The sequence below is a fragment of the Triticum urartu genome, chromosome 2A (assembly GCF_056163025.1).
Source record: "Triticum urartu cultivar PI428250 chromosome 2A, HENAU_Tu73, whole genome shotgun sequence".
NCBI classification, from domain to species: Eukaryota; Viridiplantae; Streptophyta; class Magnoliopsida; order Poales; family Poaceae; genus Triticum; species Triticum urartu.
The window spans coordinates 150,834,870-150,906,958 of NC_141874.1; the positions used below are offsets into that span (position 1 = coordinate 150,834,870).

The following is a 72,089-nucleotide window of genomic DNA, read 5'->3' on the forward strand; positions in this document are numbered from 1 at the left end:
ACCCATGTAGTTTTGGGGTACTGCTCAGGCTTCCAATATGTACCATCAGCATTGATTTTCCTCTCAAAGGCGATGCCCTCCTTCCTAGGGTTCCTGTTGAGGATCTGCTTTTTAAGCACATCACAAAGAGCCTGATGCCCTTTGAGGCTTTTGTACATGCCTGTCGTGTACAATTCCTTCAGCCCTGCATCGTCAGTGATACTAGCAATGTCCTCAGATGAGGAATTAGTGATAGCAGAGGCATGTGAAGAATTTGAAACATTAGCAGCATTTGAACATTCAGGTAAAGAATTAGCAGATTCACGTTCAATGCACTTCAAGCATGGAGGAACAAATTCTTCTTGAGATGCGTTGATTTGTTGAGCAAGTAATGAATCGCGCTCCTTTTGAAGATCTTCATAACTCACTCTTAGCTTCTCAAGGTCTTGCTTTCTTTGAAGAAATTCATAAGAAAGCTTCTCATGATCCGATAAGAGAGTGTTATGATGACTTTGAAGTTTGTCAAGCTTGGACTGAAGTCTCTGAAGATTTTCAGTCAAAGTTTCAGTGCGATCCATTTCTTCACCCAACATATCATCACTTCTATTTAGCATGTTTTGAACCTTTTCTAAAACCCTTTGTTGTTTAATAGCAATCTTAGCAAGTTTAGAATAGCTGGGCTTAAGGTTCTCATCAAATTCATTCTCACTTGATTCAGAGGAGGTATATTTGAGTACCTTGGCACCCTTTGCCATGAAGCAATAGGTGGGAGCATAGTCATCATCCCCTTCATCAGCCTTGTTGGTGAGGTCATTTTCCTCAATGTTGAAGATAGACTTGCTGACGAATGCAGTAGCGAGAGCAAGGCTCTCCACTCCGGATTCGGACTCCTCAGATGACTCCTCTTCCTCATTTTCTTCAGATTCAGCCGCAGAGTCCATTTCCTTGCCAATGAATGCCCTGGCCTTCTTGGAGATGCTCTTCTTGTGATATGAAGGCTTTGAGGATTTTGATGATGAGGATTTTGTGGATTTCTTCTTTTTCTTCGCATCATCAGAACTGTAATCCTTGTATTTCTTCTTCTTTGATTCCTTTTCCCACTGAGGACAATCTTGAATGAAATGTCCAGGTTTCTTGCATTTGTGACAGAGCCTCTTCTTGTAGTCACTGGATGAGGAATCATTGCTCCTTGAGGATCTTCCAAGGCGACCACGTCTTGAGAACTTTTGGAACTTCTTCACGAGCAGAGCCAGATCATGGTTCAGTTCGTCAGGATCACCAAGGCTGCTACCAGAGTCTTCATCTTCGGACTCAGATACTACCTTGGCCTTCAGTGCACGTGTTCTGCCATAGCTTGAACCATAGAGATCTCTCTTTTCAGCAAGTTGGAACTCATGAGTATTTAGCCTCTCGAGAATATCAGCGGGATCAAGTGACTTGTAATCAGCACGTTCTTGTATCATCAATGCCAGAGTGTCAAATGAGGAATCAAGCGATCTCAGCAATTTCTTCACCACCTCATGGTCGGTGATATCAGTGGCACCAAGTGCTTGAAGCTCATTTGAGATGTCAGTGAGGCGATCAAAGGTTTGTTGAACATTTTCATTGTCGAGTCTTTTGAAGCGGTTGAAGAGATTGCGAAGAACATCAACTCGAGAGTCACGCCGAGTTGAGACTCCTTCATTTACTTTGGACAACCTGTCCCAGATAAACTTTGCTGTTTCCAAAGCACTCACTCTGCCATACCGTCCTTTGCTCAGATGGCCACATATGATATTCTTCGCTTGAGAGTCGAGTTGCTTGAATCTCTTCACATCGGCAACATTCAGAGAAGGTGTGACTGAGGGAACACCATTTTCCACAACATACCAGAGATCGTTATCAATTGCTTCAAGATGCATTCGCATCTTATTCTTCCAGTAGGGGTAGTCCGTCCCATCGAAGGTAGGACACCCAGCAGAGACCTTGATCATACCTGCGGTCGACATAACTAAAACTCCAGGCGGTTAAACCAAAATCACACAGAACAAGGGAGTACCTTGCTCTGATACCAATTGAAAGTGTGTTATATCGACTAGAGGGGGGAGGGTGAATAGGAGATTTTTATGAAATTCTTCACTGAGGAATTTGCCGGTGAGGAAATTCCTTAGCGAAGAACTACTAGCAGTGGAATAAGTACTCAAGAGTAAACACAACAGAATACAAGCATAGTCATCATGATGAAATGAAGACAGGCACAGAGTACAGGAAATGAAAGAGTTGAGGAAATAGAATCAGTAAGCTTGGTGAAGACAATGATTTGGTAGACCAGTTCCAACTGATGTCTCAGTTGTACGTCTGGTTGGAGCGGCTGAGTATTTAAACTCGAGGACACACAGTCCCGGACACCCAGTCAAGGACACTTAGTCCAAGAGACCCAGTCCTCACCGTATTCTCCTTGAACTAAGGTCACACAGACCTCGTCCAATCACTCGTGGTAAGTCTTCAGGCGACTTCCAAACCTTCACAAACTTGGTCACCCGGCGATCCATAATTCCTCTTGGATGCTCTAGACCATGACGCCTAACCGTCTGGAAGAAGCACAGTCTTCAAAGGTAACAAGCGTCGGATCCACTCAGGATCAATCTCTTCAGTGATGCTCAATCACTTGGGGTTTGTAGGTGTTTGGGTTTTGGGTTTTTGGTTTTTCCTCACTTGATGATTTTCGCTCAAAGTCTTCGGAGGATGGGTTGCTCTCAAATGACAAGTGTCGGTTTCTCCCGGAGCAGCCCACCACAGCTAGTGGTTGTAGGGGGCGGCTATTTATAGCCTAGGGAGCAGCCCGACATGATAAGACATAAATGCCCTTCAATGATATGACCGTTAGGTGGATAGATATTTTGGAACAGCTGGCGCATAGCACGGCAACGGTCGGAATTTTGAGTAGAAAAATCCTCAGGGCTATCATGTTCCTCACTGTGTAGGCAATCCGCACTGGCGAATTCCTAACTCCTCAGTCAGGACAAATTCCTCAGAGACCAGAAGAACTTCGTCTCTGTCACTGAAGAAATTGACTGAACTGTATGAGATTTCCAATGGCTTCACTCGAAGGTATTGGTAGGTGTAGGATTTTGAGTTGAGCATCACATGGAAATTTTTCCTTAGTATTTCCTCGACCCCCTTTAACAGTACGGTGTTTCCTATGACTCAAGAAAGAGAAAAACAAAACTATGAAAACGAAAGTCTTCAAGCTTCATATTTCTCGCATGAATATCAAGTCTTCATGGACACACCAATTTCTTTACTTTCAAAGTCTTCATGAAAGTCTTCAGAAATACCAAAATCTTCAGTCGAAGATATTCATTTTTAGGGGTCGACTTTTCCTGTAAATATCAAACTCCTCATAGACTTATAGACCTGTGTACACTCACACACGCATTAGTCCCTTAACCTATAAGTCTTCAATACACCAAAATCACTAAGGGGCACTAGATGCACTTACAGTGAGTCTCAAGATCATCTTCAGGAATCTCCTTGTACATGTTTTCCATAGAGTTGTGATCCATCTTCTTCTTGGCATAGACATCCAAGTCATCTTCTTCTTCTTTAGGAGCATTGATCAGATTTGCCCATTCCTCAATAGTTGAGTGGTACCTTGTACCTTCAGACATCCATACTATCCTGCCATCTGGATAGAAGTGTGCTGTGGAGTAGAATTGCATTATGAGCTCCTCATTCCACTTTGTGAGCTTCTGCCCAACAAAGTTTGCAACTCCACAAGCACTGAAACTGTCAAACACACCAGGATAGTGTTCCTCATTTTCCTTGATATACTTCCAGTCGACCCACCTCATTTCACACACTATAGGCTTCTTGTCCAGCAGCACTGTCTCATAGAAATCTTGTTGTTCCTTTGTGTGGAATCTGTAATCAACAGCAGTTCTTCTTCTTGTAGCATATGGGTCTGTCTCTCTCCATTTCCTCAGTCCCGAGTCTCTCCTGATCTTCATGTTCTCAGCCATAGGATGAGCATCATTGTGGTCTGGAATTTTTAGCTTCAATTTTCTCAGAACATGCTCTTCATTTCCTTCTTCAGCAACAGTCTCAGGCATTGGGGCCTTGTTCTTCTCAGCTGCAGGAATGTTTCTGGTATTTCTCTTTGGTGCAGTCTTGGGCTTGGAGGCAGCTTTGGGTGCTTCTTTGGGCTTTGATGAAGCAGCCCCTGTCCTGATAGCATCACCCATAAGCTTCTGCTACCATCATCTGAACTGCTAGAGGGACTAGTGCCCTCACTCAGGTGAACCTGCTCCTCTGACTTGTTCTGGCTGTCACTCTGATCAGACATATTGCAAATACTGACAGCAGACCCTGTGAATAGATATAGATGAGATAGAGTGGATGAGCATCACAAAATGCAGAGGTTTTTGCAAATAGTTTTCCACAAAAAGCATTTCGGATCAACCGATTTGTACTCGGTGATACCGAAGCAGCTGTTGGAACCTAAACTAGTGAACTCGGTCAGACCGAGTCACAGTTCGGTGGCACCGAGACTGCTAGGGTTTCACAAAGTCCTGAACTCGGTCACACCGATTTGCAATTCTCGGTCAGACCGAAAATTACATGTGCAATGGCCTGAGCCGAATCGATGGTACCGAGTTCCACAACTCGGATGGTCCGAGATGGTTTTGGCGAAAACCCAACCCTAAATTTTCAATTCAACTCTAATCTATGGAGTGTTTTGACTGGATAGAAGCGTTTCAATTGTGGTAAGAATCATAATGAACACAATGTGCTAGGAATCGGACGGGGATAGCACTGTGATCGAGTCCATACCCTAGTTCGGCGATGAACTCGCTACGGCGGCAACGGCGGGGAAGAGTTCCGTTGACGGCGGCGGAGACCAGCGGCAGGAGGCAATTGGCGACGAGGAGGACGATCCGGAGGCCCAGGAGGTAGAGCGAGCTATGCGCGGGCGAAGGGGTTTCGGAGAAATTTCCAAAATTTTGCCCGTGAGTATATATAGCCCGACCCTGTCGGTGTGACCGAGTGGAACAACTCGGTGGCACCAAGATTCATAACTGCAAGCAGTTACTGAAACTCGGTGTGACCGAAAGGTTCAAATCGGTTGCACCGAGATTGAAAACCTAGATCGACTTAGTGATCTCGGTATGACCGAAATGGAGGAATTGGTCAGACCGAAACACACAAAGAAGTTTTGGAAGTTTAAGTCTATGATGAATCGGGGACTCCGAGTGCTCCTCACACAGAGTGGTTCGAATCTGACTTGATCAAATTTTGTGATGTAGCATGAATAGAGTCTGAGACGAGAAAAGCATAGATAGCTAGAGAGGGTTCTTAGGCATTCTTGTCCATCCACTTGGCAAAAGAAAAGAAAACCAATCAATCAAAACAACAAGTGGATGTCCTCGAATGAGTGAAATATGCAATCAACATGCTCACACAATAAAATGGCAATTGAAATATGTGGCAAAGCATGCACAACCAATTCTAGCATCTATCAAACAATTGGCGATGACTAGGTCATCTATATATGAGTATATTGACTTAGGAGTCAAATGAGAACATTTGATCATAGGTCATACTCATCGTTTAAGCACAAGTGGGGTTACCACTTTTACATAAAGCATTGTTGTGTTCACACCATTAGAGTTGCTTTAGCTCAATTCTTAGAGTAAAGCTCCCCCTAGATGTGAGATCTCCCCTAAGAGGGATGAACTAACCTTGGGTTTTGTCGATGATGACTTCATGTAGATGTTGAAGATGTGGATGCTCAATGTTGATGTAGATCATTTGGAGCTATCCATTGGAGTGAGTTGCACTTTCAATACCTACACGGGTTAGTCCCACAAGGAACAAACAAGGATATCCATAGACATAGAGTGATGCACACACAAGATGATGTCTATGAAATCTTTTAGATTACCTTGTCCCTTGTCTTACCAACAAGAGGGTTTGTGACTCCTTGAACTAGTGCAAGATGTGGAAGTTGATTGCACTTGTTCTTGCCAAGATGATAAGAGTGAAGTATGTTGGCGGAGTCACCCTCAAGAACTCTCTAGTTCTTCTTCGGGATCCACACCATCTTGATGGGAATCCTCGGTGTTGTAGTTGTACTTGATGAAGTGGAACTTGAAGTAGTCTTGGGAACCCACTTGACCAAGGCCTTAGGAGCTTCTTCAAATGCATCAATTTCCTCTTGAAGCTTGTCCTTGCCTTTTTGCTTGTGGTCTTGTGGTGGAAGATCATCTTGAGCTTGTGTCCCTTTGAGAGAAGTAGGATCATACTTTTCTTGTTGAGGAACAAACTTCGTGTTGGGGTATTGATCTTCTTCCCACTCAACTCCATTGGCATTGAACTTTCGTTCAAAACCAACACCTTGATTCTTCTGGTGCCTTCCTTGCTTGTGTACAATTTCCTCGAATTGCTTACTTCCGGCAAGGCTCTTGTAAACACCTTTCTCTATAATTCCCTTCAATAAGCTATTTTCTTGCTCAAGTGTAACTTGGCTAAGAGAATCACTAGTGGAATCAAGAGAACTACTAGAAGCAACAATATTGGATTTAGCATGATTATTGTTACTACTAGAGGAAGAATCTTTCTTGTTCTTGTTACTAGACTTGACTTGAGGCATGTAAGTGGATAAGAGTAAACGCTTGGAAATGTAAGAAGAACTTCTCTTACGAAGATCATCATTGATTGCTTTTAAGAACTCATGCTCTTGCTCAAGGTTGAGCTTTTCAAAGCGTAATTTCTCATGATTCCTTAAAAGTTCTCGATGATCTCCTAAGATAGTTTCATGAGCTAACTTAAGAGTGTTTAGTTCTTTAGTTAGAGACTCAATCTTCTCCTTATCATTGTCATTCATTTTATCTTGATTAGCATGATTAATTGACGTTTCATCATAGTATTCATCACTAGAGTTGTCAACAAGTAAATCATCATCACCTAACAAGTCATCTTCATCACTATTGAAATCAACATACTCGGGGTGTGATACCTTTGGGCCTTTAGCCATGAAGCATGTTCCAACTCCTTCATTTGGTGAGTCAAATATGTCGTAGGAGTTGGTTGTCACAAGTGCTAGACCGGTAACACCTTCATCTTGAGTATATTCGGAGTCGGAGTGATAGCTTCTCTCGGAGTGGTTGTCGGAGTTGGAGCCGGATACCCATTCACCAACATGAGCTTGATGTCTTCGTTTTGTGTAGCTCCTTGATGACTTGTCCTTTCCTTCCGAATCCTTGCTTCTCCGTAAGGGTCTTCATTCATAACGATCATCTCTACTCCTTCTTTCTCTAGACGGTGATTCTTCTCTTCTACTTCTTCTCTTGGGAGAATCTTCTCTTCTCTTGTAGGGGGGCGTACACTCATTGGAATAGTGTCCGGGCCTTCCACAATTGTAGCAGTTTCGCTCTCGACTAGAAGATCTTTTGTCATTGTAGGACCTTGACTTGGAGCTTCTCTTTGCTTCTACTCTTGTAGAACTTGTTGAAGTTCTTCACCATTAAGCTCAATTCTTCATTGAAGGTTTGTTTCTCACTCGATGATGTGGGGGCTTCACATGAGGCTTTGTAAGCACCACTTGATTTGTTGTGAAGTTCCTCTTTATCCTTGAGTGACATCTCATGAGCAACAATTCTTCCGATGACTTCCGTTGGCTTGAGATCTTTGTAATTGGGCATCATTTGGATCAATGTGCACACGGTATCATATTTTCCATCCAAGGCTCTTAAGATCTTCTTGATGATGAATCTATCGGTCATCTCTTCACTCCGTAAGCCGGCAATCTCATTTGTGATAAGAACAAGCCTAGAGTACATTTCAGCGACACCTTCACCATCCTTAATTTTGAACTTGTCAAGTTGACTTTGAAGCACATACAATTTGGATTCCTTGACGGAGTCGGTACCTTCGTGCATATCAATCAAAGTATCCCAAATTTCCTTTGCATTCTCAAGACGGCTGATTTTGTTGAATTCTTCGGGGCACAATCCGTTGAAGAGGATATCACAAGCTTGAGCATTGTATTATAGCATCTTCAACTCATCCGCGGTAGCTTCACGATTCGGTTCTCTCCCATCAAAGAATTCACCTTGCATGCCAACACACACAATAGCCCAAACGGCGGGGTTATGTCCAAGAATATGCATTTTCATCTTATGCTTCCAACTAGCAAAATTAGTACCATCAAAATAAGGACCTCTACGGTGATAATTTCCCTCGCTAGACGCCATACTCTCCTAGGTTGTGAAACCAAGGCTATGACCACCAAAAGCTATGGAAATCAAAGCAAATGGAGACCAAAGCTCTGATACCACTTGTAGGATCGAAAGTATGTCTAGAGAGGGGGGGGTGATTAGACTACTCGACCAAATAAAAATCTAGCCTTTTCCCAATTTTAGTTCTTGGCAGATTTTAGCTATCTTAGCACAAGTCAAGCAATCTCCACACAATTCAAGCAAGCATGCAAAAGAGTATATGAGCAGCGGAAAGTAAAGCATGCAACTTGCAAGAATGTAAAGGGAAGGGTTTGGAGGATTCAAACGCAATTGGAGACACGGATGTTTTTGTCGTGGTTCCGATAGGTGGTGCTATCGTACATCCACATTGATGGAGACTTCAACCCACGGAGGGTAACGGTTGCGCGAGTCCACAGAGGGCTCCACCCACGAAGGGTCCACGAAGAAGCAACCTTGTCTATTCCATCATGGCCGTTGCCCACGAAGGACTTGCCTCACTAGCGGTAGATCTTCACGAAGTAGGCGATCTCCTTGCCCTTACAAACTCCTTGGTTCAACTCCACAATCTTTTCGGAGGCTCCCAAGTGACACCTAGCCAATCTAGGAGACACCACTCTTCAAGAAGTAACAAATGGTATGTTGATGATGAACTCCTTGCTCTTGTGCTTCAAATGATAGTCTCCCCAACACTCAACTCTCTCTCACGGGATTTGGATTTGGTGGAAAGAAGATTTGAGTGGAAAGAAACTTGGGGAAGGCTAGAGATCATGATTCATATGGTTGGAATGGAATATCTTGACCTCAACACAAGTGTAGGTGGTTCTCTCTCAGAAAATGTGTATTGCAAGTGTAGGTATGTTCTGATGGCTCTCTCCACGAATGAAGAGTGGGTGGAGGGGTATATATAGCCTCCACACAGAATCTAACCGTTACACAATTTGCCAAACTCGGTGGGACCGAATGGTTAAACTCGGTCGGACCGATTCAGCAAACCTAGTGACTGTTAGGATTTTTGGTGGGACTGAGATGCAACTCGGTAGGACCGATATGGTTAGGGTTAGGGCATAACATAATCTCGGTGTGACCGATTACACGAACTCGGTGGGACCAATTTTGGTAATAAGCTAACCAGAGAGTTGGTCAGGTAAACTCGGTGGGACCGATTTGCTCATCTCGGTGAGACCGAAATGTTACAAAAGGGAAACAGAGAGTTTACATTGCAATCTCGGTGGGACCGATCGCTCATCTCGGTGAGACCGAAATGTTACGAAGGGAAACAGAGAGATTACAATCCCGTCTCGGTGAGACTGAGATCCCTATCGGTGAGACCGATTTGCCTAGGGTTTGTGGCAGTGGCTATGACATTCGAAACTCGGTGGCGCCCGATAGAAAGAATCGGTGGGGCCGAGTTTGACTTTTGGTTTAGGTCATATGTGGATGTGGGAGAGTAGTTGAGGGTTTTGGAGCATATCACTAAGCACTTTGAGCAAGCAAGCCATTAAGCAACACCTCATCCCTCCTTAATAGTATTGGCTTTTCCTATAGACTCAATGTGATCTTGGATCACTAAAATATAAAATGTAGAGTCTTGATCTTGAAGCTTGAGCCAAACTTTTTGTCCTTAGAATTTTGAGGGATCCACTTTCCTCATCCATGCCATGCCATTCATTGAGCTTTTCCTGAAATATTAATCTTGGAATAATGTTAGCTCAATGAGCTATATGTTGTTAGGAATTAGCAAACCACCCAGGGATAGTTGCACTTTCACAAGGTAGTAGGATCCCAAGCAACTAGGATACCTCCATGGGACTCCACCGAAGGCAGGTATTGAAAATAGCCAAAGGCTCGAACAAGACATCGCATCACCACGAAAGATGTCAATCGACTCCAATTTAGTCATTCTTTTCTTTCACTAATAGCGGAGTTGTACATGAAATGCTTAATTTGGATCACATAATCATTCCATTGGCTCAGCATGTCATACCGAGCAGGAACACCGTAGGTGCTAGTCGTCTCATGTAATCTTGATTCCCCTCATCTTTGCACGAATCTTAGTGTGGAGACATCGTCTTAGAGCAAGCTTAATAACAAACGTTGCTGCTAGCTATATGTCAATGCCATGTCACCTAAAGCTTTCATAAAAGCCCACTAGTATAATAGATGGACTCTAGACTGGCTACTAGCATTTAATACTTGCATGTGAAAAGAGGCAAAGAACATACGTGATTGGAAGAGAGAGGAGGAAGATCTGCCTTTTAGCTTTCACACGACTGCATGCGGGCATGCGGGCTTCATTTCTCATTTCTTGCGTTGTTGCCCGTTGATAAGTGAAGCACCCACTGCCTTCTCTTTCCTTTTTTTATCTCTCCTCCACCTGGGATTTTGGTGATGCGGGAGGGCTTATAGCCTGCTGACTGAGACTTATTATACTTGCTCTTAGGATGACTATCTACACATAATATTGTAGAATTTAATACAGCGAGCATGTTGGTGCTGATTTCACTGGTTATTTTTTGGGACCGGCTCCTCTACCGTGCAATGGGCACGATGGGGATGATACAGCACCCCGTGCAGTGAAAAGCCAGAAGGCACAACAGGGTGCAATGCAGCATCATTTATTGTTTTGTCTTGTAGCAAAATGTATTGTTCCTGAACTATAGCATGCATACTATTTATGTGCCGTAGCAAAGGGCGTGTTTGGTTGCCCGCATCGAGCCCAACCAGGCCCGCGCGGGATGAGTGTGGGCTGTTTGGTTGCCTAGTTTTACTATTGGGCCTGCATAGCACGATGTTTAAAGCAGCTCTGGGACTGCCTCGCTGGAAACACATGAATCGACAGTTTCTCCAGGGCCAGGCCCGAGCGGTGCATGTGGGCGGGCGCGGCTGCATGCGCGCGGCCACCCTCGAGAAGCCGCGTTGCTTCCCGAAGCACCGACAGTTATTAGCCTCACCGCCCCTCACCACTCCCTCTCCCCACTCTCCCAACTCTCACCGGCGGCGGCGGATCGGAGCAGAGGAAGAAGACCACCGGACTCCATCACCGGCGGCGGCAGATCGGAGCAGAGGAAGAAGACCACCGGACTCCATCAATGGCGTTAATCACTTCTCTCTCTTCGACATGCACGCTAGATTCGATCCACGGCGATAGATTCGATCCACGGCGGAGGGGAATGGGGAATAGAGGTAGATAAGCATAGGGGTAGTTCATACTAGTTCTTAGCAGTTCATACGAGTTCATACATGCAAGATCGGAATGCATAAGGTAGATTTCGGGATTGGGGGATAGGGGAATAGGGGGTACACAACGGACACCAGTTGACCACGGCGGCCGTCACCGGCGTGCGGAGCGGCTGGTCGAGCCGCTGGCCTTCATCTTCTTCTTCATCGCCGTGCGGGCCGGCGGGTCGTCCTCATCGTCCTCGGTAGATTCGAGGTCGATTTTCCAGGTAGGACGGACTGGCTCTAGCGCCCTAGCTGGCATGTGCACCGCCTCTTCTTCCTCCTCCTTAGGCTCCCCGCCGATGACCGCCGGCGGCGCGATAGCCGTCTCCCAGTACATTGCAGCACGGCGGTCATTAGGAGCCCAGTAGGTCTTATACTTGCACCACTTTTTCCTCTGTTTAGGGTCGTCGGAGACGGCCTGATTCATGGCCCAGTGAATGATGTCAACTGCCATCGCGCCCTTCACTGGTTCAGGAATCAACGTCTTCAACTCTTCTTTAGTGGCCTTCATGACCACGGCATTCGATTCGTTCTGCATGTCAGCCATGGAGCCGAAGTTCGAGCACACCTCCATGGTGTTCTCGAACTTGGTCCGGTCACCAGCCGTCCACCCAAGGAAGAAGGCCCTCCAGCCAATACCCCAAAGGAAGGGGTTGGCATTGGAGCTGGAGCTAGAGCTCATGGAGATGGGGAGGAGGAAGGTTGACAGTGAGAGAAGAGAGGGGGTGGGTAAATAGTGGTGGGCAGGGTGAGTAAATATAGGGGGATGGAGAGGAGGAGAAGAGTGACAGTCATGCCGTTTTAACTACAAGCTCTTGAATTAGCCATGAACTCTGTGCAATGCCTGACTCCATGACTTGTGTGCAGATCGAGGACACAGAGGTGCTCCCGGCCGTTGACAGCAAGGGCAAGCAGCCCCTTCACCCAATGCCCGACGAGGTTGAGCTGCCGCCCACCGCTGAGGAAGACCGGAAGACGCCTGAGGGTGGCGACGACAAGGGCATGGAGGAGCCCCCAGCAACAAGCGCCACAACTACGGCCACTACCATCAGGAGGATGGCCCAACTCACTTCTGCAAGGTCATCCTTGCACCGAAGCTTGAGTGCATCCCCATGCCCCTGGACTTCACCAAGCACTTCATCGTGGTGCCAACGGAGTTCAAGCTCAGGAACAACACCGGCTGCTCCTGGAAGGTGACGGTCAAGCTGATGAATGGCAGGGTGACCCTGGATCAGGGTTGGGCCACCTACGCAGCCGTTCATCAGATCAAGATCGGCTACACGGTGATGTTCAAGCTCCTCACTCTCGACACCCTCAAGGTCATCATCTTTGATGACGATGGCATTGAGGTCATCAACAAGTGCGGGAAGCATGACGAAGCCTTCGCCTCCAAGGAGTAGGGCCGGGCCACCTCTTTCGAGCGTACTATCGAATTATGCTAGTTGATGGTTTATGCGTTGAACTGTTATATCTGTGGTACTGCTTGTATCTGAATTATGCTAGTTCATGCTCTGTTTATAGTCTGTTGTGCTTATGATGTGTGCTGCCGAAGTGTGGTGGTAACCTCACCAACTAGCCAAAGAGGTTACCACACATCAGGCCTTGCATACAACCAAACACCATGCCTTGGGTTTGTGGACTAACATGCAGGAAACCAAACACCAGGCAGTGTTTTTCAGCCCATGCAGGTAAGAGGGCATGCAGGCAACCAAAAAACATGCATATGATGCATTTGAGGCTGCATTTGTATAGCCAGGCTGAGTAGAGAAGTGCATGCGATGCAGGCACTGTTGCACACGGCAACCAAACACGCCCAAAGAGATTTGAGCCATTCATACTGCATCTGACAGCTGATAGATGGCCAAAGGCAGGGTACAATAGCATCCCTGCCGTGTCCATTGCAAGGTAGAGGAGCCAGTTCCTATTTTTTGTTGCATGGAGGGAGACTATCACCTGCTTTTCTTGTCATTACTAGTTTCTTGGTTGCACCAGGATCACTGCCCGTCTTCTCTAACCATGTACTCCCTCCGTTCGGAAATACTTGTCCTAGAAATGGTTGCATCTAGACTTGTTTTAGTTCTAGATACAACCATTTCTAAGACAAGTATTTCCGAACGGAGGGAGTATTAGAGAACTTTTACCTCTTGACGGTAACTCTATAGTTATGAAATAAAAATCCTTTTACCCATGCAAAAAAAATAAAAAAAATAAAAGAAACTGATTTGCTATTCCTTAATTGTCTAGAGAAATTCTCCCGAGCCAGTCGATTTTGTTGAGAGTAGAGCAGTGTAGCCCCGAGATCGAGGCGACAGGTCGCAATGTTACTGACGAGAACTCACTAGGACATCACCGGAGAAGGGATGGCATATTTATTGCGACATCATCTGGGAGGAGAGGTAGTGAGTTTGTAAGTTCGGCCGTTCGGGTGCCAATGCTAAATATGGTCGGGGATGTTAGATTTGTGTCGAATATTATTGTACAAGTTAGGTTACAGTTGGACTTGGAGTCGTACGGTGTGTAGACAGGATATGGAGTCGTGTCTAAGTAGGACACTTGTATCCTATGCCTCTCATATATAGCGAGGGTAGACACACGATGTAACCTACGTCAACATAATAGCACTGGCACGCAGGGGAGCCGGTGGCATGTGCCGGCACCCGGGAGGCCGGGGTGTGGTATTGTAGCGGTGTTATGGGGAGGAGCGACTGTAGTCAGGCCCCGGGGATGTAGCCATATCGGTGAACCTCGTTGTAAGGTACCAGATATATCTTCTGTATATTATGGTTCTCACACACTTACGATATGATACAAGGGATTGGATTACAGATGAACTGAGCTATTACAGAGAGGAGCAGGGGTAGGAGAAGAGAGTAAGGTAGCCGCAGTGTCGTTGCCGTTCGTGATCCACTGGATACTCTCGACGTCGCTTCCTCCCAGACTCTTATCGCCTTCGTGGTTCCCGAACGGGCCAGGCCCAGCTGGCCCAAGGGGCCAGCCCAAACACGTGATGGTAGGAGGGCTCCTAACACCCCCTCCTTGAAATGCGGCTTGACCCCAAGCCGACACCACCGAGAACCACCGGGATCCCATTGCACTCGGTGTTCCTTGACCAGCTTGAAGTCATGATGGTAGTTGAAGTCGGGGTTGACTTGAACGACAAGGTTGCAGTAGTCGTGGCCGATGGTGACTCCATCCCAAGAGGCGGCGTGGAAGCGGCCGTTGCCAACATAGTCTTGATCGAAGTTGAGGTAGTACTTGTGGTTGATGGAGCCCTGCATGACGATGACAACGACACTGGTGATGAAACTCCTCCCTCCTTGAAAAGTGTCTTAATTGGAAGCTGAAGTCCCATAGCCTTCCTGGACGACTGTGAAGCTCCCTAGATCATCAGGTTCGCTCCACACACAGATTTTTCCGCTCCTCGTGGACTTGCATGACTGGCAATAGAATGGTAGCAAGAAGTCCCGTAGTGCTATGAGCTTGTCAAGTCTGCAATCAAGCTCCAATGTTCTAGGCAAGAAATGGATGGTCATCCACTGATTTAGTTCGCCGCTGGCCATTGGCTTCTCCATTCTCAACTGGATGCACATAGGAGTGGCATATGCAAGCTAGACTTCAAACAAGTAATGCATCAGGGGAGTCAATGCACATGTACTGCATATATAGCTCGCAAGGCCTCTGGGATCCCACAATTGCTCAAGGTTATCGCCGCTAGCTGAAGTATCCGGAGTCCAGGGAAACCTTTGTTTATTCCCAAAGGGAGATGATACACTACCAAATAGACTGGAATCCGAATAATGAATCTCTGTTGCAAATTGTACAGCCTGAATCGCAAATAGTTTGAGAGTGCCGAAATATCAGCCATGATTAACCTCGCATGATATTGGTTCAGAAGGGGGACGAGGCAACATAAAAATATGTTGTGAATTTTTGTCCCGCGACTAATGCTTGTCCCATTGCCATTGCATCGTGATACCAGCTGTAGCAAAAGACAATAACAGCCAAAATTGCACAAACTGAAGATAGACATTACTTGGAAATGCTGTACTCAGAACACCCAATTGCTGCTTGCTGTGAAGGAGCCTATCATGATTACTAGAATCTGAATCATCTTTTCCCCATTTCAAAAACCACGAGCATGAGAGCTGCACTGGAAGCATCCTTATGCAATTCCCAAGGAGATTGGAGCACCGTTCCCATGCATTGTTAGTGTAAATGTTAATTGAAGAACGACCACTGCCTTTAAATTCTTCTTGACTTTCTGACTTGTGGTAGCATTCATGTGTGCTTCATAGCAACTCCTTCAGGAGAGCAAGCAAATGATGGCCATGGCATAAGACAAAGCCTGCTAGTAGATGTTTTCCTCTTGGAACTGAGCAGTCATGAAATTTCTAATAGGAATTGTTCAGATGGGAAGAGGGAAATAGGATGAATGCTCAACTCCATTACCTTCGCTCCAGCTTTTGCACAAGGTGTAATCGTCTCACCAGAACAATTGCTTAGCTTAGTGAAAACCATTACAGAAAGCTGCATAGAAGGCCATGATCATAGCTCCACTAAAGAGACCATAGTAGGATGTATCCCCTAATTGAGTGCACTCCTCCTTGGTTGCTGGTCAGGTGGATGCTTAAAACAAAGAAGCAACTCCCAGTCCTGGTTAGTTCTATTTTCAAACATGTCGATAACCGCACTGACTTCATTCGGTTTCAGATAAGTTTGATCATAGCCAACCACAAAATAATATGCTGGCTGTACACAAAGAAGACCTGATGGTTCCAGCATTTTTGAGTTGATTCCTCTATGAGCCATGTGACGCTTAAGGCAGCCCTTGTCCAGCCAAAGATTACATGGCAGCATAAATTTTTTTTTGTGAATTTTTCTCCATGCAAAGGTCAAGTGTACTGAAGAGACACCTGATTTCATCGCAGCAGACTAGTTCATATGGTCCAGATTGCATGAACTGAAGTAGACATGCAGCCATAGGAGCAAGATAGCAATGCTGCATTTGAAGGGTAGTATTAATAGAACATGCATAGAGTTCCAAGAACCACTGTTTACCTTCATGTAATAGTTGCTTAGTGAAAAAAATCACCATTGTTCTGTTTCAAAGACCACAAGTAGAAAATCTGAACAGAGGGTATCCTTATGCAGTATCCAAGAAGACTGAGCCACCGTCCCATTGTATTACTAAAGTGAGAGTTGATTGAAGCATGACCGCTCCCTGTTAATTCTTCTTGGCTAAATTTTTTTCAATGCACTAAGATAGGCATAATATGAAGTATTCCCTGCACTCCTCGAGGCTTGTCGAGTGGTAAGGGAAACTGCATATTATGCATAAGGCAGGGCCTAGCAGCCGATGTTTTCCTCCTAGGACAAAATGGCCATGCAACTTCCCATTAGAATTGTTCAAGAGAGTTAGGAAAAGCAGACTGAATGTTGAATTCCATTCTCATTGTTCCAGCATGTGCACTAGTCCCATCAAGACAATCCCTCGGCTCATTGGAAACCAAGAAAGTAAGCTGCTCAATAGGCCAGGACTGCTGTTCCACTGATAATCCCATGGAAATATGCAACTGAGTGTCATGTAGAAATTGTTGCAATGTGCTCCTCATCTTTGCCTGATGGTCCGGTGGCCACCAAACATAATCAGAGGCACTAGTGACGCATCCGCCAGCAATGCCAAGGCACAAAACAACATCATCTTCCACGACAATCACCTCACAATAAGAAACTGAACATGGCTCCTCCTGATAACTTGCATCTGAATGAAACTTGAAAGACGGCCATGGCCTAGGCCTGAATAGGTGTCTGCTGTGTCTGGTTCTCACTCGCACAAGTGACGGCCATGGTTGCTGCCCGATTCCTTGCTGTATCGGTGGCAGGCACGAGGTTTTGCTCCTGTCCACAAGATGAACAGGCTTCACCCACTCGCCATCCTGGAGTAGACCGTCTCTCGAACACCTGGTCAGCACCGGCGGAGCAGGGTCGCTGCGGATGATGAGGGCGACGCCGTGGTCCGCCTTGCTCATCAGTTGGGTGGAGGCGTCGACAGAGAGGGCATCAAGCTCCTGCACGCCAGCCTTGGGGTCGACGTCGGTGGTGGTCGTCACGGGAGAAACGACCTCGGCACAAGAGGGAGTGTTGGTGACGATTGAGGCCGTTGCCTACACCGGAGCGAGCTGCTCAACTGCTTGGTGGATCGGGTCGACCGTGGGCTCGAGGTGGACGACGGTAGCGGCGTCATGGACGTTATCGATGGTGTCAACCTGGGTCGAGCACTCCGTCGAACAGGTGACGAGCACCATCGTGATGCACACCGGGGCTGCATCATGGGCGACCGTGGGAATCTCCTGGGCCTTGGTGGTGGAGCCGGAGACGTTCGGGAGGGGCGCCGACGCGTTGGTTGTGCTCTCCGGCGAAGTTGTCGCTGATGGTGGGTTGTGGACGACGGCGGGTGAACTGGTGGCCCAACTGACGTCAAGGGCGTTCAGTTTCTCGGCAAGGGACCTGGTGGCGTTGGTGTAGGCGTCGAGCTGCTCCAGATACTCCTGGAGGAACGGATCCATGGTTGATTTCGTCGGATGGTGGTGGTGAAAAAAATTTGGGGGAAGAATTTGGGAAAGGGTGGTGCCTGGCTCTGCATACCAGATGTAAGGTACCAGATATATCTCCTGCATATTATGGTTCTCACACACTCACGATCTTGTCACGCCTTCTTCCAATTTGGCGGACAACGAGTCGCCGGCTCTAGACTCCCTGACGAGTGGACCGGTGAACGACGATGACATGGACGATGAATAGTTACTGTGAGCTGTCGCGTGGGTGTGTCCCACCTGTAAGTGTAGAGTGGTATAACTAGGAGATGAGCAGTGGTGCTCGAGGTGTGTTGTAATTGAATCCTGTGAACCTTCTCATCCTTTCAGCTGATAATCTCATCCCCTTTCGTCTAATATCTTATCCCCTTCCCCAAGCTATCCTCTGATCCCTAGATCTCTAGATCGGGACACCATAATTTGGTAATCAGAGCCTGTGATTGCTCCGCTCGCGCTCAAAATCCAAGATCAATCCGTAAAATTCCACCGCGAAAGGTGCCTTGATTTGCTTCGGCTCATCGGCTCGAAATCCTTAGCGGAGTTGGATTCGATTCAGGAGAGCCGCGACGGCGCCGTCCAAGATCACGAAGCATGCGTAAATGCATGCATATCATAAAAAGGAAAATAAAAGATATTTTTTAGAATACGCAAATGCATGCGTATCATATATTCATATAAGAGAATCAACTTGCAAAATGTTAGAACTAGCTCAATCAGCTTGCCGCGTGCACATTGATCGGCTTCCCGATCGTGAAACCGCCGTCCACCACTAGGTTATGGCCAGTGACATACTTGGCCTCGTCGGACGCCAGGTAGACGGCAGCCCTCGCCACGTCCTCCGGCTCCAGCACCGCCCCATGGAGCTCGCTCATGCCCCTCTCCACCATCCGCTTCAGCGCGTCGTCGCCAACGCCCGGGTACGCCCTCGCCAGCGACCGGACCAGCAGCGGCGTCGCGATGGCGTGCGGCGAGATGGCGTTGACGCGCACGCCGTCGCGCGCCAGCTCCGCCGCCACCAGCCGCACCACGCTCACCACCGTCGCCTTCGAGAGGCTGTACGGGAGCGCGGCGACACCGCCCATCATCCCCGTGGTGCTCCCCGTGCAGAGGACGCAGCCGCTGCGGCGCGGCACCATGACGCGCGCGGCGTGCTTGACGGCGGCCACCAGGGAGCGCGCGTTGGCCGCCATCACGCGGTCGAAGTCCGCGAGGTCGAGGGCCGCCAGGGGCGCCGGCGCCGAGGACCCGGAGACGCCGGCGTTGCTGTAGAGGACGTCGAGCTGGCCGTGGCGCGCCACGGCGAGGTCCACCGCCGCGGCGATCTGCGCCTCGTCGGTCACGTCGCAGCGGGTGTACTCCGCGCCCGGGCCGAGCTCGGCCGCCACGGAGCGGCCCGCGTCGTCCTGGATGTCCGCGAGGATGACCTTGGCGCCGTTCCGGATGAACTCGACGGCCGTCGCCTTGCCGATGCCGCTGGCCGCGCCGGTGATCACGGCGACTTTGCCGGCCAGCCTCTGGCAGCTGGACGCCGTCCACAAGTTCCTGGCCAAGCCACACGAAAATGTCCCCGCACCTCTGCTCTTCATTGCTCCGAGCATCGTAGCAGACGGCGTACCGGGCTTCGATCTCCCTGAGCAAAGCTGATCTCCGTCCGAGCGGTGACTGAGCTGAGAGTTCTGCTCCGAGTTATTATAGACCTTGTCGCGTCCGTGATAAATTAAATCAGGAACCACTCTCCTACGGCTGCTCATGTCGCTGTCGGCCTGGTGTGCATGTGAGGGATTCTAGAGGCGGCAGATAACGCCACCGGCGACGGCATTGCCACGTTCTCACCCATTGGTCCAGGTCACCGACTGTTTCTCTTTCTCCCCCAACAGCTCGTGTTTTTCAACCGACGCGCCTTGTCTCGACGGGCAGCGTGTCCAGAACGATCACTTCCTTCAAGTTCTGCTTTGACACGGCGGCCGACGTTGCGCACAGTTTAATAAACGAGACGGGAACGAGAGTGGTTGCTGTCTAGTGCAGGGCAGGTGGTGCTGACTGCACCTAGGTAGGAGAGTGATGTGGGCTGTTGACTAATTTCCTTTTTCTTAAGAAATTTATAAACAAGCTTAGTACTTTACTTGGACTCATATTTCCGAAAATCCATAGCTGATCACGAGCTAGTTGGCTCCTGGTGAACAGTAAATTTGTATAAATAGAATTTTTTTTAACACAGTACAGACACAAGCGCTTATATACACGCGCATACACTCACCCCTATGAACATACGCACGCACACCCTACACCTATGAGTACCTCTGAAAGACTGAGCCCTGCTGGGTTGGGGATACCACAGTCCCTCTAACCATCCAACCACATGTTGGTTCGCGTATAAAATATGATTTGTTTTGTCAATTTTGGTGAAACTCAGCTAGCTGAGTTTTAACCATGTCTCATTCACTTTTCTATCCGTTCGTTCGGTGCATCAAGATTCATATTGGCTTTGTGCGTTGCATCGTGGGAGCGATGCAGGGGGCGCGCCGATCGTCTGGTACAAGTGAGGCCCATGTTTGTGTGTTTTTTACCTTGCCTTTTGTTCGGTTGTCTACCAAGCTAGGCTATGTGGGCCTTCCTTTTGACGGGCAAACGATGGTACTAGCCTTTTCCATTGCTCCATCCGTGTTTTTGTCATTTCTCCACTGTATCTTCCAAGGTCAGGGTTAGCTCCTTTTTTTATGGAAGGTGAGCTCCTTCTAATGGCTTTCTACTTTTTCCTCTTGACTACTTGTTGTTTTTGTTTTCTGTTTATACTTTTTTTCCTATTTAGTATAACATAGTTTCACTCTTTGGACTTTTCCTATTTAGTATATTCATTTTGTTTTTACTTAATATTCAATATGTCAGCAAAGATTGCAAAATTGATTGGTTAGGTATTTTAAGAAAAAAAATATTATTTATTATTATTATTGGAATAATGAAGATAAGATTGAAATAATAGGATGTAGGCGAGGGGAGGGCCAGTTGCATATCCATTATTAGACATGCAATTACACGCTTGTAATCCGACTGCAACTACATGTGCACAAAGCTACTCAATTGGGGTCGGGATGAGAGTTGTTGGGTCCAGTTGCATGTCCATCATTAGACATGCAACTACATGCGGTGTCATCCGACTGAACTGTAACGAACCCAAAGTGGCTGCAACTAAGGTCGGGAGGAGGTTATCAGGTCCAGTTACATGTGCACTAATAGACATGCATTGCAAGTGTTGTAACTCAATTGCAACTACATGGGCACAAAGCGACCGCAACTGGAGTTGGAAGGGGGTTGTCGAGCTAGTTGCATGTCCATCACTAGACATACAACTGCACTTGTAGAGAGCGAACGCAACTGGGGGTGGGAGGGGGTTGTCGGGCTAGTTGCATGCCCGACTAGACATGCAACTACAAGCATTATGAACCAACTGCAACCACACTTGCACAAAGGGACCGCAATTGGGGTTGGGAGGGGTTGTCGGGCTAGTTGCATGCCCGTCACTACACATGGAACTGCAAGCGTTATAACCCAACTACAAGTGCACTTGCACAAAGCGAATGCAACTGGGGTTGGGAGGAGGTTGTCACGCCAGTTGCATTCCCGCCACTAGACATGCAAGATGCAACTGCAAGCGTTGTGCCTGATTGGAACTGCACGTGCACAAAGTGACTGCAACCAACCATGGTCGAGGGGGGAGTTTTCTTTTTTGTGTTTTTCTTTTCTTCTTTTTTCTCATGTGGTTATTTTCTTTTTTTCTTTTTATGTATTTTTTGTGTTTCTCTTGCTCTCGTCTACTACTAGTTTTTATTCTAAAAAATCTACTACCAGTTTTTAATGTGGCGTCCCAATTGCAAGTTTTTTTAATGGGTTTGCAATTGCAAATTTTTTAAATGAAGTTCGCAGCTGTAAGTTTTAAATAGGGTCGAAACAACAAGTTTTTTTTGGGGGGGGGGGGTCACATCAAAAAGTTTCAGTGGAGGTTGCAACTGCATGTTTTTAACGGAACACATTTGCAAGTTTTTATAATGGATCGTAACTACAAATTTTCAAGTTGGGACGCAACTGCATGTTTTCAAAAGGGTTTACAACAACACGTGGCACATTCCATGGACAATTGCAAGCACTGAATATATATGTATCTCGTGCAGGCCATGTTTTTTTCCTTCTCTTTTTGAAAAAATCGCAACACGACTCATACACAATTGTGGTTTTTTTTGTAGGGGATACATAATTGTAGTTGATGCAGTACACACACAATTTGATGCATGCTTGGTTTTAAAAACACCATTTTCTAAGTACCACCGTTCCTTTGAGTTGTTTTTGTTTCAATCCACTCGTTGTTGTTTTTCTTCTCATAACTAGTGAAACTTTTGTGCAGCCCGACTACATGGAAGACATGGAAAAGGCTAGAAATCAAGTTGTTTTTACTAACAAAAAACAAATTTACAGCTCATATAATAAGGGCACAATACTTCCATTTTTACTAACAAAAAAAACAAATCATCACAGCTCATATAATAAGGGCACAGTACTTCTTTTATATAGATATTTTTTGCAGTCAGAGCGGTTGAAGCTAACTAGCCATTTAGCAAGGCCGTGGGTATATTCACATTCTACGCTAAAAAGATAATCTTTCCATGTAAGCGATCTACTAGGCCGGGTAGATGTGACGTGCAACACAACAACAGAAAAAAAATTCTTAGGCTGGGTAGATGCTAGGCCCACAACCAGATAAATATGGTGGGCTGGTGTAACAAACTAGCTAACAATAAAATACAATGATGTCATGTGAATGAGACCATTGCCTCAAAAAAATGTGAATGAGACCAAATTAAATCTCAGCTAGGTGAGTTCTAGACACTCCCTTTGTTGTTGTTGCGAAAAGTCATCTATAACTAAGTTGAAAAATTATTTCATAGAAACACCTTAAACAAGGAATGAATATCCTCATGCCATCCTCGGAACAAACAACTAGAGATGGTCTGGACAAATCTAATAATCCTACTTGCCGAGACCAGCAAAAATAAATAAATAACACGTTGGTTGTATCTGCCAGAACTCCATGTTGGGCCAAAAATACACTAGAGGATGGGTGGGATGCCTTCCCACTTTAGACACGCACATCCGTTCGGGGCCACCCATCTCTCCACATGGATCCGACCTCCTTCACTCCACACTGATGCGAGTCGCACTGCAATATCCATCGAAACTGTAGGAGTTGCTGCCCCGATTGAATTGGGGGGGGGCAACTGACTGCAAGTTTCAGTGGACGTTGCAACTGCATGTTTTTAACAAAACACAATTGCAAGTTTTTATAATGGGTCATAACTACAAATTTTCAAGTTGGGACGCAACTGCATGATTTCAAAGAGTAAATAGCATAAAACTACTAGTTTATAGGTCAGGGTTCCAAAAAACTACCACTTTTTAAATTTTCTCAGAAAACTACCAAACGAGCGGTCGGCTGTTTCAAAAAACCCAAACCCGCAGTGACTAGCGGTTTAACCATTTTCCTGACGTGCTGGGCCCACCGATCAGGCCACCTGGCTACACGCGCTCACGGCGCGGCCGTTGACGGCCGTTAGCGCGGCCGGTCCGGTCGGAACCAAAGTAGGCGGTCCGGCCGCACTCTTTCTCAGTCTCCTCCTCCTCTCCCCCACAGTGACCTAGGTGGGCGATGGCGGCGACGCATCCAAATGCCATCGGCGGCGAGCTATTGAGCCAAGGCGTCACCGGCCAGGAGGGCGGTGGACACTCAGAGGTGGACAAATGGCTAGGCAGTTCGAGCTTCCCGGCGCAGCGGTCGCAGCAGCCATCACCGCTCGCGGCTCAGGTAGATCCGGTGAGCTCAGATCCGGAAATCTGTGTGGCTAGGGCAGTGGCGGAGTGCATCCACACGGATCCAGATGGCGGCCACACTTGGGCGTCGTCCTTTGGTGGAGTGAGGTAAGAAATTTCTGGGCCCTTCATACGTTTAGTTCAGATTAGAACTAGGGTTAGTACTTGTTTGTTCTTGGCATGTTTTATTGGTTATGTCACTGTAGAAGCAAGTGCATTTGGTTAGTTCATTTGGTCAGTGCATTTTGTCAGTGCATTCACCGTAATTAGAAGAAAGTTCAGTAATGTTCAGTGCATTTGGTCATTGTTTTAAGTTTCAGTGACTTAAAAAATAATTATTTGTCAATTTAATCCTACAACTTAGATGATGAGATTTGGGACATGAGGCTACATTTTTCAAGGAACAAATAATATGGAGAGAAAGTATTCAGTTTCTTCAGATATCAGTTATCTGACCATATTAGCATTGGTTGAGTTGGAGGGCTATGGAATGGACGCTTTTCTGACTTATGTAAAGGAAGAGGGAAAGGGGTTGGAGGGGGTGGAGGCCCTGGATAGTGAGGAGGCATTAGAGGAAATGCTTGACTTATTTGTTGATAAGAAGGTACTGAACATCACTTTCAGAAAAGCTATTGATCCAAGCCGAGCAGATGTTAATATGGATCACATCATGCTTGAGGAACAGATTCCCATTGATCATGTTGGTGAACCTGTTGTCTACAGAGTTTCACAAGAAGGTGTTCTGTACCCTGCGTCTAATGCTAGTTTGCCAGATGTAACGCATGATCAGCCCAACCTGAACACACAGCAAAGTAGCAATTTAAACAAGGGGAAAACAGTTGTGGAAGAAGAAGATGTAGAAGAAGAAGCAGATGAAGATGTACAAGAAGAAGAAGATGAAGTTGAAGATGACAAATCATCTTCAGATTTTGAGTTCTTTAGAGGTGATTACAGTGGGCAGAAAATTTCTTACAAAGCTTAGTGTAGGGGTGAAGATGAGGCTGGCACTGATACTGCGGAGCACTTTTGTGGAGCTAACTCAGAACCTTCTGAGTTTTGGCAGGAAGAACAAATTGTTTCTGAAGATGAACAAGGAAAGGATCCTGCTGCTCTAACTACAAAAGGAGCCAAAAATCTTAAGCCAGTTAGAAAACCTGCCCTAGCTAGCAAGTCTCACAGTGAGCTGAGCACATCAAGTTTGAAGATGATGTCTCTGAAGCTGATGAGTACTGTTTTCCAGGTGATTTTGGACTAAGTGATGAAGAGGATGCTCCAAGGTTGCCATCTGGAAGGAAGAGTCGGAAGAAGTGGAAGGATGAGAGGAGATGGTATGATCCATCCAGGCCTGATGCACATGAGCAATTTTCAATGCATTTGTGCTTTGAAAATGTAGTTCAGTTCAAAGAAGCACTTAGAAATTTTCATGTGAGAACTCTTAGAAAATTTGAGTATCACAGAAATGAACCAACTAGGGTTATTGCTTGGTGCTCTGAGAGAAAACATGGTTGTGAGTTTTACATAGTTGCCTCTAGGATAGCTCATGAGGCAACTTTCAGTATCAAGAAGATGAATTTGGATCACACTTGTGGAGCAAGTGGAGAGAACACAAAGGTGACAGTCAGTTGGATTGCTAAGATTTGTGAGGATACATTCAGATCCAACCCTGGAGCTGGAGTTGACACAATTATGTCATACACAAATAAGAAGTTTGGTGTCCATGTGCCTAAAAGCTTGGCATCTAAGGCAAGGAAGCAAGCGGTTGAGGTTGTGCAAGGAGATCACAAATTAACTCCAGTATCACAGAATAAGGGACTACACGCAGTGTGTGCTAGATACTAACCCTGGCAGTAGGTGCATAGTAACAACACATGAGGACCCACTAAACCCAGCTCCTACCCCAAGGTTTCACTATATGTTTTACTGCTTGTTTGCATGCAAGGAGGGTTTTCTGAATGGATGCAGGTCATTTATAGGTAAGTATTCAGACGCAAATGTATATGATATTTTTGCATTGATGTAATTAGGCACTCATGTGATCATGTTAGCAAGTCCGGATGGTTGCTTCATCAAGCTAAGCACTAGTCAATAGATATTGGCAGCTACAGGGAGGGATGACAACAATAACATCTTCCCAATAGCTTTTGGTGTTGTTGATGAGGAAGAGACAGACAGCTGGACATGGTTTCTCACACAGTTGAGAACAGTCATTGGAACTGGCAATAAGTTTGGGAAATACACAATTATGTCTGACAGGCAGAAGGTATTGTTCTGTACCTAGTCTTTACATTTGCCATGAGTAAAATGTTATTCAGTAGTAACACTTAAGATTACATTACATTGAATAGGGATTGTTGAATGCAATAGATGATGTATTCCCTGACTCTCCACAAAGGTTTTGTCTTAGACATATTTATGCCAATTTCCAATCTGCTGGTTTCAGAGGAGAGGAACTTAAGAAACATTTAGACCAGGCTGCCTATTCCTTTACCAAAAATGGTCATGATTTAGGCATGGAGAATTTGAAAAAATAAAGTTTAGAAGTGAAAGTGCGTTATATCGACTAGAGGGGGTGAATAGGCGATTTTTATGAAATTCTTCACTGAGGAATTTTCCGGTGAGGAAATTCCTTAGCGAAGAACTACTAGCAGTGGAATAAGTACTCAAAAGTAAACATAACAGAATACAAGCATAGTCATCATGATGAAATGAAGACATGCACAGAGTATAGGAAGCGTAAGCACAGGATAACACAGGATGAAGACAAACAGACTGAAGAAATTGAACTGAGGAAATTGAGAAAGTCTTCAATCAAAGTCTTCAAAGAACAAGCACACAACACAGTTATGAGGAAATGAAAGAGTTGAGGAAATAGAACCAGTAAGCTTGGTGAAGACAAACAATTTGGTAGACCAGTTCCAAGTGATGTCTTAGTTGTACGTCTGGTTGGAGCGGCCGAGTATTTAAACTCGAGGACACACAGTCCCGGACACCTAGTCCTGAGCACGCAGCTCAGGACACCAAGTCCTCACCGTATTCTCCTTGAACTAAGATCACACAGACCTCGTCCAATCACTCGTGGTAAGTCTTCAGGTGACTTCCGAACCTTCACAAACTTGGTCACTCGGCGATCCACAATTCCTCTTGGATGCTCTAGACCATGACGCCTAACCGTCTGGAAGAAGCACAGTCTTCAAAGGTAACAAGCGTCAGATCCACGCAGGATCAATCTCTTTAGTGATGCTCAATCACTTGGGGTTTGTAGGTGTTTCGGTATGGGTTTTTCCTCACTTGATGATTTTCTCTCAAAGTCCTTGGAGGATGGGTTGCTCTCAAATGACAAGTGTCGGTTTCTCTCGGAGCAGCCAACCAGCTAGTGGTTGTAGGGGGCGGCTATTTATAGCCTAGGGAGCAGCCTGACATGATAAGACATAAATGCCCTTCAATGATATGACCGTTAGGTGGATAGATATTTTGGGACAGCTGGCGCATAGCACAACAACGGTCGGAATTTTGAGTAGAAAAATCCTCAGGGCTATCATGTTCCTCACTGTGTAGGCAATCCGCACTGGCGAATTCCTAACTCCTTAGTCAGAACAAATTCCTCAGAGACCAGAAGAACTTCGCCTCTGTCACTAAAGAATATGACTGGACTGTATGAGATTTCCAATGGCTTCACTCGAAGGGATTGGTAGGTGTAGGATTTTGAGTTGAGCATCACATGGAAATTTTTCCTTAGTATTTCCTCGACCCCCTTTAACAGTACGGTGTTTCCTATGACTCAAGAAAGAGAAAATGAAACTACGAAAACAAAAGTCTTCACGCTTCATGTTCCTCGAATGAATACCAAGTCTTCAAGGTCACACCAATTTCTTCACTTTCAAAGTCTTCAGACGAAGAACTTCATTTTTAGGGGTCGACTTTCTCTGTAAATATCAAACTCCTCATAGACTTATAGACCTGTGTACACTCATAAACACATTAGTCCCTTAACCTATAAGTCTTCAATACACCAAAATCACTAAGGGGCACTAGATGCACTTACAATCTTCCCCTTTTTAGTGATTGATGACAATATAGGTTAAGTTTTCGACGGGGATAAACATATGAAGTGTTAATACTGATATTGAGGAATTTGATTGCAAGATATAGAAGAACTCCCCCTGAAGATGTGCATAGTGAGGAATTTTCTTTTGAAGCAATGCACACTTGAAGAGTTGAATCATGGAGATCTCCCCCTATATCTTGTAATACATACACGCATTTTACATATAACAGTGAAGAATTTGAAATGCATGATGAAATATGGTGACTAATGTAATTCAGCATAGGTGCAATAATATTAATGAGGAATAAGCATGCAGAAAAACATATCAAAAGTATCAGAGCACCATCGGGTTTAAGTTTACAACTTGATCCAATAAAGTCTCAGAAGAACGAGAGTTGTAACTTGAGAAAAAAATGCCCATATAGAAAGACCCGCTTGAAGACTAACTCAAAATTCTCCCCCTTTGTCATCAAATGACCAAAAGGATCAAATATGAGGACTAACGCCCCTGAAGAATATCAAGTTGATGAAGGAGCGCCAGCGTTGTTGGGGTCGTTCGTTGAAGTAGGGCCGGCTGCAGTGTTGTCCAAGTCTTCATTTTCATCAGTGTCGCGCGATGAAGAATATGAGATGGCCACTAGAGAAGGAACCTTGACCTTCTTGAATTTCTTCGATGGAGGTGCAGACCAGTCAAAATCTTCCTTGAGACCCATTTTCTTCAGATCGTCTTCACCATACAGATGTGACAGAATGGCCCAGGTGCGACCGAATACTTCATGGAGGTAGTAATGGTTTTTCTTCACTGCATTGTGTGTAGCAGTCATGTTGTGAAGAAATGAACCAAACTGGCGCTTAACCCATTTATGATTTTGATCCACCTTCTGGTGAAGACTAAGCAGAAGCTCACGATCAGTCATCACATGAGGAGCAGTGGCTTGAGGAGTAGACTTGTGTGCATTGGCAGAGTCATGTGTGGCAGAGTCATCATTGGTGGAATAAGAGGCAGCTTTGCGAAACTGACCATCCAATGGACGAATGCCTTCATCTATAACAGCTGGTGCCTTTTCCTTTCCATCAACTGAGGAATAGGTCTGCTTGAGGACTTCAATCAGGGGCAAGTAGCTGAGGTGATTCTGAAAATCAGCTTTGTAGTTGAGTGAAGACCTTGTCCTGAGGAATCTCATAATCCAAGGTGCATAAGGATTCAGCTCAAACGGAGACAGTGCAACATTTGCCAGAGTCCTCATGAAGAAATCGTGATAATTGACAGGAAGGCCATGCACGATGTTGAATACCAGATTTTTCATGATGCCAACAATTTCCTCATCAGATGAGTCGTGGCCTTTGATAGGACTCATTGTCCTCGTAAGAATACGATAGACAGTTCTGGGCACATAAAGTAATTCGTTCACGAGGAATTTGGTTCGTGGGGCCTGACCTAGCTTCAAAGGTTTCATCAGAACCTGCATGTAGTGATTTGTAAGCTCAGGTTCACTGTAGATGCAACGAGCTTCTTCAAGGGGAGGACTGAGTGGTAAGGCACGAAGCAATTCAGACGCTGGTGCGGTGTAGTGAGTGTTTTCAGACATCTAGTCCAGCACCCATGAATTCACATCTTCAGAATCTCCTGTGATGTGCAGCGTTGCATAAAATTGAAGAATTAGTTCTTCATTCCAATCACAGATGTCAGAGCAAAAATTTAACAGTCCAGCATCATGAAGGACACTAAGGATTGGCACGAAACACGGCAGAGATTCCATATCCACGTGAGGAATGTGCTCATGGTAGAAGATTTTCTCTTAGTTGAACAGCACTGAGGAATAGAAATTGGCTTGACTAGCAGTCCAGAAACGCCTCTTCCTAATGCGAGCAGAGTTATAAGGGTTGTAGTCTTCGAAGAATACATGCTCACCGAAGAAATCATCAACCTTGAAATTTTGCTTGCGTGAGAATGGATCCTTTGGCTTGGGCAGAGGAGTGTCAGTGAGTTGCATCACGACCTCAGGAATCGCAATCTCAGGTTCTTCAGGCTGAGGATTTTCTGCTTCCTCTTCAGTGGCAGTCTGCGTCTTCAGATGTTGAGTAGTAGCAGTTTCTTCAGCGCTAGTGGCTGGAATTTCTTCACGCACAGATAAAGTGGGGTGAGTTTCTTCAGAGCCCATTTGAACAGTTTGTGCAGGTGACTGAGGTATTTGCTGCAACAGTGTGAACATTGGAGAGTTTGGATGCTGACTTTCCCAGAATTCATCACTTATTACTGGTGTGGAGCAGCCAACGTCCACATCTTCATCTTCCATTTCTTCAACGCTAGCCTCTTCAGCTGTGAACTGAGGCATGGGTGAGGAGATGACAGGTGTTGAAGGGATCATATCCACTTCAATTTCTTCATCCAACTGCTTAGACGAAGCAGCAGAAGGAGTTTCTTCATCAGATCCGCTGGGGATCACATATTCTTCATCAAAAGGAACAAGGTCCTTCGATGGCATGGTTGATATTGGAACAGCATCAATGAGATTAGCAAATGAACCGGTCAAAGGCTTCATCTTCTTCGGAGCTGAAGAATCTGAAGTAGCTGATGCTTTCCTTTTCTTCACTGTTGCACGCTCTGTAGCCTTGGTTTTCTTCACATCTGATACAGATGGAAGTATCGGAGTTGGTGTTGGCGCAGGAGGAGCAGAGGAATCTGGTTGATTTTCTTCAGGCACAACTGATGCAGTTGCCCTGATTTCTTCAGTTTCTTCAGGCGCACTACTAGTGGATGCCCTGGCAATTTCTTCAGTGGCTGGAATGCATTCATCAGCCCTGGAACTCACATTTTCTTCAGCAGCCTGATTTTCATCAGTGGTGCGGGCATGTTCTTCAGTCGGCTGAGCAGATGCTTCAGCCTGAGGAACTTCCTATTGCGTTGGGGCTGCAACATTTGAGGTGAAGTTATCAGCGAGTCTCACAAAATGAACTTTGGCTCCAAGCCAATCAGCATGGTATGCGTCAAATTCATCACTGAGTTTCTTGATCTCAGATTGAGTAGTGACAAGTTCTTCAGTTGTCATAGAGACACCGTTTTTCTTCAGATAGCGCTCCTTCTTGTACTGCGCTTTCTTGATCTGCCTGGCCTTCTCAAATTTCCATTTTTCTTATTGTATGAAGTGGGTCAGCATGTGACTTTGGCCAGGAGTCAGCTTGAAGTCAGGCATGGGAGTGTTGGGGTCCTTGTGCCAAACGTCAATGTATTCGAGGATCAACTTGGGATTCAAAATCAGTGGCACATTTGTTCCCTTGGCTCTAGAGGCCCTGACTTGCCTATCTCTGATGATTTAAGCAAGTTCATCATCATCAGCTTCGTCTACTTCAGACGGCACTTGAAAGGCGATCTGCTTCTTCTGAGGACTAGGGCAAGGACCTCGTCCAGTAGTGGCCTTTGTCTTCAGTAGAGAGGGTCCCGTTGAGGAATTTGGTGCAGCTGAGGAACTAGCTGAAGCTCCTGAGGCAATTGAGATGCCTGTGGTCCTTTGACACGTGGCAAGATGCACAGGTGCAGAAGACTTTGTCGGAGCGGCCGAAGACTTTGGCGGAGGAGCTGAGGACTTTTGAGGAACAGGAGCAACATGAGGAATTTGCCGTGAGGGCTTTGAGGATTCTGGCCGTGAGGGCATTGCTGAGGAACTTGGCCTTGAGGGCACTGTTGGTGAAGCACTTGGCTTGCGCGCAGGCTTCTTTGACATAGCCTTCTCCGGCTTGACAGCAGAGGCCTCAGCAGAGGCAGCAGCAGCAGCAGAGTCTTCATTGAATTTCCTCACTGCTTCTCTGGCTTGCTTAGCCAACTTGGCTTGGCGCTTGGCCCATTCATCAGGATAGTCCTCACCGCGCTTGAGGCTGGTGGGATCAGCTATTTGGCCAGGTGCGATTGGAGGTCTTGGGCATGGAGGATTGAGTGTGAATTTCTTCATGTACTTGGGAGTAACATACCTGTACTCCCTCCACTCTCTTGCCCATCTCCTCTCTATCTTCTGAATGGGCACCTTGCGCCGATTTTTGTCTTCCTCAGGAGGTGTGTAGTACCCAACATATATATCATCAGGGATCTCAAACGTTGTGTTGACCTCAACCCTCTTTCCTCCTTTCTATGGCTTCTTACCGTCAGCCATTTTCTTCAGTTGAGGAATTTGAACAATTGAATTCTTTGAAGAAGTATGCAACTTTTCTTTGAGGAACGCTGCAAATGAGTTAAGTTGATGAGAACCTAGTGATTCAGCAGCTGACATGAGTACCTGTGAATAGAGTATAGTTGCGAGGAATTTGGAGAGGTCATATGCGTTCTTAGAAGGTTTTGTAAAAAGAACAAGTTTGTGGAATTTGACCAGATGAATCTTGAAGAATTTCACTAAGCGTTCTTTGTATTAGGTTCCGGAGATGTGTAGATCAAAAATCCACACATTTGAGGAATCTTGAAGAAAAACATAGCTTAGAGAAACGAATCAAGAACAGATGATATGTGAGGTGTTTTAGTGTGCGAAGATATGAAGAAAAACACCTTTGAAGATTTTGTAGATAATCATTCGGATCAACAAGGGCAGTAAAAGTAACTTTTAATTACCCTGGATGAAGAACACGACGAACAGTGAGGTGGAGAGGTGAAGTTCGTATGGGTAGATCTTCCACGCCCTAACTTGGCGGAGGAAGACGGCTACGGCGGTGGCGGAGTGAAGATTTCCACGGCCGGCGTGAGTACGGCGGCGACGAGGTCGAGGCAGTGAAGCTCTTCCTCACCGGCGACAATGAAGTAGCGGCGGCGCTAGGGTTTGAGAAGCTCGAGTTGGAGAGAGGTCGAGCGGAGTAAAAGAAGTGAGGAAGGGGAAGAGGGGTATTTATAGCCACGGTGAAAAACTGTTCGCCCGAAGAAATTGGACGAACGTGCCCCTGACCCTTCTCATTCTCTTAACATGTGTCACCCACATACTAAGAGGTGGAGATCGTGTTCGATCGTGGGTGAAAGGATAAGTGTATCATGGGATGCGGAACGATTTGAGCGGCAAAGCCGAAAATTTAGATAAGATAGGTTTTAAAGTTCCGCTCGCAATTTCTTCAGCTGACAAGGACACAGTGAAGATTTTGAACGAGATTCAAATAGAATGCACATGAAGAATTTGTGAACAGATTGGGTTGAGTTTAGCATAGATGGGGAAGGGTCCGATCACATTCACTTAGCAGAAAAACCAACTTGAAGAATTAGCAATAAGTGAATGCTGTAGAGGACATAAACTCATATATATATATATATAGCCAATGAAGAAAAACGACGGAAATAGTGAAGACAATGCAAAGTTGAAGATTATGAACAACTGAGGAATTTCAACTTTTGGTGGTGGCGTGACCCACCGTATAAGAATGATGATTTCAGACACCGTGTACAATTATCGTAGGATTCTGAGAATCAAATTCTTCGTTAATTTCTTTACACTAAGAGTGTTATTCTTCATTGATTGAGGAAAAACGTTTCTTCATGTGTTGCACATCTAAGTCATCAATTTTGCATAAGTGTTAGGATGAGTGTCCTTTTCAAAGAACATTCAAAGATTCTAGGATATTTAGCTCACACTGCAACTTGCTAAATCTCTTCTCATCCAAGGGCTTTGTGAAGATATCGGCTAGCTATTCTTCAGTCTTCACATGCTCAATAGAAATGTCTCCCTTCAACACATGATCATGAAGAAAATGATGACGAATCTGAATGTGCTTAGTCTTCAAGTGCTGAACTGGGTTGTGAGCAATCTTGATGGCACTCTCATTGTCACAGAAGAGAGGCACATTCTTCATGTTGACGCCGTAGTCCTTGAGAGTTTGCTTCATCCATAGCAATTGAGCATAGCAAGAACTAGCGGCAATGTACTCAGCTTCAGCAGTAGATAGTGATACATAGTTCTGTTTCTTCGAGGACCAACAGACCAAAGATCGTCCAAGGAAATGACATGTACCAGATGTTGACTTGTGGTCCACACGATCACCAGCATAGTCAGAGTCAGAATATCCAATGAGATCAAAAGCCGAGCCCTTGGGGTACCATAATCCAAGTGTTGGTGTGTGAGCTAGATATCGAAGAATATGCTTCACAGCCTTATGGCGTGATTCCTACGGTGTAGCTTGAAATCAGGCACACATGCAAACACTAAAAATTATATCTGGCCCAGATGCACATAAGTACAATAAAGAACCAATCATGGAGCGGTATACCTTATGATCAAAGTCAGTACCATTTTCATCAATGCACAGAAGGCCATTTGTGGGCATAGGAATTTTGACGCCTTTGCAATCTTGCATGCCGAATTTCCTCAGTACATCCTTGAGGTATTTCTCCTGAGATATGAATATGCCATTGCATTGCTGACGAATTTGAAGACCTAAGAAGAATTTCAACTCTCCCATCATAGACATTTGATATTCTTCACTCATCATATAGGCAAATTCATCACTATAACGTTGGTCAGTACAGCCAAAGATAATATCATCAACATATATTTGGCACACAAACAATTCACCATCATAAGATTTAGTGAAAACAGTAGGGTCGAGTGAACCGGGTTTGAAGCCTCTCTTCATGAAGAATTCCTTCAAGGTATCATACCACGCCCGAGGGGCCTGCTTGAGGCCATAGAGGGCCTTGTTGAGTCTGAAGACTTTGTCAGGATTCTTTGGATCTTCAAAACCCGGGGGTTGAGCAACATATACATCTTCCTCAAGCTTACCATTGAGGGATGCACTTTTCACATCCATTTGATATAAAGTGATATCATGATGGTTAGCATAAGCAAGTAATATGCGAATAGCCTCAAGTCTAGCAACAGGTGCAAAAGTTTCATCGAAATCAATTCCTTCAACCTGTGTGTAGTCTTGAGCTACGAGCCGTGCCTTATTCCTCACCACAAAGACCATTTTCATCTTGCTTGTTGCGGTAGATCCACTTTGTGCCAATGATATTGTGCTTGCGAGGATCTGGATGTTTGACCAGTTCCCACACATTGTTGAGCTCGAACTGATGTAATTCTTCTTGCATGGCCTGAATCCACTCAGGCTCCAGAAATGCTTCATCTACCTTAGTGGGCTCTGTGATACAGACAAAGGCATAGTGCCCACAAAAGTTAGATAAATGTGAAGCTTTTGAGCGTGTGAGAGGACCTGGCGCTTTGATGTCATTGATGATCTTTTCAACTTGCACTTCTTTTGCAATTTGAGGATAAGCTGGTTGTCGTTGAGGAATTTTATCAGCATTCTCTTCAGCACCATTTTCTTCAGTATTTTCTTCAGGTGCATTAGCTCGACGTTCTTCATGTTCTGGAATGAATTCTTCAGCAGATTCTTCAGTAGGAATGACATCCTCAGTAGCCTTGAACTTGATAGTTTCCTCAGGTGCTGGTTCATCTATCACAGTAGGTAGGTGCTCTCTTTGCGAGCCATTAGTTTCATCGAACCGCACATCTATAGTTTCAACAACCTTGTGAAGAACGTTGTTGAAGACTCTGTAGGTGTGCGAGTCCTTTCCGTAACCAAGCATAAAACCTTCATGTGCTTTCGGTTCAAATTTTGAGTTGTGATGAGGATCTCTAATCCAACATTTAGCACCGAAGACTTTGAAATAACTTACATTGGGTTTCTTATCAGTGAGGAGTTCATAGACAGTCTTCTTGAAGAATTTTTGAAGACATACTCTGTTGATGATGTGGCACGCAGTATCAATTGCCTCAGTCTAGAAACGACGAGGCGTTTTGTATTCATCAAGCATTGTGCGAGCCATCTCAGCAAGAGTCCTGTTCTTGCGCTCCACAACGCCGTTGTGCTGAGGAGTATAAGGAGCAGATAACTCATGAGTAATACCAAGTTCATCAAGATAGTCATCGAGACCAGAATTCTTGAACTCAGTGGCATTGTCACTTCTGATGTGCTTGATCTTCACACCGAACTTGGTTGAAGCCCTCGAGGAAAATCATTTGAAGACTTCCTGCACTTCATGTTTGTAAGTAACAAGGTGTACCCATGTGTAACGAGAGTAATCATCAACAATAACAAAGCCATATTGAGATGCTTCATTTGAAACAGTAGAATAATGATTAGGACCAAAGAGATCCATGTGAAGCAATTCAAATGGGCGAGTGGTGGTCATGATAGTCTTCGCTGGATGCTTGGCCTTTGTCATCTTCCCAGCTTCACAGGCTCCACGTAGGTGATCCTTGAGGAATTTGACATTCTCGATGCCAATGACATGCTTCTTCTTCGCAAGCGTGTGCAAATTCCTCATGCCTGCATGACCGAGTCGTCGATGCCAGAGCCAGCCTTCTGAAGCTTTTGCAAGTAGACAGACGGCTGGTTGTGGTTTTGTAGAGAAATCAACAATATACAGGTCTCCTATCCTAAAGCCTTCGAAGACTTTGGAATTGTCAGCTTCCATAACCCCAACACAATGGTACTTGCCAAAGACAACAACCATATCAAGATCACAAAGCACTGAGACATACATAAGGTTGTATCCTAGGGACTCAACAAGCATGACTTTGTCCATGTGTCGATCCTTTGTGATCGCAACCTTACCTAGACCCAATACCTGACTTTTTCCTTTGTCAGCAAAGATGATATGCTTCAGATGCGACGGAGATAATGGAGCATCCATCAATAGATTCTTGTCACCAGTCATGTGATTTGTACATCCACTATCGAGGACCCACTCAATGGCTTTGGGTTGATCATCCTGCAGATGAATTAATGCAGCTTACAAACTCATATACTTCATCAGTGAAGAATATGACATCAGTTCATCAGATCAATTTCATCAAGCAACAGAACAGATAAAGCAGTGTGAGGACGTGAGAAATGAAAGTTCATTTCTTCATGATTAGCCTGCGTCCTATCAGGCATACTCAAGTCTCCAGCAAATTCTTTAGAAGATTACGTACGTCTGGAGACCTGACCCTGCAGAAGAGATTAGTTCTTTTTCTTCACCACCCACATCTGAAGGGGTGGCAAAGAGTTCATCACTCTGCGAGCTCCATACGAGAAGGATGGCATAGAAGCCAGTCCATTTCGTTTCATATAAGAGGGGTTTGAGTAAGCATAAGAGTAGGCAGAGAAATTCTTCGAGGTCTTATGGACATAATGATTTGAAGAATAATGCACATATCCATAATCCTTAGATCTTCCCTGTGAAACAGACGGGTTAGCACGATGATGTTCATATGAGGACTTTGATCCTTTTGAGGAATATGATCCATGTGAAGAGTTTGGTCCGTATGAGGACTTGGATCCATATGAAGAATTTGATCTGGGGTTCCTATTCTTCACAGGTGGCTTCATGATGACATTCACCTGAAGATTTTCAAGGCATCTTTTGGGAACCCAGATTTTCTTCATAGGGGGACCGTTCCTGCAGTTAGTGCCAACATATCTAGCAAATACTTCACCATTCTAATTTTTGAACAGTTTATAGTTGGAGTCAAATGACTCATCATCAGAACGAGGAGATTCACATGCAAATCCAGATAAGTTAGATGGATCAACTGGAGGTCCCTTTGCATCAACCCATGTAGTTTTGGGGTACTGCTCAGGCTTCCAATATGTACCATCAGCATTGAGTTTCCTCTCAAAGGCAATACCCTCTTTCCTAGGGTTCCTGTTGAGGATCTGCTTTTTAAGCACATCACAAAGAGTTTGATGCCCTTTGAGGCTTTTGTACATGCCTGTCATGTACAATTCCTTCAGCCCTGCATCGTCAGTGATACTAGCAATGTCCTCAGATGAGGAATTAGTAATAGCAGAGGCATGTGAAGAATTTGAAACATTAGCAGCATTTGAACATTCAGGTGAAGAATTAGCAGATTCACGTTCAACGCATTTCAAACAAGGAGGAACAAATTCTTCCTGAGAAGCGCTGATTTGTTGAGCAAGTAATGAATCGCGCTCCTTCTGAAGATCTTCATAACTCACTCTTAGCATCTCAAGGTCTTGCTTTCTTTGAAGAAATTCATCAGAAAGCTTCTCATGATCAGATAAGAGAGTGTTATGATGACCTTGAAGATTGTCAAACCTAGTCTGAAGTCTCCGAAGATTTTCAGTCAAGGCTTTAGTGCGATCCATTTCTTCACCCAACATATCATCACTTTTGTCTAGCATGTTTTGAACCTTTTCAAGAGCCCTTTGTTGTTTTACGGCAATCTTAGCAAGTTTAGAATAGCTGGGCTTAAGGTTTTCATCAGATTCATGTTCACTTGATTCAGAGGAGGTATATTTGAGTACCGTGGCACCCTTTGCCATGAAGCAATAGGTGGGAGCGTAGTCATCATCGCCTTCATCAGCCTTGTTGGTGAGGTCATTTTCTTCAGTGTTGAAGATAGACTTGGTGACGAATGCAGTAGCGAGAGCTAGGCTCGCCACTCCGGATTCGGACTCCTCAGATGTCTCCTCTTCCTCATTTTCCTCAGATTCAGCCTCAGAGTCCATTTCCTTGCCAATGAATGCCCTAGCCTTCTTGGAGCTGCTCTTCTTGTGATATGAAGGCTTTGAGGATTTTGATGATGAAGATTTTGTGGATTTCTTCTTTTTCTCCGCATCATCAGAATTGTAATCCTTGTATTTCTTCTTCTTTGATTCCTTTTCCCACTGAGGACAATCTTGAATGTAATGTCCAGGTTTCTTGCATTTGTGATAGAGCTTCCTCTTGTAGTCACTGGATGAGGAATCATTGCTCCTTGTGGGTCTTCCAAAGCGACCACGTCTTGAGAACTTTTGGAACTTCTTCACGAGAAGAGCTAGATCATGGCTTAGTTCTTCAGGATCAACAAGGCTGCTACCAGAGTCTTCATCTTCAGACTCAGATACTGCCTTGGCCTACAGTGCACGTGATCTGCCATAGCTCGAACCATAGAGATCTCTTTTTTAAGCAAGTTGGAACTCATGAGTATTTAGCCTCTCGAGAATATCAGCGGGATCAAGTGACTTGTAATCAGCACATTCTTGTACATCAATGCCAGAGTGTCAAATGAGGAATCAAGCGATCTCAGCAATTTCTTCACCACCTCATGGTCGGTGATGTCAGTGGCACCAAGTGCTTGAAGCTCAGTTAAGATGTCAGTGAGGCGATCGAAGGTTCGTTGAACATTTTCATTGTCAAGTATTTTGAAGCGATTGAAGAGATTGCGAAGAACGTCAACTCAAGAGTCACGCTGTGTTGAGACTCCTTCATTCACTTTGGACAACCTGTCCTAGATAAGCTTCGCTGTCTCCAAAGCACTCACTCTGCCATACTGTCCTTTGCTCAGATGGCCACATATGATATTCTTCGCTTGAGAGTCGAGTTGCTTGAATCTCTTCACATCAGCAGCATACAGAGAAGGTGTGACTGAGGGAACACCATTTTCCACAACATACCAGAGATCGTTATCAATTGCCTCAAGATGCATTCGCATCTTATTCTTCCAGTAGGGGTAGTCCGTCCCATCGAAGGTAGGACACCCAGCAGAGACCTTGATCATATCTGCGGTCGACATAACTAAAACTCCAGGTGGTTAAACCAAAATCACACAGAACAAGGGAGTACCTTGCTCTGATACCAATTGAAAGTGCGTTATATCGACTAGAGGGGGGTGAATAGGTGATTTTTATGAAATTCTTCACTGAGGAATTTGCCGATGAGGAAATTCCTTAATGAAGAACTACTAGCAGCGGAATAAGTACTCAAAAGTAAAGATAACAGAATACAAGCATAGTCATCATGATGAAATGAAGACAGGCACAGAGTATAGGAAGCATAAGGTGATCTAAAGACTTATTACACTTGAGGACTGTGAATCCTCTAGCCGGTTAGGCGTCGCGTTCTGAGCATCCAAGAGTCATTGTGGATCGCCGGTGAACGAAGTCTGTGAAGGTTTGGAAGTCTACCTTGAAGACTTACCAGAGTGATTGGGCGAGGACTGGGTGTCCTTAGCTCAAGGGGAATAAGGTGAAGACGAGGTCTTCTGAGTTGAATCTCAACCTCCCTAACCAGACGTACAGTTGTCACAACAACTGGAACTGGTCCAACAAATCATTGTCTTCAACGAGTCACTGATTTCATCCTTCCCTTCCCTTTACTTACTGTTGGTCCTTGTGAAGTCATTGTACGATTGCATCACTATTTGACTTCACTGAGTGATTACTTGTTCTGATTAGCTTCACAATATCTTCCTACCTGATCCTTACTGCCTAGCTACTATTAGTCATTGTGCTTTCACTTTATTGAATACTTGACTATGGTTTGCCTAGTGTAGTCTACCTTCCGCTGCATGGTAATAGGTTTATTTCTATCGTTTGTCTTTGAAACTTACATGTTTTGAAGACTTTCATAAAAATCGCCTATTCACCCCCCCTCTAGTCGATCACTAGCACTTTCAATTGGTATCAGAGCAAGGTACTCCCTTATTCTGTGTGATTCGGTTTAACCACCTGGAGTTTTAGCTATGTCGACTACAGGGATAATTAAAGTCTCCGTTGTGTGCCCCGACTTCGATGGAACTGAATTCCCTACTGGAAGAATAAGATGCGCATGCATCTTGAAGCCATTGATGTCGACCTATGGTATGTCGTCAAGAACGGCGTTCCCAAGGCTGGAGAAGGTGTCACTGCTGCTGATGTCAAGAAGTTCGTTCAACTGGACTCTGCTGCCAAGAATATCATCTGTGGTCATCTGACCAAAGGACAGCATGGCCGCGTGAGTGCTTTGGAAACATCTAAGCTAGTCTAGGACTGGCTCTCCAAGGGCAACAAAGGCGTCTCAACCCAGAGAGATCAGAGAATCAGTGTCCTTCGCAACCTCTTCAACCGCTTCAAGAGAAATGACAATGAGAATGTCCAGCTCACGTTTGATCGACTCACTGACATCACAAATGAGCTTCAAGCCCTCGACGCTACTGAGATCACCAAGCATGAAGTCGTCAAGACACTCCTGAGATCACTTGACAGTTCGTTTAACACCCTACCCTGATGATTCAAGAACGTCCTGATTTCAAGACACTCGATCCGTCTGACATACTTGAGAGGCTCAACACACACGAGTTTCAACTTTCTGAGAAAAGAGACATCTACGGTCCCAACTATGGGCGAACTTGTGCCTTGAAGGCAAAGGCTGTCTCCTCATCTGAAGAAGAATCTGACAGCAGTTCTGATGATCCTGAAGACATTGGAAAGGAGCTTGCTATGCTTGTGAAGAAGTTCCAAAAATTCACCAAGAAAAAAGGCTTCAGAAAGTCTTCACGATCAAGCTCAAGGAATGATGAAGCTTCTGCTCATGACTACAAGAAGAGAACATGTCACAAGTGTAAGAAACCTGGCCACTACATCTCTGAGTGTCCATAGTGGGACAATGAGAACAACAAGAAGAAGAAGAGCAAGGAGTATGACTCTGACGACAAGAAGAAGAAGAAATACTCAAAGTCTTCTTCCAAGTCTTCCTCCAAGTCTTCATCACACAAGAAGAGCTCATCTGGCAAGGCACATGCGTTTGTTGACAAGGAAATGGATTCTGAGGAGGAGTCCGCTTCTGAGGAGGCGGAGGTGGAGTCTGAGGAGGAGTCCGATTCTGGCGTTGCGAGTCTGGCTACAGCATACGTTGCCAAGTCCATCTTCAACACTGAAGACAATGACTTCATCACCGACACCAATGCAAATGACAAGGACTACTCCGCTCCTTCGTACTGCTTCATGGCACGCAGTGCCAAGGTAAACACACGCACTACTCACTATCAAACATCTAGTGACGATGACTCTGATTGTGGTTCCAAACCCAGCTACAAAACACTTGCTAAAATTGCAACTGAACAACAGAAAGCTATGGAACACATTCAAAAACTGTTAGAAAAAAGCGATGATCTGTTAGACGCTGAAATGACTCGATCTCAGTCCTTAATTGAAGATATAAAAAATCTTCATGTTAAGTATAAGGAACTTGAAAGTCGTCATGAAACGCTCTCAACAACTCATGGAAGGCTTTCCTATGATTATCTTCAAAGGAAGCAAGATCTTGAGAAATTGAGAGCGGCTCATGAAGATCTTCAAAAGGAAAATGAGTCACTTCACGCCGAACAGATCAGTTCAACTCAGGAAGGATTTGAACCACCATGTCTTAAATGCATTGAGCGTGATAACGCTACTTCTGTTGCTGAATGTTCTACTGCTGCTACTATTGCAATATCTTCAACTGTTGATGTGGTAACTAACCCCTCTGCTGAGGATACCACTGCTATTGCTGATGAGAATGCTAGGTTGAAGACACTGCTTGAAACAGGGATGTACAAAAGTCTCAAAGGGCATCAGACACTATGTGATGTCCTCAAAAGGCAGATCCTGAACCGAAACCCTAGGAAAGAGGGTGTTGGGTTCGAAAGGAAAATGAATGCTGATGGCTCTTACTAGAAACCTGAGCAGTACCCCAAAACCACATGGGTTGCTGCAAAGGAACCTTCAGCGGATCCATCCACCCTATCTGGCTTCACTTGTGCTAATCCCATTGTTATTGATGAATCCTTTGATGCAAACAATAAACTGTTTAAGAATCAGAATGGTGAAGTGTTTGCCAGGTATATTGGTACTAACTGCAGGAATGGACTGCCTATGAAGAAGATCTGGGTGCCGAAAAGGTGTTTGGAGAATCTTCCTGTGAATGTCATCATGACACCATAGGTGAAGAAGACAAACCCCAGACCACAGGCTTCATACGGTCCAAAGGCTTCATACAGACAGAGGACTCACCTGAGTCGCACTAACGCAAATGTTTTGCAGGGAAACCATACTCAGGCCTGTGAATATGAGCGCGTTTCATCAAACCGCCATGTTCATAAGACCAAGAACTATTCTGCTTATTCTTATGAGTACTATTGTCCACCTGCAAGACTTTTTGCTAGGGCTCCAAAGCCAAAGTTCTCAGATGCTGCACTTAGACTCATTGCTTCGAAGCCACCCTTGAAGATGTGGGTGGCTAAGAAAGCTTAACTCTCTTTTGCAGGGAAAGGTCTCCAGCCGAAAACCAAAATCGTCTGACACTATTGCTGGGGACCTTAAACATCTTGTAGGGTGCAAGATCAAATGCCCAAATGGTCTTATTATGTACTTTGTTCCTGGATCGCTTGCTACTTGCCCTATCAGTCCTAATCTCGATCTAAGCTTTAATAATCCACTGGTTCGTCAAATGTTTTTGCTTCACAATTCTCTTCGTGAAGCCTATCCCCCTAACTGCACTGTAGGGTATGACACCAGCTGCTTCAGAATGGACTATTGATAGTGGGTGTACAAATCACATGACTGGCAAGCGAAGCCTTCTCATGGACTCAACTTTACGTCCATCTGACAAAAGTCACATCACATTTGTTGACACTGGTAAAAGCAAGGTATTGGGTCTAGGTAGAGTTGCAATCTCAAAGGATCAACGCATGGATAAAGTCATGCTTGTTGAATCCCTTGGTTTCAACTTAATGTCTGTCTCAATGCTTTGCGATTTAAACATGATTGTGATGTTTGGAAAATATCGTTGCCTTGTACTAATGGAATCTGACAAGTCTCTAGTGTTTGAAGGGTATCGGAAAGATGATTTGTACGTGGTAGATTTCTCAGCAGGACCACAACTTGCAGTATGTCTTCTAGCAAAAGCTTCTGAATGCTGGCTCTGGCATCGAAGGCTAGGGCATGCTGGCATGAGGAACCTCCACACCCTTGCAAGGAAGAAGCATGTCATAGGTATCGAGGGCGTCAAGTTCAAGAAGGATCACTTATGCGGTGCCTGTGAAGCAGGAAAGATGACGAGGGCCAAGCATCCCTCGAAGACAATCATGACAACGACTCAACCCTTCGAACTGCTCCACACGGATCTTTTCGGTCCCACTCATTACTCAACTCTTACTACCACTACTTGTCTCTATGGCTTTGTCATTGTTGATGATTATTCAAGATATACTTGGGTGCATATAATCCTCTACAAGACTGAAGTGCAGGATGTCTTCAGACGCTTCGCCAGTCGAGCAATGAACAACTATGGCACCAAGATAAAGCACATCAGAAGTGACAATGGCACTGAATTCAAGAACACTGGCCTAGATACATATCTTGATACCTTAGGCATCACACATGAATTCTCAGCTCCGTACACGCCACAGCAGAATGGCGTCGTCGAACGCAAGAACAGAACTCTTATTGAGATGGCCCAGACGATGCTTGATGAATACAAGACTCCAAGAAAGTTCTGGCCTGAAGCCATTGATACTGCATGCCATATCATCAACCGTGTTTATCTTCACAAGCTTCTGAACAAGACATCCTATGAGCTCCTTACTGGCAAGAAGCCAAACGTCAGTTACTTCAGAGTATTTGGCGCCAAGTGCTGGATCAAGGATCCACACCACACTTCAAAATTTGCACCAAAAGCACATGAGGGTTTTATGCTTGGATATGGAAAGGATTCGCACTCCTACAGAGTCTTCAACCTTTTTCACTATAAAGTGGTTGAAACCGTGGATGTGCGGTTTGATGAGACGAACGGCTCACAAAGAGAGCACCTGCCAAATGTGCTAGATGAAGTTCCATCCAGTGAATCAATCAAACTTATGGGAACTGGAGAAATCATACCGTCTAAAGCTCAGCCTGAAGAGGAACTTATCATCTCCGCACCTGATGAACCTGAAGACAATGCTCAGCCTGAAGACAATCCCTCTAACGATGACAATGATCAGCAAGAGCAAAATCTTTGTCCTGTACATCCTCGTGTTGCAAATGAAGTACAGATTGAGAGAATAATTGATAGCATCAATGCACCAGGTCCACTCACTCGTTCAAGGGCAACACAGCTAGCAAATTTCTGTGGGCACTTTGCATTCGTCTCAATATCTGAACCCAAGAAAGTTGAAGAAGCCTTCATGGAACCTGAATGGATTCAAGCTATGCAAGAAGAGCTTCAACAGTTTGAGCTGAATAATGTATGGGGACTGGTTAAGCGTCCTGATCCTCGCATGCACAATATAATAGGCACCAAATGGATAGATCGCAACAAGCAAGATGAGCATGGTCAAGTTGTTAGAAACAAAGCTCGTCTCGTTGCTCAAGGGTACACTCAAGTTGAAGGGATTGACTTTGATGAAACATTTGCTCCTGTGGCTAGACTTGAAGCCATACGCATACTGCTGGCCTATGCAAATCATCATAACATACTTCTATATCAAATGGATGTGAAGAGCGCTTTTCTCAATGGCAAGATTGAAGAAGAAGTGTATGTTGCACAACCGCCTGGCTTTGAAGATCAAAAACATCCTGGCATGGTGTACAAGCTCAACAAGGCACTGTATGGCCTCAAACAAGCCCCTCGGGCTTGGTATGACACACTCAAAGACTTCCTGAAAAGCAAAGGCTTAAAATCTGGTTCCCTCAACCCCACTCTCTTCACGAAGACATATGATGGTGAACTGTTTGTGTGCCAAATATATGTGGATGACATTATCTTCGGCTGCACCAATCAGAAATACAGTGAAGAGTTTGGATATATGATGCAAGAGCAATATCAGATGTCCATGATGGGTGAGCTGAAGTTCTTCCTTGGTCTTCAAATACGTCAGCAACGCAACGGCATCTTCATATATCAAGAGAAGTACCTCAAAGATTGCCTGAAGAAATTTGGTATGCAAGACTGCAAAGGCTTCATGACGCCAATGCCAGCCAAACATCATCTGGGTCTCGACGAGAATGGTAAAGAGTTCGATCAAAAGGTATACCGCTCCATGATTGGTTCTTTACTTTATCTATGTGCATCTAGGCCAGATATTATGCTTAGTGTTTGCATGTGTGCTCGATTCCAAGCGGCACCAAAGGAATCACATCACTTAGCTGTGAAGCAAATTCTTCGATATTTGGCTTACACCCCAACACTAGGATTATGGTATCCAAAGGGCTCGGAGTTTGATCTGGTTGGATTCTCGGATGTTGATTATGCTGGTGACAAGGTGGATCGCAAGTCTACATCAGGCACATGTCATTTTCTGGGACGATCACTTGTATGTTGGTCTTCAAAGAAGCAGAACTGTGTATCTCTCTCCACTGCTAAATCTGAATACATTGCTGCTGGATCTTGCTGCGCTCAGCTTCTGTGGATGAAGCAAACACTCAAAGACTATGGCATTCATCTGAAGCAAGTGCCACTCTACTGCAACAACGAAAGCGCCATCAAGATCGCCAACAACCCAATTCAGCACTCGAAGACAAAGCACATTGAAATTCGTCATCACTTTCTCAGAGATCATGTTGTGAAGGAAGATATTGATATCATACACGTCAACACTGAAGAGCAATTGGCAGATATCTTCACCAAGCCCTTGGATGAGAAGAGATTTTGCAAGTTACGGTGTGAGCTAAATATCTTGGAATCCTCAAATGTCCTGTGATCAGGCACACATCCTAACACTTATGCATATTGATGACTTAGATGTGGAACACATGAAGTAAAGTATATCTTCAATCAATGAAGACATACATTCTAAGTGTGAATACATTAATGTGGAATTTGACTTCGGAGCGCCACGATAATTGTGCGCCGTGTCTAGGGTCTAATACTTCCTATACGGTGGGTAACGCCACCACCAAATTATTCTGTTTGAAGTGTTTCACCCATGCGTTGCATTTGCTATGTCTTCACATTTGGTTTGGCTTCAATCTCAACCTGTCTTCATGATTATCTTCACTATGTTGATTATATATATATATATACTAGTGTTCTGTCCTCTACAACATTCACTTATAGCTATGTCTTCTTGTTGAATCTTTTGAACTAAGTGAATGTGATCGGACCCTAACCTCTCTATGCTTTCTATCTCAAACTCTATCTCTCCAAATCATATGCATTCTCTTGAAACTGTCGAATGTCTTCTCTGCGTCCTTATCAGCAGAAGACACAGAGACAAACATTAAGTCCGCTTTCAATGCTAATTCCTTCACCTGAAACCCGGAGAAGTGGGAACGACCACCCGACAATCCAGGCGTGTGTGGGAACGTGGAACAACCTCCTATATGTTGCATGATGGCCACGTGTCCTTCAGATGTGAATCGCCAGGGGCACCTGTGTAATAACCCTGTGTCGTCCCTGTCCCTATAAATACATGCCTCACCACAGTCATTATCCTTTCTTCCACTCTCGCACAAACCCTAGTGCCACCGCTAGCCCTCGACGACGCCGGCGATGAAGCGCTTAGCTGCTGCGACCTCTCCGACGCCGTCTTCACGCCGGCAGCGAACATCGTCTTCTCCGCCGTCGCCGTAGGTGTTCTCCGTCGCCAAGTTAGGGCACGGACGATCAAACTTCTCGGCCTCCTCTTCTACTCCGTCTAGCAGTTCTTCGTGTGGTAAATAAAACTTCCTATTTACGGCCCCTTTGATCCTATAGATTCGTCACTTTCTACCACAAGCAGTTTCTTTTCACACAAGTTGGATCTATTTCATACTGCATCTCATAATATGCCTAGTATGTTCACTTATGCTTCACAAAGTAGTTCGATTCCTCACTTGTACTGGTCCGTGGATTCGTACAAATCTGGAACCAACTCCTTATCTATGAGTGAATGTCTTCGCACGATGAGGTCAATGTCTTCTAAACTGATTTATCTTCAAAATCTTCTGAGAATGCATATGACCTCTTCCCCTTCCCTCGCACCTTAATGCTGTCACAGGTACATGTCCGTGGGAGAATCCCTTGGTTCTCATAGTCTGCATTCATTTGCAGAATTCTTACAGCATCATATAAATTCTCCCAAAGCCGGTTCCTGTTTGTCCAGCAAGCGAAAGCCTTTGAACGTGTTGAAGCCATTCAGTTTGAAGTTCATGGCTGCAGAGAAATCAGTAAGGAAGGGTGGTAGAAAGCGTCGAGGTGAAACGTCAAGAAATCTGCCCGATGACCTCTTAGAACTGTACAAGACAGATCCAGAAGAGGATTACAATCAGCGCAAGACCCGAATCCAATGGATTCGAAGATATTGGGCAGAACAATGGTTCAAGTACCGGTTTGTGACCAAGGAATATGCTGAGAAGAATGCGATCAAGCGACCATGGGGAGACATCCTATACAGAAATCTTCAACCCAGGTCCAGAGATGAAGCCATTGAACAAGGCTTCTATCCCTGCATGGTCCGTGGACCACAGCCTGCGGATGCTGACCCATCGTCATTACTATGGTGTCGTGACGACAATCTGTTCAAGCGCAACTTCTAGTTAGCCCAGAATTCGGCGAAGCAGAACAAGAAGTCATTGGGACTAGACTTCAACCCTGGTCCCTCTGTGTAACACCCTCGATGCGACTATAGCTCCCACGTGTCAAGGCACGACTTAGAGACATAATCGCATTGAAGGCATATGTCTCTAAGTCGTGCCTCGACACGTGGGAGCTATAGTCGCATCGAGGGTGTTACAAGTTGGTAATCAGAGCCTTCCCCGACCTTAGGAGCCCCATTGCTTGATCGTTTTTAGCAGCCGAGTTGTGTCTAGAAAAATGTTTTGAGTCATTTAGGAATTATATATCGGAGAGTTTAGGAATTCTTTTTACTTCCCAGTCTCCTCATCGCTCTGGTAAGGCATCCTGACGTAGAGTTTTGACTCTTCTCTTCTCAAATTTCACTAAAAAAAATTTAGGATCACGCGGGTATCTTGGAATCGTTCCGATGGTTTTATGACGAGAACATTGTCTTGGTGCCTCCTGTCAGGGGTTTTGTGGAAGTGTCCTGGGGAGTTGAGCTCTGAGGTGTTGTCGTCATAATTTTATCGTTGCAGTTCTGGAATACCTGAGTTAGTACACCGACATCGAAAATCTCTTTTATGTAGTTCGTTGGTGAGATAACCTCAACTCCACCCAGTACTGGGGCGGGAGTTCGGGAGTATCACCATAACTTGTATAACGGATGCTTTTCGAAGGTTGAGGTAGACGATTTCCGAAGTTTTCTCGGTTATGTGTTGAAGGATGGATACAACTGGATGTAGGATTTGCTAGATGTGGGTGAGATATTATACTTCCCCTGTATCCCCAACACCTGATTGCATAACCGGAAAGGTTCGGGAGTTTCATAAGTGGGAATTCAAGTAGCTCTTAGGATATCTTTCCGACAGATGTATGATATGAAATTGGGGTTCGACGTCTAGTGGTCCGCCTATTCACGGTCGGTTTTATAGTGGTCTCGTTGTGTCTTAAAGAGTCCTTAGCTTTGCCGACTCGGGGACGCTTCGTATGTCATGTGCACTGCCTTGTACATGATGGTGTTGTACGATCGAGCCCGTGTAGGCCCCACCACGAAAACTTCGGACGAAATCTCTATCATATGTTTGTTCCGGCTTATTCTACAAGCCCATCCTTTGTTTTGTTTCGAGTTGTGGTATTCGAGTTGCTTCGAAGTCAAATGTTGATTCCATATCTTTTCCTAAGCGGTGTTCTCATACTCCAAGGTGAAGACTAATCCTTCTTGATAATCGAGATTGTCTTGTCAATCCTTTTCAACCGGTGTGTCTCTCTTCAAGTGGGTCAAATCTTGTCAATTTTCGCAAGATCAATTATCAGTCCTTCTCAACATTGTTTGTTTCATCTGCCCTCAAGTTGCCTTTGTTTTTTTCCCACCCAACCACCCCTTTTTCTTCAAGGACTCAGATTTCTTAATCGAGTATCCATCTTATTGATGTGAAGCCTCTCCATTCTTTTTCTATCAATATTCTTATCCGGTGATTCTCATGAAGATTCTAACGGAGCTTCAAGTCTGTCTCTCATCACTCGTTTTCTTCTCCGGTGGAACCCATTCAAGCTTTCGGTGTTGATCATATTCTTTTCTATATTTCAAATGCTTTTCTCGTGCCGGTGCACCTCATAACCATTCATTTCTCGCTATTCATTTGTTCCGGAGTGCTCAAGATATCTCGAAGATTCGTGCTTACACTCTACTTTCGTTCAAGTTCTTTCGAGGACGTTATCTCATTCAAGCCATTTAATTCAACCGGTGCTTTCTCTCTTGTAAATTGTTCAACGGTGTTTTCTTTTGAGTGGGCCCTAACCCACAGATCTTTTCCCAGGATCTTACCTGACTCTTCCTATTTTCCCGGAGCTATCCTAAATTCTTTTCAAAGTTTGACGTAAGAATGAATTATCATCAGTCAAATGCCTTTCTCCAAGATCTGTCAAATTCTTTCCATCATTGGCTCAACCTCTTCACTTTTGACTCTTTCGGAGTATCTCAACTATTCATGGTGGTGTTCTCGTCGTCATTCTCGGATTTTGAAGACCGAAGAAGAGTTTTACCTCCATATCTTATCCGTTCTCTCAAAAAATCGTGGTTCTAATTCGAGGTCATCCTCTCATAATTGTTTGATTGTGAGAATTCTTTTATCCATCCGGAGCAATTCAGGAGCCTTTTCAGTTTGTTCATCCGGAGCCCATCACCTCAGAAGTATTCATTCTCAGCTTTGAGCTCTCATTCTCCAAATCATACCGGTGCTTAAATCAAGGATTCTCTAATCAACTCATAATCCCTTCGTTCTCATGTATCTAGATTCTCTCATGTATCCTCGTTCATTTCATAATTATTCCCGGTGTTTCTTTATCTTACTTAGTTCAATTCCAATTCTTACGGTGGTTCGTTCAAGATTTCTCTTCCTTGTTTATCATATCAATTCATTCGTTGTTCCAAATTCCACCGGCGGTTCCATCAAGTCCTTATCAAGTTATCGATATCTCTCTTAATCTTTTCTACGAGAATAAGTAGTGTGCCAAATCCGTTGATTGTCATCAATTTAATTGGTGAAGGTTAAGCATAATGTAATTCTTATTCTTGTTTCTTCCATATGTTAATCTTTCTCCCGGAGTTTGTTCACGATGATTAAATTCTTGGTTTCAAGTGCCCATCTTTCTTTTCCCGGAGATCCAAGCTCTCGCAATTATATCACCACGAAGCTCCATCTAAATCATTGCAAGGTTTCACCTTGTATTTTCAACTTCTCTTTCTTTCGTTTTGATCATTCTTTTGTTTACCGGAATTCTTCATGGAGGCTCTACATGATGGTTCACCAAGGATTTAATTCCTTCTCAAAGTGTTCATCGAGATTCTTTTCAGAGGAGCTCAAGCATTCTTCTTCTTGTAATCCGGAGTTCAATTCTTTCTACCGTGATATTTGAGGTGGTATTATGTCATTCTTGGTAATTTGAGTTCATGATTCACATGTTGTCAAGATTGGGATATTTTAAATCCATCAATCTCATCATTGGAGGTATCTTGGGCTATATTTCACCTAAAACCGTCCCTAAGGATTGTTGCTATTTATGGTGCTCATATAGGACCCAAGTTCTTCTTTATCCTCCCGGTGAAATACTTTCTCGTCTCCTTGTTCAAATAAATACAATTCTTTTCCCGTGAGTGGCAGGTTGTCACCTCATAATTTGAGATGTATTCCATAAGACCATATCAAGTGTATTCTTTTCGTTGTTGGTGTTCCAACAACTCCGTTCGACCCTTCTCCTAAAGATGCCTTTTCAAACTCTTTGTGATAGAAGTTGGCATTTTCTTCTCCATTCTTTATTTTAATCATCTATCTTCTATTACTCTCTCCCGGAGGAATTGTGTTGCTGCTCTCTTCAAACCTTCTTCTTGTCCTTATCATGCTTATCCTCTTAACCGGAGTGTTGTGCCCCTTTGCTCAAGTTCTTTCATTTCATCAAGTCTTCATCTCTTTTCAACCGAAGTGCTACCCGAATCGGTTCTTTCTTATTTCTCTTTCTTAACGGAGTGCTTTCAACTTTGTTCTTCTCCGTTGTTTTATTTCTTTCAATTTGTTCAACCTTTTCAAGGTTCTTTGGTTTCACTCGTTTGTCAAAGAAGCAATTTGTTTTACCTCTTCTCTTATCTCTTCCGTTGTCCCTCCGGTGCCACTCTAGATCTCAGGACGAGATCCTCTCGTAGTGGTGGAGTGTTGTAACGCCCCGAGACCGATGTGCCAGGTGTCGTCCAGTTATTCTCTGTTGTTGCCTTGTCATTGCTAGCATGTCATGCATTGCATATCATGTCATCATGTGCATTTCATTTGCATACATGTTGGTCTCATGCATCCGAGCATTTTCCCCGTTGTCCGTTTTGCATTCCGGCGCTCCGTTCTCCTCCGGTGGTCATTTCTACCCTCTTCTCGTGTGTGGGGATTAAACATTTCCAGATTGTACCGAGACTTGCCAAGCGGCCTTGGTTTACTACCGGTAGACCGCCTGTCAAGTTCGTGCCATTTGGACTTCGTTTAATACTCCAACGGTTAACCAAGGGACCGAAAAGGCCTCGTGTGTGTTGCAGCCCAACACCCCTCGAAAGTGGCCCAAAACCCACCTAAACTTCCTCCATCATCTAGAGCGTTCGATCACGATCGCGTGGCCGAAAACCGCACCTCATTTGGACTCTCCTAGCTTCCTCTATGCCTATATATAGGCCCCTTCCCCGAAATCCGGATCTCCCTCGTCCGAAACCCTAAAAAAATCGTCTCCGCACGGCCGGACACGTCCGGACCGCGCCGGACACACCGCCGCCAGCCACTCCCGCGCCGCCACGTCACCGCCGCCGACCCGCGCGCCGCCGGGGCCCGACGGGCCCAGATCCGGCCCCCGAGCCCACTCCCTCCGCGCCGCCCGAGCCGGCCTCATCCCCACCCGAGCCGGCCGGCTCCTCCAGTCCGGCGCCACCGCTCGCCATCTCCGGCGCGCCGCCCCACCGCGCAAGCCCGCGCCCCGCGCCGCCCCGCCGCCCGACGTCGCCGCCACCGCGGCCGGACCTCACCGCCGCCCCGGCCGCCGCACCCCGCTGGCTCCTCGACGCCCGGCCTCATCTCCCTCCGACGAACCCCCTCCCTCCGGTGAATAGTAACTCCAGCGCCGGCCATCCTCGAAGTCCGCACCCGGCCAGATTTGAGATCCCCTCCTCGGTTGACTTTTTGCCCCGAAACCCTAATTATCTTGCCATGTTCATCATGACGTAACTTTGCATCCGTAGACCCGTTTTGAGCGTGTAGCATATCAAAATGTTCATCTCAGAGAGTACATCATTTCATTCCATTGCATCATTTTCATTCGAGTTCATCTTGATGCCCGAAATACTGTTAGAAGAGGGCTACTTGAGATAATTGTCAGATCTGCTACTCCATTTAGATATTTGTCATTTTTTGCCATGTTTATTGTGTGCATGATATGCCCATGAGCTCTACATATGTTTTGTTAAGGGTTTTGCCATCTTTCCAGAGGTGCAAACCATGTATTTTTGTGATGTGTGTGGTGACTAGCACAAGCTTGCAAAGTGGTGCACTTGGTAATGCTGATTTCAGGGACTTAGCATTTCCACTAAGTCCTTGACCTGTTTATCTCATATGGCCATATGTTCATGTTGTTTCCTAGTGATCCGTGCCTCTTTTGAGGATGATCAGTAAGGATGTTTTGTTAATCTTGTAGTTCTCTATCCATCCATGTCTTTGTTTGTAATTATGGAGCACCCTAGCTTGAGTCAATCGAGCTCTATTTTTGCTACTTCGTGAATCTGGGCAGATTGTCTACTTGTTTGCGATTTTGCCGAGGATGTTGTAGTTGATCTGTGCATGCTATGCTATTATTCTTGCCATGTCTAGCTTGAATTTTGTGTATTCTTGATGGTTGTATGCTTAGTTTATCATGACTTGCTCCGTACAGAGTGCATCGAGCTCGTAAACATGCCTACTTGATATCTGTTTTCAGCATGCTCCCGTTTTCACTAAGTCTGAGAACTGATTATGTTTTTGCCATGTTCACATGCTTGCAATTGTATTTTCTGATCCCTTTTGGCTCAAGGTCACTAAGGAACTTTTGTTAAGCTCTTTGAGTAGCTCCATGCCATTCTTTACTTTGCCATGTTCAGGTCCTGTAGCATGTAGTTTTGCTGCTCCGAAAATTGCTACCTAATCTGAAATTCCAGACAAGTGTTAATTTCACGAAGTCTGAGATCTGTTTACCATATGCATTTTTGCCATGCTTGTTTGAACCTGTTAGTGGATGAATTGGCCGTAGCTCAGTGCTAGACTTTTGTTAAGCATCATGAATTCATCCCTGCCATGTATTTTGTTGCCATGTTTGGGTGCTGTAGCTTGTTCATCTCATTGCATTTAGATGTCTACTTGCTGTAAATCGCAGACCGGTGTCATATTTGAATTGCTTGCCATTTCCAAACCGTAACTCCGATTCCAACGTTCTTTATATCGTTTTCAAGCGATTTCATCTCATCTTTCCAGTGGCATACTTGGATTCCCAAGTTGAGGCCAGGTCCATGCATTCCTTGTCACATCTTGCATATGCATCCCGCATCGCATCCCGCATAGCATATCATCTTTGCATCATATTGTTTGATCCTTCCACGTGGTTGATTGTGTCCTTGTTGCTTGTTTGTCTTTTTTGGGTAGAGCCGGGAGACGAGTTCGCTAACGAGGAGCCCGTTGAGTTTGCTTTCGAGGATCCAGTCAACTCTGACAACTTTGCAGGCAAGATGATCATACCCTCGAAATCACTACTATCTTTGCTTTGCTAGATGCTCGTTCTTTTGCTATGCCAATGCTACAATGCCTACCACTTGCTTTCAAGCCTCCCAAATTGCCATGTCAAACCTCTAACCCACCTTGTCCTAGCAAACCGTTGATTGGCTATGTTACCGCTTTGCTCAGCCCCTCTTATAGCGTTGCTAGTTGCAGGTGAAGATTGGAGGCCGTTCCTTGTTGGAACATTTATTTACTTGTTGGGATATCATTATATTGCCATGTTATCTTAATGCATCTATATACTTGGTAAAGGGTGGAAGGCTCGGCCTCTCGCCTAGTGTTTTGTTCCACTCTTGCCGCCCTAGTTTCCGTCATATCGGTGTTATGTTCCCGGATTTTGCGTTCCTTACGCGGTTGGGTTATAATGGGAACCCCTTGATAGTTCGCCTTGATTAAAGCTTTTCCAGCAATGCCCAACCTTGGTTTTACCATTTGCCACCTAGCCTCTTTTTCCCTTGGGTTTCCGGAGCCCAAGGGTCATCTTATTTTAAACCCCCCCCCCCCAGGCCAGTGCTCCTCTGAGTGTTGGTCCACCTGTCAGCTGCCGGTGGCCACCAGGTGCAACTCTGGGTTGGCCTACCCGTACATAGGACAATCTAAGTGTGCCCTGAGAAAGAGATATGTGCAGCTCCTATCGGGATTTGTCGGCACATTCGGGCGGTGTTGCTGGATTAGTTTTAACCTGTCGAAGTGTCTTGAAGAACCGAGGTACCGAGTCTGATCGGAACGTCTTGGGAGGAGGTCTATTCCTTCGTTGACCGTGAGAGCTTGTCATGGGCTAAGTTGGGACTCCCCTGCAGGGATTTGAACTTTCGAAAGCCGTGCCCGCGGTTATGGGCAGATGGGAATTTGTTAATGTCCGGTTGTAGATAACTTGAACCTTAACTTAATTAAAATGAATCAACTGAGTGTGTTACCGTGATGGCCCCTTCTCGACGGAGTCCGGGAAGTGGACACGGTGTTGGAGTAATGTTTGCGCAGGTTGCTCTCTAGTTTCTCGCTCGCGCTTTGCCTCCTCTTCTCGCTCTCTTTTGCGAACAGGATAGCCACCATATTTGCTAGTCGCTTGCTGCAGCTCCACATTTTTACCTTGCCTTACCTATAAGCTTAAATAGTCTTGATCGCAAGGGTGCGAGATTGCTGAGTCCCTGTGGCTCATAGATTACTATTACACCAGATTTAGGGCCTGATGATTCCGCTCTAGGTGACGCACTCGAGCTCAAGTGGGAGTTCGACGAGGACTCTCAACAATACTATGTCTCTTTTCCTGATGATCAGTAGTGGTGCCCAGTTGGGGGTGATCGGGGCCGTGTCGCTTGTTGGGTTATCTTTTATTTTGGTGCCGTAGTCGGGCCATGAGTGTTTGGATGATGTAATGTTATTTATGTACCTTGATTGACGTGGCAAGTGTAAGCCAACTATGTTATCTCCCCTTTTATTATCTATATTACATGGGTTGTTGTGAAGATTGCCTAACTTGCGACATATGCCTTCAATGCGATTATGTCTCTAACTCGTGCCTCGACACGTGGGAGCTATAGTCGCATCGAGGGTGTTACACTCTGCTCCCCGTGCCGATGGCACCCACGAAGCTGAACCCAATCTTGTTGGGTCCTTCTACAACCTGGAAGGTCTCATCACTCATATCATGGTTCAAGGGACAGCTGTGGATGAGCCTGCAGATGACGCTGAATCGGATGAAGCGCTTGCACCGCCGAAGCCAAAGAAACTGAAGTAGCCTAAAGCTTCAAAGCCTGCCTCAGCACCAAAAATCTCACGGGCGAAGCCACTGGCTACTGCACCTCCTAAAGACAGTGTGCAGTCTGAAGATTTGTCACGCATCTCCAAGCCCTTGAGAGTAAAGATGCCTTTGCAACACACCAGCCAAGAACTGACTGCTGCTGATATTCTGCGCAACGACGCTATTGATCTGTCCAACGATGAAGATCTTGCAGATGACGCTCTTGAGCAACTAATCAAGAGCAAAGAAGAAGCAGAAATCTTCAATGATTTGCCTCTCTTTGACGTGGCAATCATCCATAACTTCATTGATGAGTGGTTTGACACGCCCAACCTCAGCTTTGAAGATCTGCAACTTCCAATTGGTCTCAGTGTTGCCTTCCATGGCGCCATTGCTTCAGAGCTAGCTCTAGCTCAGCGCATCGTTGAACTGAAGCAAAAGATCGACTTTGAGAAAGTTCAGTTCAAGAAGCACATGGCCAAGCTCAGCGTGCAAGGGGTCAAAAATTTCAAGATCATGCTGCACGAGCTCAAAGAAGCCTTTCTCAAGAAGCATGAAGAATCTCAAGGTTCTCGTGAGCGCATGAAGAGCCTGGCTGATAAGAGTGTGCAAGCCTACAATGAGGCTGAGAAGCGCAAGGCCCTTGGTTGTCCTGGCATCGATCCCAGGATGGCTGCCAAGAAGAAGAAGAAGCCAGCTGTGGCCGAACCCGAAGCACCAAGGCAGGAAGCACATCCCATTGTCTTCCCAGCCAGCATGACTGGCTCGAAGCCAAAGGTCAGGTCAACCGCTTCAGAACTGAAGAAGACGAGGACTGCTGAGGCTGAAGCGAGAAAGAGGAAACATCCTGAAGCCTCTGCTGCTGCTCCCTTCAAGAAGAAGCACAAGACCAAGAAGGATCGGGCTGCTCCCACAGAGCCCTTAGTTGTTGAACCTATCTCCATGGTTTGCCCTGCCGCTGAACATCAAGAGCGCCAACTGACTGTCCATGAGCCTGCTTCCACAGAGGCTCATGAAGCTGAAGACATTCCAGCAGCTGATCCCACCGCTGCTGAAGACATTGGTCACCATGACAATGTTGAAGATGATGTAGTTCTTCCTCAGATCGAGCACAACTTGGTATCATCGCCTGTGCTTACGCACAACAAACTCATCAGCATTGGTCGTCCTCTGACGCCAATTGCTCAGGATGCATCATGGGCTGATCACCCACAACAACAAGTCACACCACCCCGGCAAGAAGAAGCAGATGACTTTGAGGCCCAGCCAACTCCGTCTCCAGAGGCATCGCCGGTGTTACGCAGGCTTCGCAAAGGACCAAGGTCTCAAGTCCCTTTTTCGAGTGTTCCAGAAGGAGAAGTGCCCCACCAATCTGTTGCACGTCAAGTGTTTCCAGATGCCACTCCTACTGTGAATGTCTCCGAGTCTGAGGCTAAAGCTGCTGAAGACATTCCGGCTGCATCAGCCGACGACACACAAGAAGAAGAACGTGTCCCTACTCCCCCCATTACCGAAGAAGCTGTTCTCAAGGAGAACGTGTCTGTGCCTGACCCTCCAGCTCATCAAGTGGAGGTTGAAAATCTTGAGGCTGCCACCACCAACACAAATGAAGCCTATGACGCATGGCTAAAGCAAATGTGGAGCCTGCACCAACCCATGTGCCAGAAGTCAGTGAAGCCAATGATGCTACTGCTTCTGTTCCTGCGCCTGCTGCTGGTCCTCAGTTTGACTATCACGTTGAGCACATGCCTCAGGTACAGAAGCCAATGCCAAGGTTGCCCAGGTCTCCAGGTCCTGCATTAGCACCCGGATCCTTTAATGTCAACGGCTTCAAAGCAGACAACACCTTCTTCAATAGCGCCAAGAACCCCTACTCAAGGGAAAGAATATCTTCTGATCGGTTCTGGAGCTATCCGCAGCGAAGTTATTACTCATGCATTCTGTACAATCAAGATCGTATTTTCCCTCATATGCGTCTTGACACTGAAGCCATAACTGGTGTGCCTTGCTTGGAAGAAGCTCTGGATTGCTTCAAATAGTCCGGATTGTTGCCCTTCGTCACCGACCAAGAGCACTGGAACGAAGAGTTGCTGCTCCAATTCTATGCCACTCTTCACATTCGTGGCTACAACAGAGATCCGAAGACTTGGGTCCTTGAGTGGATGACCGGCAATGTTCATCACGAAGCCAAAGCCTTTGATATCATTGAGCTCACTGGTCTACCCACTCCTGGAGATCTTTATGAACTTGGTTGTCAGCTTCATAGTACAGCTATGGAGAGCATCTTTCAGAAGCCTGAACCGAACATGAGTCAGATGCTTAGCATGATGAAGCCTTTGCCTCTAGATGCTGCATATCCTAAGAAGTTCTTTGTTGAAGACCTTGAGTATCTGCCACGCACTATCTATCACATTATCAGGCGAACTCTCTGGCCCATCAAAGGACATTCTCCACATGCAAAGCTGGAAGGTGCAATGAAGACTTTGGTCTTTTATATTCTTCACGGCAAATGCTTCAATGCACAAGACTTCTTCATCCGCCAACTTGCTGCATCAGGATCTGATCTTTTTGGCTTGAAGTTTTACGCTCCATGGATAATGCGGCTGATCAAACTACACTCAGCTGTCTCATATCAGCCCTCTGCTCGCAATCATCGGATCTTTCTGCCCGACGTTGATATGTCCATTGAAGCCATCTATCCAGAGCCTGCCAAGGAGCCTCTTAGTCTTCAGAATGCTGAGCATCAAAGTTTCTCGCAAAACATTGAAGGAGTTGAAGCAGTCACTGGTGTTTATCCTCTGGCTGGTACTACACGTGCACCTCATCGTGCCCTCACTGAAGCCACTGAAAGCACTATTGCCCAACGGCCTAAGAAGCGATCTCGTGTTCTCAATGACCAAGAGCTTCTGGTTGCCCTTCATCAGAAACAGGATAGGCATCATGACTGGCTGAAGCGCCAAATGCAAAGCCTCTTGGTGGATGTCAACCGCATTCGCAATCTTGCCACCAAGAATGCCTTTGTTGGCCATGAAACCTGTCGGCGTACATGGAAAGGGCTGACGCTTATGTGTTCTGAAGATGATCTTCAAGAGGATGGCTTCTCTAAACGTTTCAAGTTTGACTCCACACCTCCAAGAAGGACTATGCTGCGACGAACTCCGTCTCTTGAAGACTCTAAGTACTCTTCCTCCGCGGCAACTGTGAATGCCAGAGTGATCGAGGACGAAGACGATGCCACTTCACCGCCCCCTACTTCAGCACGCATCGACACTGCCCCGAGTTCGTCTGCACCGCCGAAAAACACCGACGACCTTGCTGCTTCACCTACTCCTCATGGGAACGAGTAGTTGCTCTATGTCTTCAAACCTTTTTGGTCCTTACTGACAAAAGGGGGAGAAGCATATGAGTTTGATAGTCTTCAAGCGGGTCCATATGGGCGGTTGCTTTATATTTTGCTTAGTGTTTACAACTCTCGTTTTGATACATTTGGTTCTTTGAGTTGTAACACTTAAACTCGATGGTCGTCTGCTACTTATTTGCTATTCTGTGATGCGATGATAAATTCTGCATGTGCGATGATAAATTCCGCACTTAGATCATTTTGCAGACGTCCATTTTTCATTATGCATGTCATTATCTTCACATACTTTTCATGCATAATGAATTGTCATCATAAGTTGAAGAGGATCTCCACAAGCACAACCTGCCATGTGCATTTGCATTCCGAAAGCAAATTACTTATATGCACATCTTCAGGGGGAGCCCTTGCAATTTATGAAGACAATTCCCTATCCTTTACAATTTCACATATTATATTCCCCGTTGAAAACTTCAACTAGTTTGTCATCAATCACCAAAAAGGGGGAGATTGTAAGTGCATCTAGTGCCACCCCTAGTTGGTTTTGGAGTATTGACGACAAACCTAGTTGAGGGACTAATGTGTTTGTGAGAATTGCAGGATAACACAGGTAGAAGTCCCTCATTGATTCGGTTTTCCTACCAGAGATGACCCCTAAAAATGTACGAAGACATTGAAGTTAAAGGTGGTATGTGAAGACAGTCACATTGAAGACTATGACAAGAGAAGACATCGCGTGAAGACTATGGAGTGCGAAGACTTAGCAGTTTCATCGTTCTGTGTTTTTCTTTGTTGAGTCATAGGTACCACCGTACTGTTAAGTGGGGTCCAAGAGAACCAGTCAGAATGACTGAAGTGATGCTTAACCAAAATCCTATGTCTTCGAGTGAAGACTATGAGAGCAAATCTTGTCCAGAGTTGGATAAGTCAGCTTTGCTTGTAGCCCAAGTAAAGTTGTCGTGTGTGTTTGAAATCTGACCGTTGGAACACGTGTCAGTTCCTTAGTGACCCAGGGTCATTTCGGACAAATCAGGTCGGGTTACCTAGTGGCTATAAATAGCTCACCCCCTACAACCATAGACGGTTGGCTGCTCAGAGTTAAAGCACGGCTTTTGTCATTTGAGAGCAACCCACCTCGAAGCCTTTGAGAGAGAATTCCTTGAGAGGATAAAGCCCTAACCACCCAGAGCCAAAGAGTGTTAGGCATCACTTAAGTCTTCTTGTCTGTGTGATCTGAAGACTTATTACACTTGAGGACTGTGAATCCTCCAGCCGGTTAGGAGTCGCGTTCTGAGCATCCAAGAGTCATTATGGATCGCCGGTGAACGAAGTCTGTGAAGGTTTGGAAGTCTACCTTGAAGACTTACCAGAGTGATTGGGCAAGGACTGGGTGTCCTTAGCTCAAGGGGAATAAGGTGAAGACGAGGTCTTCTGAGTTGAATCTCAACCTCCCTAACCAGACGTACAGTTGTCACAGCAATTGGAGCTGGTCCAACAAATCATTGTCTTCAACGAGTTACTGGTTTCATCCTTCCCTTCCCTTTACTTACTGTTGGTCCTTGTGAAGTCATTGTACGATTGCATCACCATTTGACTTCACCGAGTGATTACTTGTTCTGATTAGCTCCACAATATCTTCCTACCTGATCCTTACTGCCTAGCTGCTATTAGTCATTGTGCTTTCACTTCATTGAATACTTGACTATGGTTTTCCTAGTGTAGTCTACCTTCCGCTGCATGGTAATAGGTTTATTTCTATCGTTTGTCTTCGAAACTTACATGTTCTGAAGACTTTCATAAAAATCGCCTATTCACCCCCCCCTCTAGTCGATCACTAGCACTTTCACCTTCTTTGAATGCTGCTGATGTGAAGAGATTCAAGCAACTCGACTCCCAAGCGAAGAATATCATTTGTGGCCATCTGAGCAAAGGACAGTATGGCAGAGTGAATGCTTTGGAGACAGCGAAGCTTATCTGGGACATGTTGTCCAAAGTGAATGAAGGAGTCTCAACACAGCGTGACTCTCGAGTTGATATTCTTCGCAATCTCTTAAATCGCTTCAAAAGACTCGACAATGAAAATGTTCAACAAACCTTCGATCGCCTCACTAACATCTCAAATGAGCTTTAAGCACTTGGTGCCACTGACATCACCGACCATGAGGTGGTGAAGAAATTGCTGAGATCGCTTGATTCCTCATTTGACACTCTGGCATTGATGATACAAGAACATGTTGATTACAAGTCACTTGATCCCGCTGATATTCTTGAGAGGCTAAATAGTCATGAGTTCCAACTTGCTGAAAAAAGAGATCTCTATGGTTCGAGCTATGGCAGATCACGCGCACTGAAGGTCAAGGCGGTGTCTGGGTCCGAAGATGAAGACTCTGGTAGCAGCCTTGGTGATCCTGAAGAACTAAGCCATGATCTGGCTCTGCTCGTGAAGAAGTTTGAGAAGTTCTCAAGACGTGGTCGCCTTGGAAGACCCTCAAGGAGCAATGATTCCTCATCTAGTGACTACAAGAGGAGGCTCTGTCACAAATGCAAGAAACCTGGACATTACATTCAAGATTGTCCTCAGTGGGAAAAGGAATTAAAGAAGAAGAAATACAAGGATTACAGTTCTGATGATGCAAAGAAAAAGAAGAAATCCACAAAATCTTCATCATCAAAATCCTCGAAGTCTTCATATCACAAGAAGAGCAGCTCCAAGAAGGCTAGGGCATTCATTGGCAAGGAAATGGACTCTGAGGCTGAATCTGAAGAAAATGAGGAAGAGGAGTCATCTGAGGAGTCCGAATCCGGAGTGGCGAGCCTAGCTCTCGCTACTGCATTCGTCGGCAAGTCTATCTTCAACACTGAAGAAAATGACCTCACCAACAAGGCTGATGAAGGCGATGATGACTACGCTCCCACCTATTGCTTCATGGCAAAGGGTGCCAAGGTACTCAAATATACCTCCTCTGAATCAAGTGAGAATGAATCTGATGAAAACCTTAGGCCTAGCTATTCTAAACTTGCTAAGATTGCTGTAAAACAACAAAGGGCTCTTGAAAAGGTTCAAAACATGCTAGACAAAAGTGATGATATGTTGGGTGAAGAAATGGATCGCACTAAAGCCTTGATTGAAAATCTTCAGAGACTTCAGACTAGGTTTGACAATCTTCAAGGTCATCATAACACTCTCTTATCCGATCATGAGAAGCTTTCTTATGAATTTCTTCAAAGAAAGCAAGACCTTGAGATGCTAAGAGTGAGTTTTGAAGATCTTCAGAAGGAGCGTGATTCATTACTTGCTCAACAAATCAGCGCTTCTCAGGAAGAATTTGTTCCTCCATGTTTGAAATGCATTGAACGTGAATCTGCTAATTCTTCACCTGAATGTTCAAATGCTGCTAATGTTTCAAATTCTTCACATGCCTCTGCTATCACTAATTCCTCATCTGAGGACATTGCTAGTATCACTGACGATGTAGGGCTGAAGGAATTGTACATGACAGGCATGTACAAAAGCCTCAAAGGCAGTGGCGGAGCCAGGATTCGAGTATAGGGGGGCCGAGTACATATATTGATCTAATCTCGTTGGTAATTACTCATCGCTGCTACTAAAATTGTCGATCATTGAGGGGGGGGGGCAGGCCCCTGCTCGTCCCCCTGGCTCCGCCCCTGCTCAAAGGGCATCAGACTCTTTGTGATGTGCTTAAAAAGCAGATCCTCAACAGGAACCCTAGGAAAGAGGGTATTGCTTTTGAGAGGAAACTCAATACTGATGGTACATACTGGAAGCCTGAGCAGTACCCCAAAACTACATGGGTTTCTGCAAAGGGACCTCCATTTGATCCATCTAACCTATCTGGATATGCATGTGAATCTCCTCATTCTGATGATGAGTCATTTGACTCCAACTACAAACTGTTCAAAAATCAGAATGGTGAAGTATTTGCTAGATATGTTGGCACTAACTGCAGGAACATTAACCCTATGAAGAAAATCTGGGTTCCCAAAAGATGCCTTGAAAATCTTCAGGTGAATGTCATCATGACGCCACCTGTGAAGAATAGGAACCCCAGATCAAATTCTTCATATGGACCAAATTCTTCATATGGATCCAAGTCCTCATACGGACCAAACTCCTCACATGGATCATATTCCTCAAAAGGATCAAAGTCCTCATATGAACATCATCGTGCTAACCCGTCTGTTTCGCAGGGAAGATCTAAGGATTATGGATATGTGAATTATTCTTCAAATTATTATGTCCATAAGTCCTCGAAGAATTTCTCTGCTTACTCTTATGCTTATTCTAACCCCTCTTATGTGAAACGAAATGGACTGGCTTCTATGCCATCCTTCTCGTATGGAGCTCATAGAATGATGAACTCTTTGCCACCCCTTCAGATGTGGGTGGTGAAGAAAAAGAACTAATCTCTTCTACAGGGTCAGGTCTCCAGACGTACGTAATCGTCTGAAGAATTTGCTGGAGACCTGAGCATGCCTGATAGGACGCAGGCTAATCATGAAGAAATGAACTTTCATTTCTCATGTCCTCACACTGCTTTATATGTTCTATTGCTTGATGAAATTGATCTGATGAATTGATGTCATATTCTTCACTGATGAAATATATGAGTTTGTAAGCTGCACTAATTCATCTGCAGGATGATCAACCCAAAGCCACTGAGTGGGTCCTCGATAGTGGATGTACAAATCACATGACTGGTGACAAGAATCTATTGACGGATGCTCCATTATCTCCGTCGCATCTGAAGCATATCATCTTTGCTGACAAAGGCAAAAGTCAGGTGTTGGGTCTAGGTAAGGTTGCGATCACAAAGGATCGACACATGGACAAAGTCATGCTTGTTGAGTCCCTAGGATACAACCTTATGTCTGTCTCAATGCTTTGTGATCTTGATATGGTTGTTGTCTTTGGCAAGTACCATTGTGTTGTGGTTATGGAAGCTGACAATTCCAAAGTATTCGAAGTCTTTAGGAGAGGAGACCTGTATATTGTTGATTTCTCTACAAGACCACAACCAGCCGTGTGTCTACTTGCAAAAGCTTCAGAAGGCTGGCTCTGGCATCGATGACTCGGTCATGCAGGCATGAGGAATTTGCACATGCTTGCGAAGAAGAAGCATGTCATTGGCATCGAGAATGTCAAATTCCTCAAGGATCACCTATGTGGAGCCTGTGAAGCTGTGAAGATGACAAAGGCCAAGCATCCAGCGAAGACTATCATGACCACCACTCGCCCATTTGAATTGCATCACATGGATCTCTTTGGTCCTAATCATTATTCTGCTATTTTAAATGAAGCATCTCAATATGGCTTTGTTATTGTTGATGATTACTCTCGTTACACATGGGTACACCTTGTTACTTACAAACATGAAGTGCATGAAGTCTTCAAACGATTTTCCTCGAGGGCTTCAACCAACTTCGGTGTGAAGATCAAGCACATCAGAAGTGACAATGGCACTGAGTTCAAGAATTCTGGTCTCGATGACTATCTTGATGAACTTGGTATTACTCATGAGTTATCTGCTCCTTATATTCCTCAGCAGAACGGCGTCGTGGAGCGCAAGAACAGGACTCTTGATGAGATGGCTCACACTACACTTGATGAATACAAAACGCCTCGTCGTTTCTAGACTGAGGCAATTGATACTGCATGCCACATCATCAACAGAGTATATCTTCATAAATTCTTCAAGAAGACTGCCTATGAACTCCTCACTGATAAGAAACCCAATGTAAGTTATTTCAAAGTCTTCGGTGCTAAATGTTGGATAAGAGATCCTCATCACAACTAAAAATTTGCACCGAAAGCACATGAAGGTTTTATGCTTGGTTACGGAAAGGACTCGCACACCTACAGATTCTTCAACAACGTTCTTCACAAGGTTGTTGAAACTGTAGATGTGTGGTTCGATGAAACTAATGGCTCGCAAAGAGAGCACCTACCTGATGAAGCTATGTACCTAGGGTAGGGTCACGAACCTGTCCAGCATACCCTCCCCAAGGACATCTCTCCAAAGAATCAGAAGCAGTCGAAGAGAAACTGTCATCCACTCGACCGTGGAGATGCACTCACTCGACCACCTTGAAGACACTCGACCACCAGAAGATGAGGAACCCTCCACTCTGCAACGGTCAGGATTTAAACCATAGCATTATGAGCATTTATGACTCTTTACTATAGACGTTACCAGTAACGCCTTTCCTTTATGAGCATTGAACCCTGTGTAACGGAGGGAAGCTGGGGTCCTGGCGCACTCTATATAAGCCACCCCCTCCTCTGGGACAAGGGTTCGCATCTTTTGTAAACTCAAACACACATATAATCCAGTCGACCGCCTCAGGGCACCGAGACGTAGGGTTGTTACTTCTTCCGAGAAGGGCCTGAACTCGTAAAACTCGCGTGTACAACTCCTTCATAGATAGGATCTTGCCTCCTCATACTTACCCCCATTCTACTGTCAGTCTTAGATCCACGACAGTTGGCGCCCACCGTGGGGCAGGTGTCTTAGCGACTTATTGGAGAAGTTGCAATTTTTCCGATCCCCATCATCATGATCCTAGGGGGAGGTTTGGCTGAGGGCCGCAAGATCCGTCTCGGCACGCTCGTGTTTGTCGCCGACGACTCCGCTTGGCTTCAGGAGGCACCACTCAACGTCGACGCGCTCCCCGCCCGCGGGGCGACGCACTTTCACGCGTGCGTCCGCGGCGTCCTCCTGCGGCAACTGTCGACCCAGTACCAGTCGACTCCAACGGCTTCCCCCTCCCTGCGACCCACCGGAGCAAGCGCACCGGCCGGTCGAGGCTTCAACGGTGGGTGAAGCATGCGGCGGCCCGCCAGTCCGCCACCCCTCAAGTCGCGGCGATCGAGCCCGGCGAGTCTCTCTATGGCCTGTTCGATCTGTCGACTGGCTCCGTAGAGACTGCATCCGAGTGCGGCAGCAATGACTCGGCGGCGGAAGTCCTGGTGGTCAATGGACCACGCGGCCCTCCTGGCTTCGATCGTGAAGACGGAGGCGACGGGAACGGCGATCTGTCGCGCGTTCACGAGGAGTACCGCCCCGAGCTTCTCTCCTCGCACTAGAGAGAAGAACTTCGTCGCCGAAACATGGATGCCCTGCATACTCCTATAGTTGGAGATACACCCGAGGCCCAGGCCTTGGAGCAGGCTCGCCTGGCCAATCTGGCTGAGCGCACTCGGCTGGAGAACCTCTAGCACGCACTCGACGATCGCGCTCGTCAACGTGCTCCTGAGTCCAGCCGACGCCAACTTTTTCCACCTCCGGCTCAGGTATACCGAACACCGATCCAAAACCTAGCAGTTGTTGCCCGGATAGCAGAGTCGATTCAACCTTCCCAGTTAGAAGCTGGCCGAGGTCTGGCGCAGATCAGGGCCTTGCTCCGGGTAGCAGGAGAGCAGAATACGGCCGTGTCCCAGTCGCATGATAGGATCCATAGCAGATCTGTGGTCGCAGATATGGTCCAGTCGGCCCATAGCCCGAGATCGCCCCCGAGGCATGAGGGACGTGGAGAGCGGCGTGATCAGTACAGAAACCAGGAGCAGTATGATCGTCGAGCCGATCGCGATGGTCGCCGTCGAGTGCCCACGCCTCCTCCAAGGAGTGGGTCATACGTGCCACAGCCACATGAAGACAGGCGCCCTAATAGCGTCGGAAGAGGTATTCCAGTCGACCCCAGGGAGCCAGGCTTTGATGCGAGATATATTCTCGTGCAGGGCTTGGTCGACAGAAACAGAGCTCACCGAGATGGCCATGACAGAGGCCCGCAAACCAGCAATAGGGTGCATGTCTCTGGCCTAGAGTGCTTCAGCAGAGCTATCAGAGCTGCAGTGATTCCCCCCAACTTCAGGTTGGCGACTGGAGTCAGTAAGTTCACCGGAGAGTCCAAGCCTGACACCTGGCTCGAAGACTACCGAGTGGCTGTCCAGATTGGTGGCGGCAATGATGAGGTGGCCATGAAACACCTTCCTCTGATGTTGGCGGGCTCGGCTAGAGCGTGGCTGAATTAGTTGGCACCTGGTAGCATCTATACTTGGGAAGATCTCGCCCGAGTGTTTGTCAGAACGTTTGAGGGTACTTGCAAACGGCCAGCAGGTTTGACAGAATTACAGTGTTGCGTTCAGAAACCGAATGAAACTTTGAGAGATATTATCCAGAGGTGGATCACCCTGCTCCACACGGTGGAAGATGTGTCTGATCATCAGGCAATTTGTGCTTTCAAGGAAGGCGTCAGGTACTGGGAGTTGAATCTGAAATTTGGTCGGACAGGAAACATGACTCTGACTCGGATGATGGAAATTGCCACCAAGTATGCCAATGGTGAAGAGGAAGAGCGACTGCGGAGCGGCAAGCACAAAGTAGTCGCCCACGAAGCCGGAGGAGGAAACTCCAGTCGGAAACAGAAACGCAAGGCCAAACCAGCTGCTCCGGGTGAAGCCTTGGCTGTGGTTCAAGGAAAGTTCAAGGGGAAGCCCAAAGGGCCGTGGAACCCCAAGAAAGTAAAAGATCAAGATGGAAATGATGTGTTGGATCTGCCGTGCCATATCCACACCAAAAAAGACGAAGAAGGTAATTTCATTTACCCAAAACATACCACTCGACAGTGTCGGCTCATGATCCAGCAGTTCCGAGAGAAACAGCCCAAGGAAAAGGAGAAGGAGGTAGACAAGGCTGAGAGTGAAGGAGAGGATGATGATGGTTATCCTCACGTAAATTCCACTTTGATGATTTTTGCTGATGTTGAAAGCAAAAGTCGATTGAAAGTCATCAACAGAGAAGTGTACATGGTTGCTCTGGGGACACCCAGTTACTTGAAATGGTCGCAGACTGCCATTACATTCGACCAGTCTGATCATCCAGCGCACATCGCCACCCCTAGGAGGCAAGCGCTGGTGGTCGACCCGGTGGTCGAAGGCACTCGACTGACAAAGGTCCTGATGGACGGTGGCAGTGGCCTGAACATTCTGTATGCAGAAACGTTGAAAGGAATGGGCATTCCGATGTCCAGACTCGGCGAAAGCCATATGAGTTTCCATGGGGTCATTCCAGGCAAGAAGGCTGCGTCCCTCGGTCAGATTTCACTCGACGTGGTTTTCGGTGATGCCAAAAATTACCGCAAAGAAAAGTTGACGTTTGAAGTCGTGGATTTTCAGAGTGCGTATCATGCAATTCTAGGCAGGCCAGCTTATGCACGATTCATGGCTCGACCTTGTTACGTGTACCTCAAATTGAAGATGCCTGGTTCCAGAGGAGTCATCACTATCTCTAGTAATCGGAAAAAGGTGGAAGAGTGCTTCCAGAAGGGCTCAAAGATCGCCGATGCCCAAATGGCCGTAGTAGAATTGCAAGAATACCAGAAAAATGCAGACCCGAGTGACTTGCTGCGGGCCAAGAAGCCAGCCACAGATTCAGCATTCCAGTCGTCTGGCGAGACGAAGTCTGTTCACATTCACCCGACGGACCCCAACGCAGCTCTGACCCACATTTCAACCACACTCGACTCCAAATAGGAAGAAGCGCTCATCCAGTTCCTCCGTGAGAACTGGGACATCTTTGCATGGAAGCCTTCTGACATGCCAGGTGTTCCCAGGGGACTGGCTGAGCATCGTTTGAGAGTCGACCCGAAAGTGAAACCAGTCAAAGAGCGTCTCCGACGGTCCGCCATCCAGAAAAGAAAAGCAATCGGCGAAGAGGTGGCTCGGCTTTTGGCAGCTGAGTTTATCCGAGAGATTTACCACTCTGAGTGGTTAGCCAATGTTGTCATGGTCCCAAAGAAAGATGACTCACTCCGCATGTGCATCGATTTCAAGCATATCAACCGGGCCTGCCCGAAAGATCACTTCCCTCTCCCTCGCATCGATCAGATAGTCGATTCGACTGCTGGGTGCGAGCGTTTGTCCTTTTTTGATGCCTACTCCGGGTACCACCAGATCCGTTTGTACGGACCCGATGAAATAAAGACGGCTTTTATCACCCCGTTCAGGTGCTTCTGTTATGTCACAATGCCATTCGGCTTGAAGAACGCCGGAGCCACATTTATGCAGATGATTCAGAAGTGCCTGCTCACTCAGATCAGTCGGAATGTGGAAGCATACATGGATGACATTGTGGTCAAGTCACGTAAGGGTTCCGACCTGCTGACCGACCTCGCTGAAACCTTTGCCAACCTCCGAAGGTATGATATCAAGCTCAATCCATCAAAGTGCATGTTTGGAGTTCCAGGAGGCAAGTTACTCGGTTTTCTTGTTTCCGAACGAGGAATCGATGCTAACCCAGAGAAAGTAGGCGCTATACTCCGAATGAAACGCCCTGTGCGTGTGCATGATGTCCAGAAGCTTACTGGTTGCTTGGCCGCCCTAAGTTGATTCATTTCTCGCCTCGGTGAAAAGGCGCTGCCTCTTTACCGACTGATGAAGAAATCAGATAAGTTCGAGTGGACTCCAGAAGATGATACAGCATTTGCAGAGCTAAAAGCCCTGCTTTCCACCCAGCCGGTGCTTGCTGCTCCAGTCAGCAAAGAGCCTCTACTGCTTTATATAGCAGCCACTGGACAAGTCGTCAGTACAGTACTTACGGTCGAGCGGGAAGAAGAAGGAAAAGCGTACAAAGTCCAACGCCCAGTTTATTATATCTCTGAAGTCTTGACCCCGTCAAAGCAGAGATATCCTCACTATCAGAAGCTTGTCTATGGAATTTACATGACCACGAAGAAGGTTGCACACTACTTCTCAGATCACTCTGTTACGGTCGTCAGCAACGCTCCATTGTCAGAGATTCTGCACAACAGAGATGCAACTGGTCGAGTGGCAAAATGGGCGATTGAACTCCTTCCCTTGGATATCAAGTTTGAGGCAAAGAAAGCTATCAAGTCCCAAGCAATAGCAGATTTCCTCGCCGAGTGGATCGAACAACAACTGCCAACTCAAGTTCACTCTGAGCACTGGACCATGTTCTTTGACGGATCCAAGATGTTGAACGGTTCTGGTGCTGGAGTAGTTCTGGTATCCCCCCGAGGAGACAAGCTCAAATATGTCCTCCAGATTCACTTTGATTCCTCCAATAATGAAGCAGAATATGAAGCACTCCTGTACGGTTTGCGCATGGCCATCTCACTCGGCGTCCGTCGCCTCATGGTCTATGGCGACTCAGATTTGGTAGTTAATCAAGTGATGAAGGAGTGGGACGTCAGAAGTCCAGCCATGACTGGTTACTGCAACGCGGTGAGAAAGCTTGAGAAGAAGTTCGAGGGGTTAGAATTCCACCACGTCCCCCGATTGAAAAATCAAGCAGCCGATGAATTGGCAAAGATAGGTTCCAAGAGAGAAGCCATTCCCAGCAATGTGTTCTTGGAGCATATTCACACGCCGACAGTTCAGGAAGACCCTTTCACTGAAGAGCCCCCGCAACCCAAGAGCGCCACGGATCCGACTGAAGTCGAGGTCCCAGCTGTGGTCGACCTAATCATGGAGGTTCTAGCCATTACTCCCGACTGGATGGTGCCCTACATTGCGTACATCCTCAGGAAAGAGCTCCCAGAGGATGAAGAAGAGGCTCGACAGATCGTCCGTCGATCCAAAGCTTTTACTATGATAAGAGGGCAGCTGTTCAGGGAAAGTGTGACTGGAGTCGGTCAGAAGTGCATAACACCAGAAGAAGGTCGAATGATCCTCAATGACATCCACTTGGGGACCTGTGGCCACCATGCATCCTCTCGGGCCATCGTGGCTAAAGCATACCGAGTTGGATTCTATTGGCCACGAGCAAATGAGATGGCGAAAGATATAGTCGACAGATGTGAGGGCTACCAATTTTACTCCGATATGTCTCACAAGCCAGCGTCAACCCTGAAGACCATCCCCCTCGTCTGGCCCTTTGCTGTTTGGGGACTGGATATGGTTGGACCGCTAAGGACCGGCAAAAGCGGCTTCACTCACGTGCTCATTGCAGTCGACAAGTTTACCAAATGGATCGAAGCCAAACCTATCAAGAACCTTGATGCTAGCACCGCTGTCAGTTTTATCAGGGAATTGACATTCAGATATGGAGTCCCACACAGCATCATCACGGATATGGGTCAAACTTTGATTCCGACGAGTTCAGAGCTTTCTGTGCCTCTCAGGGCACTCGAGTCGACTATGCTTCTGTCGCTCACCCGCAGTCGAACGGACAAGCAGAAAGAGCCAACGGCCTAATTCTCAAAGGACTGAAACCCCGACTGATGCGTGATCTCAAACACGTGGCAGGTGCGTGGGTTGATGAACTTTTGTCAGTTCTGTGGGGCTTAAGAACAAATCCTAATCGGTCGACTGGAAGAACTCCTTTCTTCTTAGTCTATGGAGCCGAAGCTGTTCTGCCAAGTGACTTGCTCCACAATGCACCCCGAGTTGAACTCTTCTCTGAAGAGGAAGCAGAGCAGGACCAGCAAG

The 72,089-nt window shown here is 45.8% G+C and overlaps 3 pseudogenes; 2 read left to right on the plus strand and 1 right to left on the minus strand.

Annotated features, from left to right (window-relative positions):
• The first annotated feature begins 11,986 nt into the window (after window positions 1–11,986).
• On the plus strand, window positions 11,987–12,841 carry LOC147984333 (putative B3 domain-containing protein Os03g0621600; annotated as a pseudogene).
• A 5,806-nt stretch (window positions 12,842–18,647) lies between these two features.
• LOC147984334 (momilactone A synthase pseudogene) lies at window positions 18,648–20,042 on the minus strand (annotated as a pseudogene).
• A 4,260-nt stretch (window positions 20,043–24,302) lies between these two features.
• LOC147984335 (uncharacterized) lies at window positions 24,303–25,729 on the plus strand (annotated as a pseudogene).
• The last annotated feature ends 46,360 nt before the right edge of the window (window positions 25,730–72,089 follow it).